Source organism: Lissotriton helveticus, chromosome 4_1 (assembly GCF_964261635.1).
Source record: "Lissotriton helveticus chromosome 4_1, aLisHel1.1, whole genome shotgun sequence".
NCBI lineage: Eukaryota > Metazoa > Chordata > Amphibia > Caudata > Salamandridae > Lissotriton > Lissotriton helveticus.
Window position 1 is genome coordinate 1,336,512,469 of NC_136063.1, and position 72,089 is coordinate 1,336,584,557.

Sequence of the window (72,089 nt, forward strand, 5' to 3'; positions counted from 1 at the left end):
AATCCTCCTCTTGGAGAGGTTCTGGACTACTTTTTGAGAAAGGAGTATCAAGCAAGAGGTGCTCCTCACATACATATGCTATTATGGATCAAAGATGCTCCCGAATTTGGAACAGACTCAGATGATACTGTGTTGTCTTTTATTGAAGAATATGCTACATGTGATGTACCCAAAAGTACACAAGATAAGGACTTAAGACAACAAGTTTTATGATTCCAAAGCCATTGTTGTGGGAAGTACTGTCGTCGAAAGTGCAAATCTAAGGACAAATTCTACACCAAATGCCGTTTTGCATTTCCAGGACCTGTAATTTCGAAAGGAAGAGTGAACAGTTTCATGTCATTTTTGCGACATACTATCACAAGAAAGTCTCCAAAAAATACCTACAACTTAAGAAGAAATGAAGACTCAAAATACAAAAATGACTATAACCCAGTAATTTTGTCCATGTGAAATGCTAATATGGATATTCAATATGTTGCTGACAATTCCATTGCTGTTGCTCAGTATGTAACATCGTACATAACAAAATCAGAAAAGACGTAATTAAAGGAAATGTGGGAAGATGTTATCTCATCGAGAAATTAGAGCATATGAATGCTCGGATCGCTTATCATCTGCAAGTCTATACTCCAAACCTAGAAGAATCATTTGGGTGAGTCTAGGTCTTGCTGCAACACGAAACCGAGTACTTATGTCTGTACAAGAAATTGAATATTTAGCTGAAAAAGAGCAAGAAAGTAAAGATATTGTGAAAACAAATATGTTGGATACATGATGAGCCACACTTGTGGAGAAGTGTGGCTCACTGGTTAGAGGAGGCAGACCTGGAAGCAGAAGTCAGCCCAGGACCAGGGTTCAATTCCCGGCTCGGCGGGGTCTTGAGTCCTAAAATGTCCATGGACTCGACAATTCTCGCTCCGGTGCCTACTCGATTCACAGGTTCACACTCTGCTACTCTGGGCAATAGCTTGCTTAATCTCCACAACGGCCCCTCGCGGCGGGATGCCTGGCTTTCACCTTGCGGATACCCTTGCCGGGGTTATCTCACAGGGGAATACCAGGACGGGTTCCCTAAGCAAGCGCTTAGAAACCGCTTGGTGATTTGCGCTATATAAATTCCTGTACATTTACATATTATCCAAATAGAAGTCATCATCTTGAGAACGTTTGTCTCCATGAAGTTGTGCAAAACTACATTTTTAAACGGAATATTATAGAAAACTTCAATAATTGTATATATGCTGTGGTTGGCTCTGAAGGATGTTTGGTGAAAAAAAGAAAATGACATTTGATTAATCACCGTAAACTGAGTTGCGAAACACCTGACAAAAGGGAATTTTACTATTTAGCTCTTTTGCAACGTTTCAAGCCATGGCGTTCAGATTTGGAATTACTTGGAGATTTCGAGAGCTATGAAGATTCCTTCAATGAAAGTAAAGATACTATAGAATGTCCTGTTTTTGCTATTTATGTAAAAATGTTGAATGATGAAATTGAGCAAGAAGCTACAATTGCAGCTGAGATTGCTAGAGACAGTTCTCAAGACAGTCAAACTTCTGCTCCATTAAGTCAGGATCCATTAGGAGAACCAATTATTCAAAATGAAGCAGCAACTGCTATGGAAGAAGTGGAACCAGCAATGTATCAAGCTCAAGAAGATGTAACAAACTTACGAAACTTGGAAGAACAACTAAATGTTGAGCAGAAAGAAATACATGAGCAAGTGAGAGAACAAATTAACCATGGATTACTTCATGAGAAGAAAGAATGCTCTTGCTCATCATTTGAACCCATCCGAATGTAAGTGAGTGGACAAGCTGGAACAGGGAAAAGTTTTTTAATTAAAGTAATTACAACTTTTCTACAGAAAACAACTGAGTCGCATTTGTCTTGTGTTGTCACTGCTCCAACCGGATTAGCAGCCCACTATATTAAAGGAATTACTTTACATTGTTTATTAATGCAACCAGTAGAACATGAAAACAAATTGCAGTACCACAAGCTATCTGAAGAAGCTTCTAGTGAAGTTTCAAGAGTCTTGAGGAAAATGAAACTTCTCATTATTGATGAGGTAAGCATGGTATCAAACTTAATGCTTGCCTTTTTGCATTTAAGAATGCAGCAAATTCTTAAAACAGAGTATGACATATTATTTGGAGGAAAACACGTCATAGTTTTTGGAGATCTACTACAACTTACTCCTGTAAAAGGACAACCAGTGTTTAAAACACTGGCATATGAAGATACCAGAAAGTCTTTGGGGAGTATTGGAAATGTTAACATTTGGTCGTTTTTTCAATATAAGGAACTTATTACAAATATGCGTCAGGCAAATGATGCAGTTTATGGAAATATTATTCTAGATATAAGAATTGGAAAAGTGACAGAACATGGCAAACAAGCTTTACAGAGACGATTACTTCCCAATTTGTTTCAAAATGAAAATATTGTTCCTGAGGAAGTATATAGAATTGCAGAAAACAAATCTGTAATCTGCTTAATGCCAACACTGCATGAATGTTCTATATTCAATGAAGAAATTTTAAAGTTGGAAAATGAAGAAATTATAAAATTGGAAGCAATTGATATTATAGAACATGAAGGAATCACCATGATTTTGACTGAAAAGTTGAAGAAGAAATTGGATTCTTTAGAGAAATCAATAAGTAAAACAGGTGGTTTAGAAAAGAATTTGTATGTATGTGTAAACTGTAGGGTAATTTTACGTCATAATTTGCATGTGGAAAAGGTTTAGTAAATGGAGCAATGGGTAAAATTGTTGAGTTTGTTAATTATGTAAATAGAGATGGGATTGAATTTTTGAAAATCTAATTTGATGAAATTGCTGAAGTACAACAATTTAGTCGTTGTTCAACTCAGTTTTTGCTTGTAAAAGATTGTATGTACACAGAAAATAGTTTCCTATATGTTTGGCATATGCGGTGAGTATTCATAAATCTCAAGGTTTAAGTGTAGATAATGCTTTAGTGAATATTGGAAGTACCGTGTTTAAAGAGGGTATGGCATATGTTGCTTTGTCTCGAGTGAGAACTTTATCTGATTGTACTTGATTGACTTTGATGAGACAAAGGTTAGTGCAGATGCAAATTGTGTGAAAGAGTATAATAGGTTAAGAAAAAATATGCACCCTATTTAGGTTAATATCCAGTATTTGAAAAGCGTATGGCAGGTAGAAAAAGAAGATTTGAGAATATCTGTAGTGAAACTGTAGAGAAAGGAAAAAAACAAGATGAAGTTGCGCCTGCAAGTAAAATGAAAAAGGACAGTGTTGAAGACAATGTTGGTTATCAGTTTGAAAATAGTTGTGGGGTTAACTGCTATGCTAATGTAGTTGTTAATGTTGCTTTTTTTCTTGAAAGTTTGCAACAGCAAATTGTTGAAAATCGGGATGAAAGATTCTGTTCATTGTTGTCTTCTGTTTATGAGAAATGTTGTAGTGAATAAAGTAAAATACAAAGTGTTTCTGATATTCGAAATGTTTTGGACATATGTTCTGGTTTTAATCAATTTACGCAGAATATTCAGCAAGATTGTCAGAAATTTTTAATCTTTATGCTTGGTGTATTGGAAGATGAAGGTATAGATATTGAAAACCTTCTTGGCCTTTCTTATAAATGGTGACATGACTGTGAAAATTGTTTGTTTACATGTACCACTAACATAGACACTGAAAGATTCATATATTTGACTTTACCAGACTGTGAATCAGTGTCTTTTAACAATCTAGTTAGAGGAGCAAGTCAAAACATGGAGTGTAGCCAATGTAAATCAGAAATGTCATCAACATTACTTATACAAAGATATGGACAGTATGTAATTTTAATGCTGCAGTCTTGTAGAGCTGATGGAAGAAAATTGGAAACTTTAATAAAAAAATGTTGTAGCTACTCAAGTATCAATATCAGGAAGAACTTTTTTAGCTGTTGCAATAATTTTTCATAATGGACCCTGTACAACATCTAGACATTACACTGTTTATTTAAAATGTCTAAAAGGTTGGATACATTGTAATGAGAGTCAATTAGTTGTTAAGAAAAGTTTGCCTAAAGAGTTACCAAATTCTTACCTAATATTTTTAAAGCCAACATTTTAAGAACAAAATTTGGCCTTTCAGGTTTACTGTTGTTAAGGTAGATTAGTTTGGTGTTGTCGAGTATTTTGTAAGTGATGGTGAGGAGCTTGAAGGTGATTCTCTTGTGCATGTTTAGGCAGTGTAGGAGTATCAGGTTATGAGTGATGTAGCTGCAGCAGGGGACGTTGAAGATCAGTCAGGTGAATGTGTTTTGGATTTGTTGTAGTCGTTGTAGGTGTTTGGCTGGAATTTTTGTGTAGAGTGTTTTTGCCATAGTGTAGTCTGCTGCTAATGAGGGCCTTTGTTACTGTTCTTCTTCTTTTGGTTAGGATCTACTCGTAAATGTTGCGGAGATGAGGAAATGCTGTAGACTTGTTTACACATGTAGAGGGAGGAGTTGAGGATGAATCGTTGGTTGTGTACATGATCAGTACGTGTTGGTACTGTTTACAGTGTAGTTGGCCAGCAGGAGCCATTTAAAGCTAAGGGGGTGGGTCTGATGATGAGTTCCTTTCTGTTGTGCGAGTTCATGTTTAGAGAAATGCTCCTTACTCAGTTGGTGACATCCTTAATTACGTTGTGGCCGTTGTTTTTTGTGGTATGTGGCTCCTTGGTGAGGAAGAGGATGAGCTTGGTGTCATCGGCGTAGGAGATGATGTTGAGGTTGTGATGGCGGGCCACTTGTGTGAGGGTGGCCATGGAGATGTTGAATAGCGTCGGGCTGAAGGATGAGCACTGGGGGACGGTGCAAATGATGTCAGTGGTTTTGGATCAGAAAGCTGGGAGACAGATGCTCAGAGTTTCTATTGAACAACTTTCAAACTAAGAATTTCCCACATATTATTTGGCCATGGGGAAAAGTATGTGAAACCATTAAGGACTTTTTGTTGTATATTATGTAACCATATATTTGTAAGAAACATTATTTATAATGGAAACAAATTATTGATAGTGTTTTGTTATTTTAAGATTTTTGACATCCCTCATATTTACGTAAGAAATTGGTCTTAGAAAAAAACATTTAACATATGTTTTATTTCTGTTGTTTAGATAATCTTCTTGATTGTCTTTTTTTTGCCCGCTGTTATGTGATGAGTACTATTGAGTTCACTGTTTCTAGTGAAATTCAATATATTCTGAGAACAACAAAAAAGGCAAATGAAATGCTTTACAAATTATTTTGTGTTGTAAAAGATGAATTGTAACTGTATTTTTTGTCTTCTACAGATGCTAATTTTATTTAAAAAATTGTATTTATTATTTTGAAGGTAAGTATAAGTAACTGTTAAAACTGAGATGTACTTCTACAGAGCTGGAGTAAGAGAACGTAGATGAACTACATAAGTATGTAAAGATGCTTTGTATCTTTTAAACATATTTGAAGAAAATAAGAACCATATATACTGAGTGTACCTGTATTCTTTGCATTTTACTACAACACATCTACTACTTTGGAACTGGTAAAGTGAATAGATATAATGTACTTTTTTTAGTACTGTATTTTATTATAATAGCCTTAGTTTTTTCCTATAGTGATAAAGAGTGACTGGTTTTGAAAATGTAAGAAAATGTTATAACTAAAAATTCATATAAGCAATTTTATTAATTTGGTCTTATAAAGTAGTTGAGAATGGTATTTGTAAAATATTTTTAAAGGGAAAAATAGTTGATAAACCCAGTTTTGTATTAAGTAATTGAAAAACGATAAAATAAAGTGTTTATGTTTTTCTAGAAGGAACAACAACCTTTAAAAAAATACTATGGAAGAAGAGCAGAACTATGTAGAAGAAAGTGTTGAAATTTCTAACACTTTCATCGAAGAGTTAAATGTACCTTTTATTGATTGTGACAATGAAGATGGAAATATTGCCGCAGATATTAGCTGTGATTTCTTCGATGAAACAATGGATGAGGATTTTATTGAAGTATTAGAGGACATCGAGTTACATGAAATGACTGTTGAAATTCATAATGAAGAAAATAAGCTCTATTAAATTATGAAATGTTACAGGAAAAAATGTATGATTTAATATTAAAAATGCTTTGAGAGACTCTTCTTGCAGAATTGTAATCATTCAGGTAGTATCCAAGTACTCATGGTGCAAAGTGGGCCTTAGGACATGGACTGCTTCAAACCTCTATAGATTACGTATGCACTCTTCTATGCACCAGCAAACTTGTGTTTTATAGCTTTCATTTCAAGGTCTATATCATTTGACTACCAGCAAAGTCTCTGTGATTGCTGATTCCGTATTGTATTGAGCTATTTAGCAGAATGTTCTTATCTATGCACTGTGCTAAAAATGAACCTATTTTAAATTCAGTCAAGCACTCTCCTTGGAGAGCTGTAATTATCCAGTCAGTGTCCAAATATTCATGGAGGAAAGTAGGCCTTAGGCCACAGTTTTGTAAACTTTTCATGTTGGTGAAACACTTTTTGGAGATGTATAATTTTGTGACATAGTAAGATAGCGTAGCGAGCGAGCCCGAACCGCCGAAGGGGGTTCAGGGGGGGGGGGTGTTTTCTCCCTCTGGAAGAACATTTTGAAATACAAGTGGGAAAATGGTCTCACTCTGTCTGTGTCCATCCCTCTGTCGCCCTCCTCCCTCCCTCTGTCTATCGCAGACACGCTCCCTTTGTCTCCCTCCCTCTGTCTCCTTCACTCTCCCTTTCTGTTTGTCTCCCACGGTTTCCCTCTCTGTCTGTCTCCCTCCCTCTGTCTGTCTCCCTCTCTCTGTCTGTCACCCTCTATCTCCGTCTCTGTCTGTCCCTGTCTTCCTCCCTCTGTCTCCCTTCCTCTCTCTGTCTCTCACTCTCTCTCCCTCCCTGTTTCTCTGTCTCTTTCTGTCTCCCTCCCTCTCTCTCTTTGTCTACCTTCCTCTCGCTTGCTCTCTACATCTCTTCCTCTCTCTCCATCTGTCTCACTCACCCTCTCTGTCTCCCTCTACAAGGCCGCAGAGGGGGAAGCCAGCACGTATTGCAATTTTCCCCCAGCAAGAAACCCTCCCTTACACCCAACTGTAGTTGAGTTCCATACTGGTTTTCACCCTGAAAGGGTTACACATTCATTCTGACAAACTTTTACACACTAACATAGAAATATAGTTCTTTTTTTGACCAGTGGGAGGTAGTTCTGAAAAGAACTGGTTTTTTTTGTCTTTTTAGTTCTGTATTTTATTTCTATTGTTTCAACAAGTTTTTTTTTAAACCAGAAAAATTGAACTTTTTAAACCAAATAAACTGGGGACCAGGAACAAAAAAGTAAAACAATAAATAATAATTAGCGAGAACTGTTGTGGTTCCTCTTCTAGCAAAGAATCAATTCTATGGATTGTTCTCCATAGGCTAAATGTTTGTTGCAAAAATTACAACGAATTGTAAGGTCTCGAAATTCAGGTTGGATGTTGGGAATCATAGTGCTCGGTGGTGGTGGTAGTGGTGCACTTGATGTGCTTGGAACAGCAGAGCCCTGCTCCTCCTCCAATCTTCGGGTTACTGCTCTAGCCCAATTATTGGGATGTAAATTCTTTACATGGCACACCATGCTCGCAGTCCCAAGTGAATATTTCTTTTGGGGGTCACCCCTGGACAAAGTAGTGTCACATATTTTGCATGTGACCTTAGGGGCATTCACTTTTTTTCACCTTCAGGGAAGGTGAAAAATTTCCAAATAACAGCCTCTTTTCTTTTTGGTTGAGGCTGCTCAGGAACAAATCCTTCCTCTGAAGAGTGCTCAGAAGTGGAGAGGTGTGGCTCACTGGTTAGAGGCGGCAGACCTGTAAGCAGAGAACGGCCCGGGACCAGGGTTCAATTCCCGACGCGGGAGGATCTTGGACCAGGGTCAACGGACTCGATAATTCTCGCCTCAGTGCCTACTCTAACCAGGGAACACACTCGGCAACTCTGGGCATTAAGCTTGCCTCATCTCTACAACGGCCCCCCCACAGACGCCGGGGATGCCTGGTTTCACCTTGGAGATACCCAGAAAGGGAGCATCTCACAGGGAAAGCCAGGACGGGTTCCCCAGCGGTCTACAGCGCCAGGACACTCGGGTAGAGTAACAGTGCGCTTTACAAGTATCCCACATTACATTACATTACAGAAGATGAGTCCAAGAATTGAGACATTCTGTAGGTTCTTTCTGACTGTAGCTCCACAGAAGATATCCTTCTCCTGAGAAAGTAAAAAAATAATGATTAAAATGGGAGGGGTCTTTCAACAGTTGGAATAGGAAGTATTATGAACCAATAAAATATCTTCTTTTAAAGTTATGTTATGTTATGTTAAAAGAATTTATTGAGCGCGACTAACACCATTAGGTTTCTTGGCGCTTGTGCTGAGGGGGCAGTGAAGAGAGGCAGGAGGAGGGGAACTAATTATAAGCCTCAATAAAGAGAAAGGTTTTAAGGAGGGATCTGAACCCGGTGTATGGAGAGGACAACCTAAGAGAGAGAGGGAGGGAATTCCAAAAAGAGGGAGCTAAAAAGGAAAACCTAAGGCCACCGTGTTTCTTCCTCTTAAATCTGGGAACTGAAAGCAAGACCATCTGAGATGACCGAAGGTTACGAGGAGGAACATACGGATGAAGAAGGGAAGAGATAAAGAGGGGGCCATGACCAGTAAGAGATTTTGAGATGATGCAGCCTAATTTGAATTTGCAGCGGGCAGAGACCGGGAGCCAGTGGAGACTTTTTAAGAGAGGACGGACGTGTTGATCTCTAGGTTGGTGATAAATCAGGCGAGCGGCCTGATTTTGGATCAACTGAAGTCTCTTAATTTGATACTCAGGGATGCCTACATAGAGAGCATTTGCGTAGTCGAGTCTGGAAATGACTAACGCAAGCAGGGTCAGAGTAAGGGCCTCGGTGGTAAGTAGGCGAGCGATTTTACGAATTTTCCTGCGTTGGAAATGGCTGGAGGACACTACTGTGCTAATCTGGGGCGTCATAGAAAGGTTGTTACTAATGACGACTCCCAGACTTTTGGCTGAGTTGACTGGGCAAGGAGAGCTGCCCAGACTTGCCGGCCAGAAGGAAGGTTGCCAAGGATTGGAAGGTCCCCTGACAAGAACCAACTCGGTCTTGTCGGGGTTGAGCTTCAGGTGGTTTGAGCTCATCCAGTTGCTAATGAAACAGAGCGTATTTTGAAAGGTGGAGATTGATTCATCAGACGAATCAATAGTAAAGACCAGTTGAATGTCATCCGCGTAATTGAACGCGGTGACACTCAACCCACGGAGGGAACGGATTAATGGAGCGAGATATAAGTTAAAAAGAAGGGGGGACAGAGAGGAGCCCTGCGGGACGCCGCAAGTCAACCCAACTTGAGTGGCGGAGAACTGGGACAGTCTGACTGCTTGATGGCGTTTGGTCAGGAAGGACTGAACCCAGTCCAGGGCGGTGCCCTAGATGCCGGCCTCTCTGACACGGTCGACCAAAATACCATGGTCGACCGTGTCAAAGGCGGCCGACAAATCCAGAAGGACCAGGGCCTGACAGATGTTAACGTCGGCCCCTCTGCGCAATTCCTCCATCACAGAGAGAATGACTGCCTCTGTGGAATGCGCAGGTCTGAACCCGGCCTGCTGGGGGTCCAAGACGCACGAGTCCTCAACAAAAGTGCTGAGAATTTGAGTTACATGTGACTCCAAGACTTTGCTGAGGAAAGGGAGGAGGGATATAGGGCGATAGTTGCTCATGATGGTAGTGTCTGATGAAGGTTTTTTCAAAATGGCGACCACCTCGGCCTGTTTGAAGGAGCAAGGGACCTCCCCGGTGGCCAGAGAGTTGTTCAAAAGGGCCAGGGGGGGCTCAGGGAAGGAAGTGAAAGCTTCCTGGAGAGCCGAGGGGGGGCAACAGTCGCTAGGGGAACCAGAGGAAACTTTGTGCAGAAGGGAAAAAAAATTGACTTTCGAAATGAGGGGAATCTGGGTTAAGATATGAGTATTGGAATGGTGGCAAGGAACGACAGGCAGAGATGGGACTGACAGGACTTGAACAGAGATACTGTTTTTTATCTTAATGATCTTGTCCACAAAAAATTGGTTTAGAGAATCGCATAAGGGCTGGGAAGGAAGGGGAGCAATATTGACTCTCACCGGGTTGGACAATTCCTCTACGATTGAAAATATCTCCTTGGATTTGTTGGAAGAGTCCAGGATTCTGTTAGAAAAATAGAGAGATTTAGCCAAAGCTATAGCTGATTTATACTCTCTAAGCAGGGAGGAGAATGCCTGTTTGGTCTCGGGGGAGTACCCCCGACGCCAGCGCCGTTCTGCCTGTCGAAGCCCAAGTTTTTGGGCTTTAAGATCATCGGTGAACCACCTTTGAGCATCATGACTGCGCCTCGCTCTGACTAATTTTAAAGGTGCCACGGAGTCAGCAGCAGAGGTGAGCCAGTGAGTGAGACTCTGTGTCTGGGAGTCAATGGAGACAAAGGGTGCAGCATTAGGTGGGACGGATATACTGAGAAGAGAGGTAAATTTATTCATGTCAGCTCTGTTCCAATTCCGGGCCATGAAGTTGGTTTCGCGGACGTTAGTGACAGGGTGGGGCGTAGCTAAAGTGAAAGTGATTAAAGAATGATCTGACCAAAGACAAGGGAGAATAGGGGGTACAGAAATGTCCAAAGAGGAAGACCAGACCTGGTCTAGAATATGGCCCTTAACATGAGTGGGTGAGTGTATATGTTGAGTGCAGTTTAAACCCAGCATGAGGGCTGAAAAGGCCAGAGAGCAGGGAGTTTCATGGGCATCCGATGGCCAGTAATTAAAGTCTCCCAGAACCAAAACATTAGTGTTATTAATAGTGAGCTGGGAGATAAAGTCACCAAACTGGGCTGGGAAGCTGGGCATAGGTTGAGGGTGCGATAAACCAGGGCACAAATGAGAGACGACCCTGGCTGCTCCAATCTGAGAACCAGGCAGTCAGTCATAGGAATAGTGGGAGTGGGCACTAGGGAGAAGCGGATTGAATGTCTAATGATGGCTGCAACGCCGCCGCCGGCTTTACCAGAGGGGCGGTTTACTTGAAGTATATAATAACCCGAGGGAATGGCCGCCAGGATATCGGGGGATGAGTCGTCCGTGAGCCAAGTCTCGGTCAGAAACAAGATGTCTGGCTGTTCTGACCCCAGGAGATGAAAAATATCTAACTGGTGGCTGACCAGGGACCGAGTGTTAAGATACATTACTGACAGAGTAGACTTCGGGGCTCTTACAAATGGGGAAATACAAGACCTAGGCCTCGAGGCTGGAGATTTGGCAATGGGCGGGGAGAGAGTAATCTCTGGGAAAGATTTCCTTGCCATAAGCAGGCCTAATGAGGCAAGCCTAGGGGAGGACGCGGGGGAGGGAGTATAGCATTGTGACACATAATAAGAGAGGAACGGAAATATGTAAGACAAAAGGCAGAGTGGCGGGCCCCTTGCCCCGGTCGGCCGCGGACGGGCGCAGACGGGCTTGACTTAGGCGCCACTTCGGCGCGCCTTCGTCGCGCCCGCTGCACGCGTCCGCTTTCCCATACACATATATAGAAAGGGAACTGGCAGCTAGATCGCTGACCTGACCCCACAGAACCCGGAAGTGCTGGGTTCCTCCACGCCCTCCGCAACAAACGCCCACAATGGACGCGGCGGACGGGGCGGGAGTAGCAAAGGTAGGTGACCCCCGAGTTTTCCAATCAGCCCACAAGTACACACAATATTAGACAATTTAGATTTGACACAAGTAAAGATAAAAAAAAATAGCTGTCAATCGCTATATTTTAAAAACGCTTGTTTTTCAGCGCTCCCACATTTGTTCTCCTGACCCACAGCGCAAAGCGGGTAGAGTTAGCCACTGCCACCGGCTTCCTCTTCTCCGCCTCGCAACTGTGCTCCTCCCTGCTTTTTATGTGAATCGAGTCCAGTGCAGCTAGAGCGCTGACCTGACCCCACAGAACCCGGAAGTGCTGGGTTCCTCCACGCCCTCCGCAACAAACGCCCACAATGGACGCGGTGGACCGGGGCGGGAGTAGCAAAGGTAGGTGACCCCCGAGTTTTCCAATCAGCCCAGAAGTACACACAATATTAGACAATTTAGATTTGACACAAGTAAAGATTAAAAAAATAGCTGTCAATCGCTATATTTTAAAAACGCTCGTTTTTCAGCGCTCCCACATTTGTTCTCCTGACCCACAGCGCAAAGCGGGTAGAGTTAGCCACTGCCACCGGCTTCCTCTTCTCCGCATGGCTTTGCGTACTCTTACGGTGAGCTTACGGTGCTCTTACGGTGCGAGTACGTACGACATACCGCCGCGATTTACGTAATTCCTTTTAAAAGTAATATACGCTTATTAAAAGTAAAAAAAACTTGTTTCATTACTATCCTACATAATGTCTTCCCTCAATATGTACATTAAATACATAAATATATGTTTTTGAACAATTAGAAACTTTCGCGGTGTAAGCGTGCGGAGCGCCGTACAAGACGTCACGCGGAAGCGTAGATGCTATGCGCAACGTCAAAGCGTATGCGTAACGTATGCGCTGATACGCGCAGAGGACGATTTACAGTACAATGTATCGTGTGACTTACCGTACGCGTACGGTGCGATTACCCAAAAAAAACATAAAATATTTAGAATTTAATTTTAATATATTTTAAAAAAATTATTATTTTAAGAAAAAAAGAATTTAGTTTTGTTATTATTTTACATTAAGAATATGAAATATAATTTATAAAATAAAATAAATAAAAACATTTATAATAAAAATTTTAGAAATTAGTATAAAAAGAAAGAAATATAATAATTACTACATTTAAAAATTATCATTTAAAAAACCTTTGAAATTCACTGTCAAAACCATAGGTTTCAGCCACATTATAGTTAGGAATTAGCATTTAAAAACCTTAAAAATTCACTGAAAAAAACCATAGGTGTCAGCCACGTTAGAGTTAGGAATTAGCATTTAAAAAACCTTAGAAATTCACTGAAAAAAACATAGGTTTCAGCCTCATTATTGTTAGTAATTAGCATTTAAACAACCTTCGAAATTCACAGAAAAAACCATAGGTTTGACACATGTTATAGTTAGCTGGACATTTCACTCATACAAAACCATTGAAATTCTCTTGTTATAGCTAGTTCAGCTAACTATAAATCGTGCGCCCGCAATACACTGCTGATGACATCACATATTATATCACTGCTAATTCCTAACCATAAAGTGGCTGAAACCTATGGGTTTTTCAGTGAATATATATATATATATATATATATATATATATATATATATTAAACACACAACAGGTAAGCCACACGAAGAGAAGCCTCAAGAAGTTGGTAAATGTTCGCATTTATTGTTTCCACAGCTAGCCAGCAGACAGTCAAAACCCTTGCAGTCTTCAGTAAATTAAATCAGCCTGACGCGTTTCAGGAACTCTGTCCTTTCATCAGAGGCATGTTCAGAAAGATTACGAAGCAGTTTGTGGGCGCGCACATTCATTGATTAATAGTACCTGCCTCAGTGGGCGTGGTTTTCCGCTAGGCCTTCTGGTCCTAGTAGTGCGTGTACCATATTCCCCAGGTGGGGCACTTGTAATTGATCTCACAGCTACAAAGCAGGGCAGACGGCTTCCAGTGCAAGTTCTTTTTCCACTTGGATGAAAACTGTTCCAAAACTGAGGGATTACAAGTGCCCCACCTGGGGAATATGGTACACGCACTACTAGGACCAGATGGCCTAGCGGAAAACCACGCCCACTGAGGCAGGTACTATTAATCAATGAATGTGCGCGCCCACAAACTGCTTCGTAATCTTTCTGAACATGCCTCTGATGAAAGGACAGAGTTCCTGAAACGCGTCAGGCTGATTTAATTTACTGAAGACTGCAAGGGTTTTGACTGTCTGCTGGCTAGCTGTGGAAACAATAAATGCGAACATTTACCAACTTCTTGAGGCTTCTCTTCGTGTGGCTTACCTGTTGTGTGTTTAATGGAAATACGGCCGTTGCCAGGCCGTGAAGAGAAGCTCACCGCTTGGAGGCGGGTTCATGCATGCTATGAATCTCGGCGTGTAACATTGAAAAGAAGACAAGTGCGGCGCCAATTCAGGTGGTGCTGTCTTGGGCATGATTTCACAGCTACAAAGCAGGGCAGACGGCTTCCAGTGCAAGTTCTTTTTCCACTTGGATGAAAACTGTTCCAAAACTGAGGGATTACAAGTGCCCCACCTGGGGAATATGGTACACGCACTACTAGGACCAGAAGGCCTAGCGGAAAACCACGCCCACTGAGGCAGGTACTATTAATCAATGAATGTGCGCGCCCACAAACTGCTTCGTAATCTTTCTGAACATGCCTCTGATGAAAGGACAGAGTTCCTGAAACGCGTCAGGCTGATTTAATTTACTGAAGACTGCAAGGGTTTTGACTGTCTGCTGGCTAGCTGTGGAAACAATAAATGCGAACATTTACCAACTTCTTTAGGCTTCTCTTCGTGTGGCTTACCTGTTGTGTGTTTAATGGAAATACGGCCATTGCCAGGCCGTGAAGAGAAGCTCACCGCTTGGAGGCGGGTTCATGCATGCTATGAATCTCGGCGTGTAACATTGAAAAGAAGACAAGTGCGGCGCCAATTCAGGTGGTGCTGTCTTGGGCATGATTTCACAGCTACAAAGCAGGGCAGACGGCTTCCAGTGCAAGTTCTTTTTCCACTTGGATGAAAACTGTTCCAAAACTGAGGGATTACAAGTGCCCCACCTGGGGAATATGGTACACGCACTACTAGGACCAGAAGGCCTAGCGGAAAACCACGCCCACTGAGGCAGGTACTATTAATCAATGAATGTGCGCGCCCACAAACTGCTTCGTAATCTTTCTGAACATGCCTCTGATGAAAGGACAGAGTTCCTGAAACGCGTCAGGCTGATTTAATTTACTGAAGACTGCAAGGGTTTTGACTGTCTGCTGGCTAGCTGTGGAAACAATAAATGCGAACATTTACCAACTTCTTGAGGCTTCTCTTCGTGTGGCTTACCTGTGTGTTTAATGGAAATACGGCCGTTGCCAGGCCGTGAAGAGAAGCTCACCGCTTGGAGGCGGGTTCATGCATGCTATGAATCTCGGCGTGTAACATTGAAAAGAAGACAAGTGCGGCGCCAATTCAGGTGGTGCTGTCTTGGGCATGATTTCACAGCTACAAAGCAGGGCAGACGGCTTCCAGTGCAAGTTCTTTTTCCACTTGGATGAAAACTGTTCCAAAACTGAGGGATTACAAGTGCCCCACCTGGGGAATATGGTACACGCACTACTAGGACCAGAAGGCCTAGCGGAAAACCACGCCCACTGAGGCAGGTACTATTAATCAATGAATGTGCGCGCCCACAAACTGCTTCGTAATCTTTCTGAACATGCCTCTGATGAAAGGACAGAGTTCCTGAAACGCGTCAGGCTGATTTAATTTACTGAAGACTGCAAGGGTTTTGACTGTCTGCTGGCTAGCTGTGGAAACAATAAATGCGAACATTTACCAACTTCTTGAGGCTTCTCTTCGTGTGGCTTACCTGTTGTGTGTTTAATATATATATATATATATATTCCAAAATCCACAGCTGGGCGGTGGCAGTTCTTTCCCCAACGTTTCGTCAGCAAACGCGGACTCGGACCAGCAGATAGGTGCAATTTTTTTTTGTTGTAAACTGCCGCCATAACGTTTCGGCTCCTCCGAGCCTTGAACACATGACTCATTTATATATGTAGTGGATCATTACTATTTACACTCAACACTCAACAAGATGCACAGAGTTTTATAATTGTCATGCTTGGAGTTTTATAAGAAGAAGAAGTAGATATTGGTTACTTATTTGGACTGTCTTTCAAAAGTTACCATGCCTGTGAAGCTTGCTCATTTACATCTACCACTCAAACAACACAAACAAATTCTGAGCGAATTCTGTACTTAACACTATCAGTTTGCAAAACTTTGCCTTTTGCCAGATTGATTAAAAAGTCAAACCAAAATATGTCCTGCCCAAAGTGTAGATCAGATGTACCGTGTACGTTGCATCTACAAAGAACTGGGAAATACCTTATATTAATGTTACAATGATACAGAACAGATTACACTGCAAACGGAATTTATAAACTTCAAAGCTGGACAAACATCAATTTCTGGAATAACTTATAGTACTTTAGCTATTTGTTTTCATGAAGGAGTTAATGTAACAACTTGACACTATATGTATTGTCTGCTTAAAGACTGAAACTGGATGGACACAATGCAATGACAGCAAAATTAAATTTAAACAAAAACGACCTTTCAAACTACCAAATTCTTGCCTATTCTTTCTTCAACTAAAGTTCTATGGAGTATTTGTCAGAAAAAGTAATGTATGTTGCTTCTTGCATGTGGATCGTCAAGGTTTTAAAAATTCTTCGGCCTATCAGTGGTGATGTCTTGAAAAATTTCTCTTTGTCTTCCACAAAGGTGTTAAAACAATATGTGGATGCCACACTCTCTAATTAAAGACTAAAAAGGGATGGAAACAATGGAATAACAGTAACCTACGATTGAAACCAAAACTACTGTTCAAATTACAAAATTGTCAACTTCTGATCTTCACCCAAACTTCTTTGAAGTATTTTTAGGGGAAAACAATAATGTATTGCATTTTGTCTACATGAATTATCGGCATTTTAGTCATCACTCTGCCTTCTAAGGGTGAGGTTTTCAAAAGGATCTCCAAAATTCAAGTGTGGTCTACATTGATTAGTAGTACTGTACCAAGTATGATAATAAAGAGAACGTTTTAGGTAGTTTTGTTCACATTTGTGTAGTAAGTGTAGGCAAAACAACTGTTTAACAAATAGTAGTGAGTGAAATGCATAATGTCACTTATATACAGTGATGTACTGTGCGGCTATATTTTTTCTTCTATAATCCATAAATTGTTTTTCCCCACTCTTCAAGTATGAAGCTCCATATAGTAGATTGTTTATGGTGTACACATATGAAAGATGAGAATAGTAGAAAGGGAAAATGAAATGTTTTACTGTATTGTGGTATACTGTTATGGCATGAGCAATGTGTAGAGTTACATTCCTCAAATTTTGTAAATCAAATACTAACTTATATTTCTATTTGTTTTCTTTTACAACAGGTTTTGGAGTGATATGTGTTTAGATGTATCAAGATATATCTTGTGCCTCAGAAATATTTCTATTACATACTTGTGAAGAGGATCTTTGTGTATAAAGGGAACTGATAGCCTTTCTCACCAGTTTCTTTTATCAGGAGGGAATGATAGAAAACTCTAATGAAATTGATTGTCGCTTTCCTTAGCTCTGGAAACTGATCCAAACATCTACTCACTTATCCATACAGACACTGACACACCTACTGAGTCACCCATGCAGCCATTCATGCACCCGTTCACTTATTCATATAGCCTTCTACACCGCAAATCACTCAACTGTTCAGCCACTCACACACCAACACAGCCATTTATGCACTCTTTTATACACTCATCCAACTTTTGTACACCCACTCACTCACACACTCAAACAGCCATTTACATAGCCACTCACTCACCCATATAGCCCTTCATGCACCCTTTTACTTACTCATACACCACTCACGCAGCCACTCACTCACCTACACAGCCACTCACAGATGCACTCACTCATTGATACATGCTCTCTCCTACATACTCACTCCCCCAAGCAGCTACTCATACACCCTGTCACCTAGTCATACAACCACTAACAAACCCACTCACTCAGTCACATAGTCAGTCAGACACCTACTCATTCACCCATACAATCACTCACACCCCTACTTACTCACTTATATAACCACCCAACCAACTACTCACTCACATATTGAGCTACTCCCACACACACTTACTCACATATGCAGCCACTCAAACACCCTCTCACTCGCTCAAGCAATGACTTACACACCCATACAGTCACCCACACCCACGCAATCATGTGTCCACTTGCTTATCCAAGAAGTCACTCATACATGCTCTCACTCACTCATACAGGCACTCACACACTCACTCACTCATATGGCTACTCACACATCCACTCACTCAGTCAAATATCCACTCAGACACCCACTCACTCACTCACTCACCCATAAAGCCACTTATATAGTCACTCACTCACCCATAGAGCTACTCACACACACACACACACACTCAATTACCCATACAGCCATTCATGATCCTCTCACTTACCCATATAGCCAGTCACACAATCACTCATTTACCCATACAGCCACTGATACACACGCTCACTCACCCATACAGTCACTCACACACCCACTCACAAATACAGCCACTCATCTACCTTCTCGCTAACTCATACAACCTCTCCTACACCCAATCACTTACTCATACAGCCATTCACATATCAGCACACTCACCAATACATACACTCAGACATCCACTCATTTGCAGCAGCAGCTCCTGTTTGAGAGTTCCAGGGCTCTTCCCACCCAGCTGCCAGCTTTGTAAGTTATGCAGATGGTAATTGCTTAGAGCAAAATAGTAATTGCTCAAAGTAATTATCATCCACTTAACTCTCAAATTGCTGATAAAACTAAATCTGCACTGGGTGACACTGTCAGAGCCTGGCTGCCTTTCCTTTCTCTCATCCGATTCCTTAACAACATGAGACTCACAACAGACATCCAAGCACTGTCCATTGAGACAGGTGAAGGGAATGTGCATATGCTGAGTGAACTCAGGTTTATTTATGTGTTTTAACTTCAGCAGACGGGCTGATCTAGTGCCAGTCCTTGCCTGCTATTTTTGGAGGGCCTTAGGAGACCACCCTCTAATTATGCGCAACAAGGCAAGGTTTTTGCACAGCTCTGGGCTTCTAGGACTGTGTTTCCTGAGGCTGGGTGCCAGTCACAGGCTGTAAGCAAACCCATCCTTTAATGAGTAGTGGCAGGGTGGGGTCAGCAAGCAATGAAGTAAGTTGGGAAAGGGTGGAGTTACCAGTGAATGTGAAAACACATGCAGTATTTGGCATGGACTACATGCTTTAGAGCAAGTATTTCTAAAAACATTTTTTAATGATTTATAGCCTTGATATGATTGCCATTTTTAACTATCTCGTTTGGCTCATTTGGCTATTTAAAGCATTGAGCTTTCAATCCATGGATGTTTCGTTTTCATTTTTCAAGTGATGCTCTAACTGAAAGTCGCACTGATGGCACAGATTATTCAGTCTTTTTTTTAATATGTAAAGTTTAATTTCAAAAGATCCTCAATGCGCGTAGTTCCACTTATTAATTCACACTCAACTTACAACTGGCATCCTATTTACCCCTCATTTCAAAGATAAAATGGTTTATGTGATCTTTCTTTAACCTTGCATGCCGCTTTAATAAATGCTTTATTGAACACTTTAGCCAGTAGCCTCTTTAAGGTCTCTCCAAGCACAGGAATATTAATTCCCTTTTCAAGGCAGTAATGGAAATTTGAACGCGCTCATTGCTTTTCATATTAAACTTTCCGACATTTATATGCAGCATGTGTTGCATTCATTTCTAAACTACACTGTGAGTTTCAGCTGTAAACTTGAGGGGGTGTGGCCTAATGGCCAGCGCTGCTGACTTTATAACTGTGAAACTGTGTTTGAAACTTAGCTTCGCTCAACATTCTGTGATACTGGGCAAATCACTTTGCTTACCTATGCTTACAAGAAAAAGTGAATTTGTCCTTGTATAGTAGAACTAGTGCTCATGTAAAGGGCTCCACACATTTGGACTACATAAAACTACAGAAAAACAAAGGGCCATATTATCAAGCATGGGCAATACATTATCGCCGCTTTTATCGGCAGGAAACTGCTGCTAAAGCGGCGATAATGGGGTTGCTAATATGCCCTTGTGAATTCACATAGAAGCCCAGGTTCACACCAGAACCTTGGCTTCTATGGGAATTCATAAGGGCATATTATCAAGCCCATTATCGCCGCTTTAGCGGCAGTTCCCTGCCGATAAAAGCGGCGATAATGTATCGCCCTTGCTTGATAATATGGCCCAAAATTCTCAGAGTGCTGGGACACACATTTTTCTTTCAAACTGAAATGTACAATGTGCTCTTTGATAACCTTTGTATCTCAGTGCACTAAATCGCATTTCATCAAACTTTTAAAGGTAAGTTTCCCAGAACAATTGCTGTTATTTTTCGAGTGAACACAATTAGAGAGTCACATTCTTTGCGGAATTCCAAACGGAGCTCTCTGATGGGCATTGTTTCATTTATGTGGTGCACAGGATTATTTGTTGAGTCGATATTTACAACATTTTAGAGGGATATTAGAGCTAATTTGATAACTAACGTATGTGGTCAGATTGCTATGCTGTTTGTGGTATGGGTCGACTAACACAGCATTAATTCAGTGAGCCAAGAACACAATTTGGTGACATTGAGCAATGTATTTACTTCCTTTTTTGTGCAGCTCACATCCTGAGCTCAATTGTTTCCAGATATTCTCACATGTCCTAATGGTTTTTAGAGAATATAGATGGGGGCGCACAGCTAAATTAATTATGATTTGGAATCCTTCTTAAAAGGTTGGGTGCTCCAAGCAGGTGGCGTGTCCGTCCGGCACACGTCTATGATAAATTCGGTTGATGTGTCACCATATTACCTTGGTGACCTCCCTGTGTTTTGTGCACACCTTTGGTGCTTGGACAAGCAAGCTTCCACAATGAAGTTAATCATCAAATTTATTGAAGTGTCATCATTACTTTCATGATAAGGAACATCTTTTTTTCATGCTTTATATATTATACATTTCCGAAGCAGCTCCAATGCATTTCGGGTGGTGTACCCTTCTTCAGGGAGCTTCTGTGGGCAAATAGAAAATATAGCGCTAAGAACCGGGTCGTGTTCTAAAGGTATGATTGTCGTATCATGCAGGTGGGGTCAGTGAGGTGTGTCCGGCATCTAAAAACAGTGTCTTAGGTGTTAAGGTGAAGGTGACAAGTTCATAAAACAATAATGTGCTCGGTTGTACTTTAAGTGTCTAAACGCGGGTAGAGAAAAGAGGAACAGGTTTTTAGAACATATTAGAGAGCCTTGAAATACGACACCTGAGAATGTGCACTTTTCAAATTAGGACACCATTTTTATGTAGTGCTCAACTTGAGCTAATGTGTTTAAAGGCACTCTCATTTGTGCTAGTGCTAGTGAAGTAAATAGCACTGCGTGCATTGCTTGGCAAACCAAAAATTGGACCTGCATTTTTAGTCCATTTATCATAGCAATAGTGTGGGGGAAATTTCACCAAGATATACCAATTGTTACAAATGTTCTTGTGGAGAGAAACAACCAATCCCACCCTAAGAAACATCGAGCTTGCTTGCATGGCTCAATTTGAAATTTGATTTTATGCCCTACTAATTTCAAATTCGGCCAGCTGCCACTGCTCACTCACCCATGGATACTGTTGGTTAAAATACCCCTCACACACCAAAAGGGCCCTTGGTGTCATGCTTCATCATCGGGGCCTTCCCATCCCGCTGCGGGACGGGGCAGTGCTGCGACAAGCGGCTACGCTGGAGCACCTTAGGGTGGGGGTGCTATGTGAGTTGAGTGAGTGTCAGTGAGGTCAGGAGTGATACAAAAAGTGATGTTAAAAAATACCTGGCCTAGTGATAAGAAAAATTATTTAATAAGCACTGGCTGGTATAGTTAAAATAAAGGTGATGCGGAGAAATTTAGCAGGTTATGGGCTAACTCTCCTGTGTGGGTCAACATGTTTCGGGGCACCAGGCCCCTTCGTCAGGACCGGGAGAAGATCCCCCTGTCACTCACTAGTGTTTACACCACAAAAAAATATATATTAATTAGGTGTATATTACAATAAAGTGTAAAGAAAAAAGTCTTATCAATGTGTGTAGCTATACAATTATAATTACACAGTTCCTACCACTATCAGTATTGCTGATGTAGTATGCTTTGTCTTTGAAGGAGTCAATGCCCCATGAGCCACATCTAGACTGAAGGGTATGTAAGGGTCCAATGAACCCCCTGCACCGCTGTGCTTCCTCCTCCGTCCGTGGCTTCCGTGGTATTGATACTGATAGTGGTAGGAACTGTGTAATTATAATTGTATAGCTACACACATATAAATAATTTGCGATATTTTGGGATGTTGTTCTATATTCAGAACAGAAGGAAAAACATGATGCTTTTGCACCCCACTTTGGAATTGCTTTTGCAAGCTAAAGCACAACACTTGCAGTAACATTTAGTTTTTTTATAAAACTAACAAGTGTGAGTGTTTATTGATGAAATCAGTGTTGGGATAGATTGCTCCCCCATAGTTAGTATTGTGCGGCATTTCAAACAAAATTGTCCCACAGCCACAAATTAATGGACATTGGCTGGAGGAGCAGTTGTGAGAACCGAACCAGATGAGGTGCCTGGTTCAGCACCGCCAGAAGAAGATGGTGGGTTGCCTCATTTGTTTCTCCTTCTATCAGTTCTCATGACATCCGAGTATAATGTATTTTCACTCGGACCCTTAAAATAGTCTCTCTATCAGGGATGCTGAAGAATTCCCAAATGAAACTCTGCTTTTTGGTGGTGATGGCTCATTTTCAAGGGTGGAATTGCCGTCAATGTCTCCAGGTGGTGGGGCAGAAGATGCCATCTTTGTAAATGATAAAGGACATGAGTGGGGCTTCTTCTATTATTCATGCAAAGGTGTTTAACCAATCAAATCCATTTGTTTCTGTGTCACAGGGGATACACAACCCCTTCGCACTTACATCGATGTACCATCATGACTTCACAAAATACATTAAAAGAACTTTAAAATGTATTTGCACTATAATTATACTACTTTTATTAATGTATTTCTAAGCCTCCTAATTTAAAAACAACTTTAAAAGTATCTACATAATTGTATTACTACTGCAATTATTACGCCACAGTTGCGTTCCCAGTGCAGATCCGGAAAAATGTGCTGGAATGGTGTACGAAGACGTTGAGACTCCCTAAAAAGTATTAAAATGACCTTTAAAATGTTTTTCTTAACATTACGCTAATTGTATGGCTTTATTAGTATTTCACGTACCTTAAACAAAACGTTTAGTGTCAATATATCTGTTTCAGTTCTGTCAAAACCCTCCCAGAGTCCTGACTCCATCACAATGGGTCACGACAGGTGCATGCCTCAGAAATGTTTTTTAAAAGTTAAATAATAATAAGAAAAGCAATATATCACTGTACACACCTCACAATCACAGTAAAAAAATCTTACATGCAATGGTCTGGCCACCTTAAACCAGGATAATGGGCTGCTCACTAAAAGGCCCTAAAGCTGTTTCCACCAATTTTTGTGGTGTGTTCCTGATGCTGATGAATAAGACGACATCTCCACCAAACGGATGTATGACATTACAACGCATGCTTTTACCACGCATGCTGTTACGATGCAGTTTTTACAACGCATGCTTTTACAACGCATAGCGCTTTGGGGTGCTGGATAGTGAATAGTTTAATTTACTATTCCAACTCCAGTCCCCGTGGATAGTAGGGAAGGTGTTGGATAGTAAATTAAATCTATTCCCTATCCTAGAGCCCCCCCCAGCGCAATGCGTTGTAATGACATGCGTTGTAATAGTTGCGTCGTAAAGGCACTGCGTGGTAAAAGTTGCGTTGTAAAGGATGTTTCCCCCACCAAACAAAGAAACAGTTACTTCATATAGTTACGAGGGTCTTTTTTTGAATTCAGTAATTTTTTATTGAAAGAAAGTTTATATATACAAGGTGCAGAAATACGAAAATCCCTAAAATACTTGGGCCTGCTCTTTGAAAGAGACCTCAAGACCACACTAGACCAGAACGAACAGACACTGCTCCACAAACTGAAAGAGAGAGTAGAAGCTTGGTCACCGAAATTCACCACATGGTGGGGGAGGATAGAGACATTCAAAATGATGCTAACCCCGATGGTGAACTATATGCTCAACATGCTCCCGCTGACTAATACAGCAGATTTCCATAAAAAACTAGATAGACTAATCAACAAGTTCTTGTGGAAAGACAAAAAACCCCGAATTAGCCTACAAAAACGCAGACTTGGTAAAATCATAGGAGGCCTAAATATAACAGATTTCAAATCCTTCCAAACCGCCTGCATAGCCAAACAAGGACTATACTGGCTTACCCCCAGACAAGAATACACCCCAGCATAGCTCTCACTAGAGAGGAGACTGCTGAAGGGACTAGAGCCCATCGCCCTCCTCACAGTGACCAAACACCCGGAGATCACCAACAACCCCGTACTCAGGAACACCAAGATGGCCCTCCTTAAAATAGACAAGAAAATTGACACAGGTATTAGGAACACTGAGTGGGAATCTATATGGTTTAACCCCAAGATCAAATACCAGGAGAGAACTCTAGACATGCACTACTGGTACAAGCATGGCATCTCCACTGCCAACCACTTGAACAACTAGAAAGCATTGAGCTATATAACTTCCTTAAGATTAAAGTCGCAATCACCAAGGCAGACCTAAGCAAGCAAACCGCCCCAATCCTGCAATACGCCACTAACCTCCACCTTAGTACCATGCAAACGGCTTGCCGAATATTGCCAGGAAGATATGTAGCTTACCAAAAAGGTCCCCAGTGCTTTTCTCACTGATTTTGGTGCAATGTTGTGATAATGAGCAATATGAGTTCAACAAAATACCTCTGACACCATAAATCACACTGTATTTTTAACAGCAAGAGTCCCTTTTATTGACCCTGTGCTTTTTTTGGTGTTATTTTATAAATCTCTTTGTATTTTTTGCAATTAAGTATTCCTTTACCATGAACATCACACAAACAACTTCTTTGTTTTTGACAAACAGGAAGAGACCGTTACATGTAAACACAAAACATGAAATCTATGCCAAAAAATCACTTATTACATTTATACAACAATACATTTAGGTACCTACAGATATTGTGTTTTGCAGATTTACCTATTTGTATTCTCAACATCTTTTCTATAAGAACATTCATGTTAGCACACATTTCTGGATCTAGCTGCATGAAGAACAATCACATTACATCACTTGTGACATTATTTCGAGCTGCATTACACAGTTGTAGTGCAGAATACAAACTGGATATTTACCCAAGTAGCTACCAGTTAATAATTAACCACTAGAAAGTACTCCACTTGAGTAGATATCTTTTGCAAAACGGTGGACTTTTTTTGATAATTTGGCTGCTGCTCTTCCGTTATGGGTATATCACGGACACAGAAGCTGAGACACCCACAAAGAAAATTTGACAGCCACTCACACACTAAGAGACTCACTCAGAAACTGATACTCACACTCACAGAGCCATTCAGACTCCCACATACCCACTCACAGATTCACTCGTACATCCACTCACAGATCTACTAAGCGATCTCATATGTATTCATGAACCCACACAGACATTCATGCACCCTCTCTCAGATGCAGTCAGACGCTCTGACACCACCTGACAAACCCACTCAGGCACTCATGCATCCACTCACAGAACCAAAGGTTACAGGGTACATTGCTGTTAAGAAATACCATTTAAATGACTAGAAATGCAATAAAAAAACCAAGGTTTGCAGTGTTGTTATATTTATATATATATATATATATATATATATATATATATATTCACTGAAAAAACCATAGGTTATAGACCATATATAGTTAGGAATTAGCATTTAAAAAACCTTATTTTACTCACACAAAACCATTGAAATTCCATATATAGTTAGTTGCACTAACTATATATCGCGCACCCGCAATCCACTGCTGATCATGTCACATATTACATCATTCATGATATGGTCAGTGACATCACTGATGACATCACTGATGACATCTCAAATGACATCACTGATGACATCACTGATGACAACATCCAGTGACTGTATGTTTCTGTAAAGTTAAAATATGTCTTACATATTGAAGAATGAGTGGATGTATAAGTGTCTGGATGAAGGATTTAGTAGGTGCGTGACTGACTGTATGAGTGAGTGATTAAATGTGTCTCACTGAATGCATGGGTTAGTGACTAAACTGTCTTAATTTGTGCATCATTATGTCTGTTGTGATGTAAACTGCTGCATGTGTTGATCATTAGCTATACGAGAGGCTATATGTGTTATTAATTGGTTGCCCAAGTATTTCTATGGGAGATTGAGTTTGTGTGGGGGTGGCTGGAAGGTGTGTGACTCTGTGCATAGATGTGTGAGCAGTTTATTCACTAGGTGTATGAGTTCAAGAGTGCATGTGGAAACAGCTACATGGGCAGTTGACTGTGTGCATGAGTGTATTGATGAGTGAATGGATATCTCAATGCTACATGTCATAGTAAGTACATATGTAAAACACAGTACATGTGAGAGTTGGCATATATAAATAACTGTGCATGAGAGCCACTGAATGAGTGAGTGGTTGTATCGATCATTGTGAACTTGTATCAGGGATTGTATAAGAGAGTAAATATGTGTTAGTATATGTTTCAATAAGTAAGGTGTGTATAACTGTATAGTTGAAGAAATGGAGGTGAGATTGTTTCTTTGCATGACTGACTGGGTGTGTGAGTAACTCCATGGATGAGTGGCAGTGTGTGAGTGTCTGTATACACTGAGTGTATCTAAGGTTATATTAGAGTCTGAAGAGGTTTATCATATTAGCACAAGAATGATGTCAAATGAGACGTCATCAGTGATGTCATCAGTGATGTCATTTGAGATGTCATCAGTGATGTCATCAGTTATGTCACTGACCATGTCATGAATGATGTAATATGTGACATGATCAGCAGTGGATTGCGGGTGCGCGATATATAGTTAGTGCGACTAACTATATATGGAATTTCAATGGTTTTGTGTGAGTAAAATAAGGTTTTTTAAATGCTAATTCCTAACTATATATGGTCTATAACCTATGGTTTTTTCAGTGAATTTTCAAGGTTTTGTAAATGCTAATTCCTAACTATATATGGTCTATAACCTATGGTTTTTTCAGTGAATTTCAATGGTTTTTTAATAGCATATATCATAAGCTGTCGAATGTCAAGTACGTGGTAAGTAAAAACATTTTCGTGTTTATGCACACTGATCTGCTTTGAATGTTGCCCCCCACCCCTCATTTCTATTAGGAGTACTCTCTCTTTGCAGATAGTGAAGGGTAGTTAACGCAGGCCTTTGCCCCCGTTGTAATCCGTCGTGCCTGCTTCTCTCTCCATTTGATTGATTGTTCTCTTTGGTTCATTCTCTATTTACAAACAAGCACAGAGTCGCAATACTCTGTTTAGTCTTTGCAGATAGCGAAAAATCATGTAAAAAAACAAAAGGAATCGAGCAAAATCAGTAGGCAACTAATGGGATCTCTTTTTGACCTCCCTAAAATAGAAACATTAGGAACAACCTGTTGATAATACCAATGTGTATGTACATAAGCGGCGTTCATTTGTGTTCACAGTACCCCTTGTTGATTGTTTGAATCGACCATTGAATTGTTCGAAGTTGGTTCTCTTAAGAATCTTCTCTGCCTGCAAACGAGGAAGAATAGGAATATTCTCTCTCCCTTTGCAGATAGTGAGGGGTAGGTAACGCAAACCTTTAACACGTCGTGCCTATTTCGTTCCTCATTGATTGATTGTTTCCCCAAACATTGACTGTTTGGGAATTGGTTCTTTTTGGAGGTATTCCCTGTTTGCAAATATACGTAGGAAAATCTTTGCAAATAGTGAAAGGGTACGTAATGCGGACCTTTCTCCCCCGTTGTAATCTGTCATGCCTATCTACTCCCCACTGATTGATGCACCTGTTTCACCCGGACCATTTACTAGAGATACGTCATCTGGCCCGACCAGAGAGCACCCCTAGTGAAAAGGACATATGCAATAATAACGAAGTGATCACTGTATCCTGTTAACAGAAACTTTAGCATGAAACAACCTGGAAAGAAAAGAATAGGAAAACGAAAATCAGTAGGCCACTGATGAACATGAACTTTTATTAAACAACGAACAAAGAAACGATAACATAACGTAATGATAAAACCTATTAATGTCCTAGAAACAAGAAAACGTTAGAAATATGCCAGTGGTGAGAGACCAGAAAAACAGTAAGAGAAACCAAATCACCCCTCGCTGTCCCACCGCCTGCCACGGCAAAAAAATCGATAGACTAGGGAAAATGCAAGTCAGTAGAACATCCGCCCCCACTCTGGAAACTTCCAAGGTGGGGCAGGGTTGCGGCTACGCCCAGCCGGGAGCAGCCCATATAAGGCGAGTCCTGCTGCCACGCCTCGGCCAGGAGATCCTAACGTAGGGTGTAGCCGGAGGAGAGGCCGAGGCCAGCGGGACCCGGCCAGGGGATTGCCTTTACAACGCTGAAGAGTTGCAGGGGGGGGAATGTCTCCTCGACCCTCCCCTCTCTCTCCCAGTCCGGCCGCGGTGGCCCTTGAGAGTTTCAGGTAGTCCCGCCACATGCTCTTCCGGTCCGGCCACCAACAGTCAGGGGGCCAAGGCCGACGGGATCCGGCTGCAGCCGATAAACCAAGGAACCCGTTCATGGGGCCAGAGCCAGGGGCGTCCGGCCGACATCCACCGGAAGCCCGGCCCAAAGACGGACGGGACATTTTTTCTTTTCTCCTTCGTAATAGCAGCGGCAACACGCCAGGCACCACTTCTTTCTTCAAAAATGGCTTTGACAACACTGGGGGGGATGTCTTGCACATGCCTCCGACCCCCCCCCGTCCTCATCGCCACCGGCCATAACAAATGTCAAGCGGGGCGCCGTGGGGTGCACTGGGAGGGAGAGACGGTGCGAACAGGCCTCTCCCGCCTCCTCAGGTGAAGGCTTCCCAGCTGCACCCTCAGCGCTCCAGGCGCCCCGAAAAGGGTTCGTCCACTGTGGCGATGCTGCAACGTCTCGCCCGGCAGGGTGGAGCCCGTCCGCTCATGTGACCCCGCGATCGCCGGTAGCTGCCGAACTCTCAAAATGGCGATCGACCTGGCAAGAGCGGGCCCAGCATGAAGAAATGGCCCGGTCACTGGTTGACTCCACCACCGCAGTCCTCCACGACCTTGAAGATTCTACAGGAGCCGCGGGAGTCTCCGACCCCCGATGGGGAATGACTGCCATGATCGCCCGTGGAGTGACGAAACTGTATCCGCGGGACGTCGGCGCTCCCATGCTGGCGCCAGCCTCACTTTGAATTACTAGAATCCTGCAGACCTCAGTTCCGGTGAAAGCACAGTGTGACCCGGTAGGAAAAATTGTTGCACCCCCTCCCCTTTTGAAGTGATAGTTCAAACCACCGATCCTTTCCTTTGCCCTTTTAACGGAACTTTGGACTGCCTCCCCCTCTTTTACATTTACTAGAGAAAACAAAACATTAACCACTACATTACCATAGCAGTTGACACCAGAACTGTTTTCAAATTGAAAACCAACAACATCTTCAACAGAATCCTTTTTGTTTCTGCTGTGACCCTGCTACAGCACAGGCATTGTCCCCAGCAGTAATTCTGCAATGCCGGTAAGAATAGCTGTGGTGCCTACTGGACTCACTCACCCCCGCGGCGCCCCACGCCGTTATTTGCTGGGCGGCAACTTACTAGACATCACTTTCGTGCCATCTAGATTTCAGCGCGTTCTGCTGCCTTGGAACTATTCGCACAACAGACTGCTACTGACGACCCACTCCCAGGCAACATCTTCTGAATTTTCATAATTTGAAAGAACTAGTAACATGTCCTCATCAGGAATTCAAAAGAAATTGCCACGGTCTCTTCGTTGTTTAAATGTTTTTACTGTTTTTGTTTTGTTGTATATATTTATATGTTATTAAAGTTTTATATTCCTACTACTTTGTTGGAGTGCTATATATTTTTAATGTGACACATAATTGTAAAAACTTTGATGTACAAAGAGTCATTCCTAGAATCTTCCGCTTCAGGCTCGGTCCCCTCCCCAATCACAATACAGGATGGTTTTCAGATAGTAGGAACACGTGTGGTGTGACGGATCTCATCGGGTGTGGGCCTTGATCTACTATAACTCCTTTGAAGAGGGGTGATTCTTTACAGCTGGAGCCATAAACTACATCTGCAGGGCTAGCTGATAGCCTGGACAATCGGACACAGAGGAAGAGGAGTGTCAGAGGGTGCGGTAGTGAATAGGGCGAAAGGGAGGTGTCGGGCGGGCACAGAGTGTGATTCTCAGGGAAGAGCAGCGCAGATGGGGGGAGGTTTATTGCCCATGCATAAGACAGAGAGCGGGGGTGACCAGTGCCTGGGGAAGATGCTTGCGAGGGTGGGGAGCCATGCTACGAATCGACAGCGTGCAGAGAGTGGGTCTGGTCAAGGCATCTAAAATGGCTGCCGTGCACGACAAAAGTGTGGCATTTCAAAAAAGGCAAGATGGCGCAAACAATGTTTTTCAACACTTCCTCATTTCCTTCGAATCGAACGTTAACAGACGTTGGTGCATATTACCAAAGTTAAGCGATATTTATCGCTAACGATGCTTACCAACGAATTTTTTACCGCTAAGCATCGTCAGAAATTATCGAAGATAAACCTTGCTATTATCAAGGTTTATCGCAAATGCGATAAAAAACAGCCGCAATGCTTGAATATCGCTAAAAAGTCAGCGATATTCATGCATTACCGAGCTAATGCTCTTAGCCATGTTATCCACCTCCCATTGGATAACATGGCTAAGAACTGCTCAGGGCAGGTGTTACTTTTTGGAGATATTCGCGCTTAGCGCGAATATCTCCAAAAGTTGGTAATAGGAGATATATATCTTGCATGTTGTAATGCAAATTATTGTGGTATATGGAACTCATACCATAATCTCTCAGGAAAGCAGAAACTGATCCTTTTGGGACCGCCTGAGAAGGCCTAGGGGGTGAGGGGTACTCTACTTTGCCCCCTTTTCACGTTCCGAACTATTTTATTTTACTCTCTTCTGTAATTACACAAAATAGCAGCGATAAGATGCATCAGAGACACACAGTGAGAGAAAGGAGGCCGGAGATGAAGAAGAGATGTCAAATACACATTGGAGATAATATAGTGGGAGAAGGGAAGTAAATATGAGTAAACTTACCATGTAACATAAAAATGTTGCACTCTATACTATAAGTCTCATTTTATACTACAATCACTTCGCTACAACCTCATAAATTAAAAATAAAAATGAATAATGTCTCAAACAATTTTTGATTTCTAAATATAAATTTATTCTTCAGAATTTTCTAAATTTGAAAGAACTAGTAACATGTCCTCATCAGCAATTTCCTCTTCAATCATCTCATCTGGAATCTCCTCATTAAAAGTCTGCAATGATGACTCTTGTAACTCTATGGTCTCCAAACATTCGATAAATTCGCCATCAACAGATTGATCAAAAAAATCATTCAAGTCATCTCCTCCTTGTGACAATATTTCATTATTGGTGCTGTCAATTTCAATCAATGTAGTGAAATCATTCAAGTCATCTCCTCCTTGTGACAATATTTCATTATTGGTGCTGTCAATTTCAATCAATGTAGTGGAATCATTCAAGTCATCTCCTCGTGACAATATTTCATTATTGGTGCTCTCAATTTCAATCAATGTAGTGGAATCATTCAAGTCATCTCCTCCTTGTGACAATATTTCATTATTGGTGCTCTCAATTTCAATCAATGTAGTGGACAATGCAAAAGAAATTGCCACGGTCTCTTCATTGTGAGCCATTTTATTTTGAAATTGCTTGCTGTAAATTGCAGAAAAAAATAATCACTTTCATTTATCGTTTTTAGTAATACATAATATAAAACTAACTTTATCAAGTATTTAGTATAACAGAAGGACTGCAAATAAATAACAGAAAACATTTTTCAAATTATCTTCAAGTGTACAACATAGTTCCCCTTACAAATTAACAACTCACCTTTTTAAAAGTAGGAGAAGTGTTAGTACTGTGTAAATCAAACACCAGAAATTCACCACCAAAAATTCCTCACAAATGTACCTCAGACAGTAGTATCACAAAATGGCTGTGGTTTCCTCTCATTTGAGATATATACATAACCAATTAACTTTCATCACACACAAATACAAAACCAAAGTAACATTTTAATTGGTTCTAAATTTCAACACTTTCAAATGTGTTTTCCCCATGCAATTTTCCATAGGACATTTACATACGTCTACAGCCTGAATGGCTGAACGGAATTACACCAAACTTGGCAAAATGGTACATCAAACCTAAGAGGTCAGGAAGGATCTACTATGCCCCCTTTTGGTCATTTGCCCCTTCGCTTTGGCCTCCTCTTGTCTCTCGATCCTACCGAGAGACAAGATGGCGGCCGCTACGGACTGTTTGTAATGTTGACAGACGCCGGAGAACCAATCAGCTTCGCAAAGCTCCGTAACGCGAAAAGTACGCGAAGCGGAGCGCTGTTACAGATATATATCTTTTTTTGAACGTTAATTTCTCAAAATCCACTGGAGCACATATATTGAGACCTAGCAAAGGCACATCGGGCTACCAGTCCCTAATATTTTGCCAAGTTTCGTGCAAATCCATTCAGCCGTTCGATTATTGACATTTAGATACGTCTACAGCCTGAATGGCTGAACGGAATTACACCAAACTTGGCAAAATGGTACATCAAACCTAAGAGGTCAGGGAGGATCTACTATGCCCCCTTATGGTCATTTGCCCCTTCGCTTTGGCCTCCTCTTGTCTCTCGATCCTACCGAGAGACAAGATGGCGGCCGCTACGGACTGTTTGGAATGTTTACAGACGCCGGAGAACCAATCAGCTTCGCTTCACAAAGCTCCGTTGCGCGAAAAGTACGCGAACTGGAGCGCTGCCCGGTCCGCTGTTACAGATATATATCTTTTTTTAAACGTTAATTTCTCAAAATCCACTGTAGCACATATATTGAGACCTACAAAAGGCACATCGGGCTACCAGTCCCTACAATTTTGCCAAGTTTCGTGCAAATCCATTCAGCCGTTCGGGCTAAAAGTGAGGCCAACCGCCCTATGGAAAACTCAATGTTAAAAACACGTTTTGGGACCCCCCTTTTTTCTCGACCCCCCCTGGACGAACCCCCCCCCAATTTTTAGGGGCTGCTCAGAAACAAAATGTGCCATTTTCCTGAAAATTTCAGCCAATTCCGTCCACAAACGCCAAAGTTATTAGACATAGAATTTTCAAAAATCCCATAGAGAAAAAATCCTAACTATATATACCTACTGGCGACCGCCAGTAGGTAATAAATATTTAAAAAAACATTCACCACATGTTACTCCTAGAAAACCAGAGACATTAAGCAGCTATAGTTAGCTGAGCTAACTATAACTTACACCCCAGCAATGCACTGCATATGGCATCAAAAATTATATCACTCATGATATGGTCAGTGACATCCCTGATGACATCACTGATGACATCTCAAACGACATCACTGATGACATCATCCAGTGTCTGTGAGTGTTTAAAAAAATTATGAGTGTTAAATATGTATACTATGGTGTAATGTGATCCTTTGTGGGGGCTCAGCATGGCTACCGTGTAACTCTGAAGGGGATCCACGGAGTTAGTGTGGCTGAAATAAATATATACATATATACATCTTTACACTCACTCTTCATCAATCAGGGTTCTTGTAAAACGTGACTTCTTAAACATTAGCTGACTGAAGATGCAGAGTTAGGGGGGTAGATCGGGGGTTTATTCGAAGAGCCAGGTATTGAGGTCCTTCCTGAATTGAGGCAGAGACAGTGAGTGCCTGAAATGTAGAGGCAGGGAGTTCCAGGTCTTCTCAGCGAGATAGGAGAAGGATCTTCCTCCAGCCGTGGTCTTTCAGATCCGTGGGATGGTGGCCAAGGCCAATTGGGCAGAACAGAGATATCTTGTGGGTGTGTAGAAGGAAAGGCGGCAGCTAAGGTATGCAGGTCTAGCATTGAGGAGGGCTTTGTATGCATGTTTTAAGAGTTTGAAAGTAAATCTTTTGTTGATTGGGAGCCAGTAGAGGTCTATCAAGTGACCGGTGATGTGGCTGTGACAGGGGATGTTCAGGATGAGACTGGCTGAGATGTTTTATAGTTTATTTAGGAGTTTTTTGGTGGTACAGTGTAGTGTGTGTTGCCATAGTCCAGTCTGCTAGCTGACAAGTGCATATGTGACCATTTTCCTGGACTCAGTGGGGATCCACTTGAAAATCTTCTGAAGCAGTTGAAGCATGTGGAAGCAAGAGGCATTGATTTGGTGGTTTATAGAGAGCATGGAGTCCAGGATTATTCTAAGGTTAGGTGCATGGTCCATGGGCGTGAAGGCGTCTCCATGGCTGATGTAAAATGTGAGGTCATAAGCAATGCATTGCGGGGCACACAAGTTAGAGTTACCTCAGTTAACTATATCCACTGAATTTCACTGGTTTTATAGGAGTGAAACCTGAGTTTAAAATTGAACCCTTTGGTTTTCTCCGTGAATTTCTAAGGTTTTTAAAATTTGATTACCTAACTATAATGTCCTTGTAACCTTTTTTTGTTTCAGTTCATTTCTATGGTTTTTTAAGTAGTAGTGCTGTTTCACCCCTGTTATGCACATCTTTTCATAGGTTGCTGGGAGAACCATGTGGCCTGGGCTGAGGTCAATGAACAGTATACCAATAAAGTGGCAGTATGGGCCCGATATATTGATGATATTTTCATTGTCTGGCGAAGAAGATATCAACGTCCTAAATGCTAAAAGTTACAATCTACAAATCACAAGCAACATCAGTAATTTCGAAGTTGCATTTTTAGATCTCTTGGTTTATGTAGATGTTGAATAACTGTTGACTAAAACCTACAGCTAGCAATGCAACCTTGCACTTTACTAGCCAACACCCACACTGCTTAATCAATAGCATCCCTTATGGAGAAATGCTGCGCATTAAGTGCAACAGCTCCATCTGTGACAGCTACGAAGAATCAAAAAATGAGGCATTATCTAAGTTCCGAGTAAGAGGGTATCTGAAAAAGATCTTACAAACAGCCATTGACACAGTTAATCGACAGGACAGGCATCAGTTGCTGATGCAGAGGACTAGAAAAGATGAGGATGAAGTAACTAGGCTAATCCTCACCTTTTCAGCAGACTCCATTGAGAATCGCAAGATTTTAGCAAGACATTAGAATATTCTACAAGCAGAAGGAGTAATCAACCATCTAGTTTCTCCATATCCAAGCGTGACTTATAGGAAAAATACATCATTGAATGATCTACTTGTACACTGCCATTTCCACAGCAAAATCACAGAGAAATGGAGAGTAACAGGTTTTTTCCCATCCATGCAATGTAAAACGTGTAGGATAAGTGTTAAAATCAAAGACTATCCAATCCAGGGTAGAGAGACCAGAAAACCCATTTCTTTGTTGCTTAACAGTAATACAAACTTTGTCCATGTTTCCTAAGATATGTTTGTAGCAGAGTACATCAAGCAAAAAAGAGAGTGTTAGAGCATATGTGGACCATTACTAAACAGATAGCAGTTACCCAGTGGCAATATATTTGGTGTATTTCCACAACAGTAACAGCAATCTCTTACGTTTCTACTGTGTTGATCAAGTCTCCATTCCCAGAAGAGGAGGGGATAGGGTGAGGAGTCTACCCCAACTTGAATCCAAATATGTTATGGAGCTGAGGATTCTCGCCCCTTATGGGCTGATCAGTGAGGAAGAAATATGGGTTCATATCCATTAAGGAATCAAACCTGTATTCCATTTGTTTGATTTCTCACTATCATTTCCTTTTTATTGTAAATGAGTTTCATCTGAAAAAAGTATTTTTCAGATTTTTGTGCAACAATAGATAAGAGGTTAGAGATTAATACACAATATTTGGTTAAAGTGGCACTTTTTGTTAGATAATTGATTTTTTTTTCAGTCCTTTTGGAACAGTTTTTATTGTGCCCTTCTTGGAAGTCTTACTAACCTGAAATATCAAATGGCATTTGGTCAAAATACTAAGCGTGCACACTTTAGAATATATCCATGCTGAATTTTCAGACTACAAAAAAATAGTGGCATGTTTTGTATTGTTTGCAATAGGAGTAGATATGTTCCGGAATTTCAGCATATGAGAACTACCGAGTGTTGCCCACACTGGGCTTAATTAAATAGAATTTCCAGCTTAAACAGAAAAATAGTGGCAGTTAGTGTAATAACAGACACTTTGTAATTCCACCACTAGGTCCCTATACAGGAATTATATCAACTGATATGTTGGAAGCCAGTTCAGCCCATACAGGGTGTTATCACCTTATATATACGGAATAAGCATGTCAAGTACATGTACACCTATTGTGGATGTTATGTCAGCCATGCAAAGTACAATGATGTAAAGTGAAGTGCACAATTTTTATGATCTCCAACAGTACTGTAATAATTTGTATTTGATTAAATATACGAAGGCCCACTCAAGGCTTAATCATTCATGAACAATAGAGATCTTTATAAGTATAACTATTCCAAGATGGTCAAATTGTTTTTCTTGTGCAATGTCTACTTTTAAAAACACATGCTTTTGTAGTGCACGCTGACATTATCATGGCCAAAACGCATTTGTCAGCAATGGGTATACAATACAATTAAAAAATCTGCATGGACTCCTGAGTGTGCTACTTACTTTGTTTTCCCCATGTTATCTTCAATAGAAAATGTTGAGACAGGCTACAGCCCGAACTGCTGAATGGAATTACGCCAAATTTAGCAAGAAGGTAGTGCTTGGTTCAGAAAACAACCTTTCAATAAATGGTGTAAATCCGTTCAGTAGTTGCTGAGAAATTCAAAAAATAAGAGTAAAAAAATCAATTTCCCATAGAAAACTTTAGGCAAGGCTACAGCCCGAACTGCTGAACGGAATAACCCCAAATTTGGCAAAAAGGTAGTGCTTGGTTCAGAAAGCGACCTTTTTATTAAATGATGTAAATCCATTCAGTAGTTGCTGAGAAAATCAAAAAATAAAAGTTTCGATATCTATGGCCGAGGAGGGTTCGTGAACCCTCCAGAACACAAGCTTTATTCTATTTAGCTGTCAACATTCCAAACCAGGAAGTGCTGGCAGCCATCTTGTGACTCGGAAAAACCGAGTGAAAAGAAAACAGTAAAACAAAGGTGAAAAAAAGAAAAGGGGGCATGCTAGAAACACCCTGACCCCCATGCCTGCTCAGGGCCCAAAAAAGCAATAAAAAATTTTATGAATCGGCAACATTCGCGCTGGACTCGCGAATTCCGCCAAATGTTTTTAAAAAAAATGAAGTGCAGGCTCCTGCACTTCATTTAATTGAGGCCCCCGGGAGGGCCAGGTCTGGTCATATTTCCAGCAAATATACCGCCACCCCACATGGCTTGCTTAAAATTATGTGCAGGAGGGCACTCGGCCCTCCTGCAGCACCGGGGCCCACCACCCCCGGGGCTTTTTGTTATTGTGTGGGGGGCCTCCAAGGCCACCACAGGAACCGCCACCCCAGTGCTTTTATTAATTATTAACGGGGGCACACGGCCCCCTGCTGCCCTCGGGACCGTCACCTCAGGGCTTTTAAAAAAAATAAACAAACCTGTGTGGGGTGCTCGAGCCCCCCCACACTCCCCAGGGACTGCCACTTCCCCTCGGAACTAAAATGCAAATGCTGGGGTCTGTTACGGACCCCTGAGCCCCGGGGACCGTCACCTCCCTGGGGATTCAATCACATTGGGAGGGGGCCATGCGGCCCCCTCCAAATGCCCTCCATGGCCCTGAGCACCACCACCCCCCAGGGCTGGCTCCTGCAGTGTCCAGAGGTGCCCACCTCCATGTCACTGATGTTTGCTATGGCAGGGCTGGAGAAGTGCGAGAGCAGGGAAACCTGATTTCAAGTATGCGCCGGGGAGCTGCATTGCAGAGAGGTGTTCAGAGGCCACGACCCTTTTTACACCTCTCTGCAACACAGCTCTGTGGCACTTACTGGAGGTATCTGGTTGGTTTGTTTGCCTCCAGGGACCATCAGGACTCAAGGGGAATGAATCCTCCAACTTCAAACATGCCAGGGGATGTGTTTGCACAGTGGTACAGGGAGGGGGAGGGGCCTGAAATAGCAAGTGTGCAAACGCACACTCTGGCACATTGTAAATTGGGTGATTAAGTCCCCATCCATCCTGAGGGTCCCTGGGGGCAAACTAGCCTACCAGGTACTTCCAGTATGGGCCAGGGAGCTGCATTACAGAGAGGTTTTGAGAGGCCACAGCCCTTCTTCCACCTCTCTGCAACACAGTTCTGTGGCACTTACTGGAGGTAACTGGTGGGCTAGTTGGCCCCCAGGGACCCTCAGGAATTAAAGGGATTTAATCCCCCAATTTACAACGCTCCAGGGGGTGCGTTTGCACAGTGGTGCAGGGAGGGGGCATGGCCTGATGTGACAAGTGTGCAAACTGTCCCTGTGCTGCGTTTTAAGTTGCAGGATTAAGTCCCCTTGAATCCTGAGGGTCCTTGGGCGCCAACTAGCCCACCAGGTACGTCCAGTAAGCGCACGGAGTTGTGCTTCAGAGAGGTGTAAAAAGGGGCATGGCCCCAGGCCACCTCTCTGTAACGCAGCTCTGTGGCGCTAACTGGAGGTACCTGGTGGGCTAGTTGACCCCCAGGGACCCTCAGGCTTCAAGGGAAATTAATGCCCCAACATAGAACCCGCCAGGGGGCATGTTTGCACAGTGGTGAAGGAAAGGGCGGACCTGATGTGACTCGTGTAACTCGTATGCACCAAACATAGGAGGTCTGCCACTGTCGAACCTGCTGTATGCAGATGTTTTTGTGCTGGTTAGTCACACTCCCATCGGCCTTCATCACCTACTAAACACGATTAGCAGATATTCAGTAAATAATGGTTTGACAATCAATTACGACAAAACCAAGATAATGAGGATTCACCCAAGAAAGGAAACGTCCAAATCCCGCTGGCTTATGGCTAACTTAAAAATAGAAGTACTCAAACAATATAAATATCTAGGAGTGATAATGGCTAACAGGGTCTCCTACAGCCTACACAAAGAGATCATCAAAAGAAGAGGCAACTCCATTGCTGCAGCAAGAGATCCATTAAGAACAAAACCACTGGCCCAAACCTTACTCCTTTTTTTAAAAGTTTGGCAAGAAAAGCTCATTCCGGCAACCACTTATGGGAGCGAATGCATGAGGGGAAGAGATGCGGCCATATTAGATAGCACTGTTTCAAGAGCGGCCAGAATTATCTTTAATTTACCTAAGTACGTCTCGCCAGACCAGATAAGGCTGGAATTCGGCATACAGCGCCAAGATATAGCTCACAAAGGAGCTTACACCAAGAGCTGGTACCGGATTAAAAATGCTAAACCAGGATCTCTGAACTCCTACCTATGGAACGAAATACATCAAAAGAGAGACTGTGCAGCTAGGCGCTATCTGATAGCAGCAAAAGAGTGTTTAGGCTTGGATGAACTTTGGACGACCCCGGGCTCTTATCACTGCTTCAAACAACTTGTAAACAAGACAGTGAAAAATCTATCCCTAGTAGAAGACAAGGCAGTACCCATTTGAATAAGGCCACAGGAAGATACATTTTCCTCTGTGTAGGTGTTCAAATTGAAGCGTGCGCTTTGCAACAGTGCTTTCATTTCTTTACAACAACTCCCCACAGAAGAATGGACACTGGAGTACCGAAACACGTCTGGCGTAAAGACTTTGTGATGTGGTTCCTGTTTTGTGACCTATCTGCAGGCTGCCATTAAAGTATGTGAGGAAAATGTATCTTCCTGTGGCCTTATTCAAATGGGTATCCTGTACTGGTGGAATTGACAACGGCTGTTCCCGGTCGTGATACAAGGCCCACCGCTGCTTTGCGGTTCTGAACAGACACCAATCCGATGTTTGTGCAGTAGGAAGGAAGAAGGGCTGGCGCCATTGCAGGGTGGTACCTGCTCGCCTCGAAGTGTCAGCCAGAAAGGGGGGCAGGTGATGGACAGTACCCGCGTCCACCCCACCTGGGAAAGAATTTTGTTTTATTTTGTAAATGAACAGCGCGCCCACTTGGAAAGTTTGACAGTGCACTACAACATCCAGAAGGCCGTGGGGGGCTACGCCCAACACGGCAGGTGTTCAAATTGAAGCGTGCGCTTTGAAACAGTGCTTTCATTTCTTTACAACAACTCGCCATAGAAGAAGGGACACTGGAGTCTGGCGTAAAGACTTTGTGATGTGGTTCCGGTTTTGTGACCTGTCTGCAGGCTGCCATTAAAGTATGTGAGGAAAACGTATCTACCTGTGGCCTTATTTAAATGGATATCCTGTACTGGTGGAATATGCATGGGCGGATTTTGCGGATTCGCAATCCGCGAATTTGCGGATTTGCGAATTTGCGCATTGCGAAAATCCGCAAAATCCGCGAATTCTCGCGGATTTTGCGGATTCTTTTTTTTTTTCGTGTTCGCACGGGTTTCTGCAAGTTCGCGAGGGTTTCGTACAATTTCGCAAATTGCGAACTTACTTGTCGGGTTGCCAGTTTTGCGAACTTGTTGTTTCTACGTGCCCAGCCTGTTTGCAAGCCTTTCTTCATCACTGCCACCCTCTGTCACCACTGGCACTCTCTTTGTTCACCCATGCCACCCTCTGGCTCACCCATGTCACCCTCTGTGTCATCACAGCACCCTCTGGTTCACCAGTGTTCATTATTGGGGGAAAGCAAAGCACTGCCATCCTCTGTCAACACTGGCACTCTGGTTCACCCATACCACCCTCTGGCTGGCACACCCATGCCACCCTCGGTGTCATCACAGCACCCTCTGGTTGACCAGTCAGTGTACATTATTGTGGCAAAGCAAAGCACACCTGCTAAGTGCTTTAAGTTTTGCAAAATTAAATTACAACAACACCTGCCCTGCCCCAACTGACATTAATGAAGGCTGGCACCTGCTTGTCTGCTCCCTTTACTTTGTGTTGCAATGTAAAAAAATTTTACAGGATCTTTGTTGGCAATGGCATACTTGTAACTATTCTGTGACTGTCAGAGCAGGGTCACACAATAGTTGCAAGTAGGCAAACGAATTCTGGAGGGCCCCTTCAGGAAGCACTACAGGGAATGGTTACAAATGATGAGCTTGAACTTTTGCACCTGCTCATTGGTTTTGCTTTTGCAAAAATAGTTTTTCGGTAATTTCGCGCTATTCGCGAGGCGCGGCGTCGTGCGAAATCGACCGTGGAAGCCGCGAACTCGTGCGAATTACCCCAAGGTCGAGTATGGGCGCCGCCATTTTGTTTGTGTGACGTATTTCCGTTTCCGCCCGCTTTGTGTAATCTCGCGGAATGAGCGCCTTGCGAATACAAGTTCGCACGAGTTCGCGAGAGAAATCGCGTGCGAACTTACTTATGCGCACGTGATCGGGCCGCCATCTTGTTTTTCATTCATTCCTATGTGTCTGGGTATGGTGTTTCTATCCTCTCTATATCTCTGCCATCCTTTGCTTGTTTTAATATTTTTTTGATCTATTTAACTTATTATCTATCCCTCTAGTTTTCTAGCTCTATATTTTTGTGTTTTAGGCTACTTTTGTTTACTTTTCAACTACTTTTTTAAACTTTTATTTTCTTCTTCCCTAGTCCTATTCTTTTTAATTTTTTCTCCTTGTTGCTACCACCTGCCCAGACCATGGTGAAGCCATCAGTCAAGCTGCCCAAGACGGGCCCCGCAGCCCGTGCCCGGCTCCCGTGTGGCCGTTTGAGGGCGGAAATGGTGGTGCCCAGGGACATATTCAGCCCTGAGGAGGTGGGCGCACTGATTTACTTTGTACAGCGCCGCCTCCCCAGGACCATCGCGGCAGGCGGCAGGATCGCTGATGGCTACAACCTCCAGGAGCGACGGAAGCGATGGGAGGAGGTGTGCCGGGCCCTGTTTGACATCACGGGGGTCCAGCGCACCTACAACCAGGTGACCCACCGCTGGACGGATCTCCTGGACCGGGAGCGCGACCTGCTCGACCTGCTGGGAGTGGAGGTCCCCGGGCTTGGTGAGTAGTAGTAGCAATTTTTTCATCACTCACTACTCTGTTTTTCTCCTGCTCTGTGTGGTATATTGCAAATGTTTGTTTTAACTTTTTTACAAAGAGCAATAATGCTGCCGATTACATTGATAGTAGAGGTAAATTAATATTTCAAAATCTTCTGTGCATTTCAGGTGCACTGCTCTCCTTCTCTGTGGCGGTGCCACTGCTTATTTGTTTTCTATTTTGTGTTCATTTAATTGTGCTGAGTAATGTATGAGTGTACTTTACAGAACTGCGTAATGCTAGACACAAAGGGGCAGATTTACAAGCCCCTAGCGCCACGTTTACGCTGCCTTACCTGACGCAACAGCGACGTAAACGTGGCGCATCCCTGCGAGTCATGTACAACGTGATGCATCTAGGGAGATGCGCCACATTAAGGCCTGGGCCTGTGCCACAATGGGTGCGTTCCCACGCAGGGGGGGGGCGGTCAGGCAGCTGTGTGCCTCGCAAAAGTGCCTGCGTGAAATCTACAAGATATAACGCAGGCACTTCCGCGACGCTGCTACGTCAATTCTTTATGCCTGCTTGCTTGAAGCAGGCGTAAGGACTGATGCGGTATGTTGAGTATTGGGCAGCCCTGAGCATTGCTAGAGTTGCATTGCGCCTGCGACGCGACTCTAGAGATGCGCCCCTCTTTCGTCACGAGATGCGTCACGCATCTGCCTACCCTTGCGCCAGGGTGTGCCGCATTGTAATTGCGGCGCATCTACCGTGACGCAAGGTTAGTTTTGCGTTACGCATTTGTTCTGGCGCACCTCTGGAGGTGTGCAGCCCAGAACTCGTAAGTATGCCCCTAAGTGTCAGATTTGCAATTACCTGCGCATCCCTGCAAAGTGTGCGGCACGCCAGCACCACCCATGGTGCGCCGTATTTACAATGCGGCACACCATGGTCCCAAAACGTCACCGAAGCGTTACGCATCGGTGCCTTAAGGCGGCACATTGATGGAGTTGCGTTGCAACGATGGCGCAGCTCCAACAATGCTGCGTCAAGCCGTACGTCTGCTTCATGCAGGGGCAGGGTTTGAGTGACGCATCATTGTCCTAAATGACTGATTGAAATTTTATATATTCCCCATAGCCACTTTTAGCATGCGTTCCTGCGCAGGAACACCCTCCCTTGCGCTGGAACGCTCCCTTATGGCGCAGGGCTTTAGAATGGGATGCATCTCCCATATGCGTCACGTTGTTAATATACGCCACACCATGGCGCCTCTCTTGTTGTGGCACTGCGTCACAAAAGTGACGCAAGAACGTAGCAAAAGAGCTGCCAGGGGCTTGTAAATTTGCCCCTAGAGTAGAGGCTCAGGTGCAGTCCTTCCTTTGTAGCCCTCTTTTTGGCTGAAATAGTTGGTTCTTGTTCTTTCTAAATGTTTGATTTGGTTGACAAGGACATCGACAAGCAGCAATCATCAATGTTTTCTGTTCTTTCTTTCATGTTGTACGTCAGGTCCCCCCAGGGGCAAGCGGACGGAACAGGAGGATGCTGTGGCTCCAGAGGAGGAGGAGGATGCAGGCCAGGGCGGCGAGTGCTCCTTTGCTGGCCCCAGTAAGTTTTCATTTAAATATAGAGGACCTATTGTTGTCCAAGCGTTCCTAATTTATTTTTTTCGAAATAGTGTTTAGATAGGAGCACAATCCATAATACTACTGTTGCAGGGACAATTCTCCACAAACCGAACTATGGACACTAAACACCAGAGTAATAATATTTCAGAGTGGCGTGTTTGGCGCACTGTATAAACCTGGTAGTGTCAGAGGCACGGACTCCTCCTTGCAAAAATTGCAAAACCTTTCGCTCAGTCACTCTAGTCTGGAGGACCAAAAACCACAGAGTCTATTCAAGTTTAAAAGCTTTATTAAAAGTAAACACATATATTAAAATTAAGTTAGCTGGAAATGGAAAAGTGCTTGGTGCTGAGTTGATGAGTAATGGAACACATTTCTTGTGGTCGAGCCGAGCTTTCGCCTGGTTTGAAGTTGATGTTGCTCTTGTCCTTAGAAGTCCAGCTTCTGTCTGTTCAGAGAAAAATGATGTGTGTTAAAATTAAGCAAGCATTCATCAATTGTGACAAAAAAGTGCAGCAAGACAACAGCCTTTCCGTGGAAGGAGGGACATTTTTGCTTTAGAGTAGACAGTCAATTACTTTTTCTGTTGTTTTCACATTTCTTCATTCCTAGACCAAATACTAGTGAGTGGTGTAATCTAACATTCTTAAATCTACTTTGTAGGTGGAACATCTGGTGGCGGGGCCAGCTCGGATGTGGTGGTGGTGGTCGACTCCGAGGACAACTCTGGGTAGGAGGCGGCGCAAGTGGCCCAAGAAGATACTGTGAGGAAGCAGACAGTGGTGGTGGCGGGTAGAGGTAAGCTGGATCATGGTACTATCTGACTCTTAGATAGCATATGATGTGTATCTACAGAGAGTAGACGGTCACTGGATGAACTACGTGTTACTTTGAAGAGCATGTAACACCGCACCCGCACGTCCGTTCCAGTGTAGGAAAGGCAAGGAAAAGAAGTTGTAATTTTGTCAAAAAACTACCATGAATAGTAGCAGTAGTTTTTATTGCAAGCACAGCATATATCCGGTTAATAGTACGGTGGCCACTCCCCACCTCTTAATAATTTTAGTAGTAGTACGTCATTCATGTGTGGATGGATGTATCACTGGTCACTCAATAAAAAGCAAAGCACCTGAAGTCATCCCATATGTAAGCAAATACATCCCATGTGAAGTGATAGATAATCCCATTATTTATCTCCTTGATTTTCCTTTCCTAGTACTCATTTGCACTGTAGGGTGAAAGTTAAATTAATTAAGCAGTAGCCCTTGTAACAGAGTATTCTCAGTGGCACCCGTAATAGAAAAGTAAGAGCTTCACCACCTGTATGTACTGGACCGGTACAGTAACGCAAGTGTATGTCACTCATCATGGCGTGCGTCTGTTATTTTTCTCGGGTGCAAGTTCACTGCGCTGGCATTATGTCGGCTTGCAGATAACGTACCAAACAATTTTGCCCCCTTGCCCCTCCCTGCGGACGCCCATGATACTGGCCTCAATAGTTTTGTACTGCGCTGGCTAGTTGCTAGTTGTACTGTGACACAACTTTCTGCTGAATCATTTTGTGTTAATCATATTCTTAAAGAGCATTGGTTACAGATTATGTCTTTCTTTCTTCATATAGTTGGTCGTACTAAAACATCCAAGCCATCCAGGAGTATGCAGGCTCTACTGGCCCGGCAACGGAGGCTGGATGCCACTGTTGCAGAATATCGGCGGCTGGTGGAACTGGAGGGGGAGGACACGCAGTCCAGTACATCTAATGGGACACCTGCATCCTCCTCCGCGCCCCCACGTTCTGCCGGTCAGCGCAGTGCTCCGGCGGTACGGAGCCGGGCTGGCAGACGCCACCGCCGAGCAGCAAAGGCTGCCCCTCACAGTCCTCTCAAGCGTCGCTTGCGCCGTGCAACCCACAGAGTGTCCGACCTGGAGGCGGAGGTCCGCAAGTTGAAGGAACATCAAAATTTGTTGAAAACCCTCCGCTTAGACCACGCCATCCTCCGGGAGCAGTACGATGCCCTGGCCCAAAGGCATGATGCCCATGAGGCCAAAGTCCACAGCATGCATCCCTAGAGTGTCCCTTGCCCCTTTTTTAGAGACTTTTGGGGGGTGGGAATTGGGAGTTGGGGTTTTTGGGGACTTTTGAAGGACTATTTATTTGTTGGGGTTAGGGAGGGTCTTGCGGGAGATTATTTTGTTAGGGATATAAAAATATACTTTTTCAAACTTTATCTGAGCATACCTGTTTTTTACTACTTTTGAGGCTGGTGGGAGGTGGTTTTGCAGTAAGTTCATTTTACTGAACACTGTCATCGTGTTGGTTCACGTGTAATTGGCCAAATGAGGAATGCTGCGGCATCAAAATCAAGACAGTTCTGCTGATGGGCTTGTTGTTGTGATGGGGTGATTACAGTTTTGTTGTGAATGTGATCAAGCACTTGCTAAACAAAGAAAGACAGACACACAGGAATAAAAGTGAATAAGGACGAAAAATAAAGTTAATGAATCATTGACTCATTTTCAGAACTCGCTGTCAGGGAAGCAGAGCTCGTCCTCAAACTCTGCAAATTGAGTCGGTAGTACTTCTGGTAACTGAGGAAAACTTCCCTCAGGTAGGTCGGTGTCCTCTTCTTCCGGCGTGCATTCTCGTACTTTGTAATCTGGTGGTATGAAGTGCTGGTTCATCTTTATCATGGAGAGCCGCTCCACATTTGCGGGCAAGAGGCGGGACCTTTTGGAAGTCACAATGCCACCAGCAGAACTAAAAACACGTTCTGAAGACACGCTTGCGAGTGGGCAAGACAAGTAATTGATAGCCAGGTTGGTGAGCTCTCGCCATATGTTTCTTTTCCCATGCCAATACGCCAATGGGTCCTCAGTAATATTGACCGCTGTTGAGTCATCCAGATAGGCCTGCACCATTGAAACAATGTTCTCCCGGATTCCTGTACTTTGCACTTCTGTGTCCTTTCTGGGACAAGGAAACCCTAGGTGACTTAGCCAATCCTCTTCAGACATATCGCCTGGGCCTGGTGCAGATGATACGGTTGCTGGTGTGGTTAACGGCTCAGGGGAAAAGACACTCACTTCTGCCACAGGCACAGATGCAGAAGTGCTTTTTTGGGACGCCTGATGGCCTGCTGATTCACTAGTAGTACTGTCTTCTCCTACAGTTTCCTTCCGCTCTCTTTCAAAACGAATGGCTGACTGAGCTAGCCAACCTTTGTACTCTGTAACATCTGATGTTTCAAAAGGAATTAATACTTTGCCAAACAATGGCTTTTTGTAACGTGGATCCAGAATAGTAGCACAAATGTAGTGCTGTTGTTTCTTGATATTTACAAGCCGTTCATTGCTAACTAGGCGTTGTAATAATCTCTGCGCCAACTCATATGCTTCATTCTTTCCAGCATCCTTTAATTTTGAAGACACCACCTTGAATTGGTGCTCGAGCTTCAGCAACAATGGGATAGCTTTGCTCAAAGAACAGTCCTCCCTGCTGACTTCACGCGTGAAGACCTCAAAAGGACGAAGCATGTCTGTCAGGCATTTAACTAGCTGCCATTGCTCCACCGCTAGCATCATTTCTGTCGTACCACCACCCAGGTTGTAGACATACTCATTGACTACTGGAAACAGCTCATGCAGACGCTCAAGCATGTAGAAGGTTGAGTTCCAACGTGTTGCCACCTCCTGGATAAGTGCTTTCACTGGCATACTACGTTCATTTTGCTTGCGCCTCAGCTCCTTCCGGGCCTTAAAAGAATGGTTGAAATGTGTGCATATTCTTCTGCAGATGGTCAGTATTTTGTCGACTGCAATTTCTTTTTTCAAGAACTTTTGCACGACCAGGTTTATACAGTGCGCCAAACACGCCACTCTGAAATAGTCACCGTCCTCCATGGCCTTAACTACATTGCTGGCATTATCAGTAGAAACATAACCAACCTTGCATTTTCTTGGGGGCAGACATTGCGAGACCTTTTTGTTAAAGTCATCCAAAATGTTGTCTGCAGTATGAGTTTTCTCCATGCCAAACATGGCTAATGTTGCATGTTTACGAGCACCCTTAAAAATCTCGACCAAGTCACCACCGCATTTATCTGTTTTGCAACCCCTGAAAAAGAGACCCAGTGCGCAGTGATGCACATGTAATCAAGGGCTTGGCAACTGGTCCACATGTCTGTTGTCAGGTGTATAGTGTGAACAGCAACCTTCTGCAAAGCTGCCCCAATCAACTCAAGCACCTCTTTATGTAGTGCTGGAACAGCAACCCTGGCAAAATAGAACCGGCTAGGAACCTTCCATTTAGGGGCCAGTGTTGCCACGAGTTCAAGGAAACCCACACCTTCGACAAACGAAAAAGGGAGAAGGTCCACCGCTAGCATTTTAGCCAGCTTAGTGTTATACAGGCGCACAATTGGGTGGTTGCGTTGAAATGGCGCATCTGAGGAGAACATGGCTGTAATGGTGCGCTGGACAAATTTACTGGATGATGCTGATGCCTTCTTCGACCCAGTTCTGCTCAGTGTTGACATTTTCCGCATTGGTGAGTCTCCCAGACTCTCAGTGTGCCTCCTATGTGTTGCGGAGGGTGTGGTGCTGCCAGGGGTACTGGGTGCAACCGGACAAATGTCTGACGCTTCTTCTACCTCCCCGTCATCTTCAGATGAAACATCTAGTACGGGTATATTTTGGCCACTTGCCCTTTGGGATTGCTTTCCCTCGATGTTTGCTAGGTGCGCAAACCATTCCATACTGTGCCTTCTTTGAAGATGACCTATCTGGCCTCCGGTACCATAGTTGGTACCAGGCTTACCACGGCTAAGTCTAGTCTTACAAATGGAACAAATGGCTATGTTATCATACTTTGCATGGACACTAAAAAAGTTCCAAACTGGGGACTGGAAACTTCTGGTTTTGCCGCACGAGGTGAAACTGCCAATGCCAGATGAAGCAGTGGTGGATGAGCCTTGCAGACATCTACTGGGTTGTGCAATTATTGCAGCAACCCTACTTGAGGGAGTCGAGCTGGATGGAGTTCCCCTCTGGGGAGAAAATATGGGAGCTGTAGGTTTTGTTGAACTTGTTGTACTACTTGACTGCGTTGGTGGTGCTACCAGTGCCACGTCGCCAGGGTCACGCTCAGCATGACGTCGGGATAGGGTATAAATGCCTGTCTGCTGCATGGCCGGTGTGGCTGGAATGACGTGTGTGATGACTAGGTCATTGCTGTCATCCTGTTCAACAACATCAGAATGCACCACTTCATCAAGTCCGACGTTCGGATCCATAAGTATGAGCTTTCCGGGGCCCTTCCTTTTAACATTTGATACCTTTCTCAGCTCATGGTGTGCCTCCCTCTCAGACGTCGGAGATGGTTGCCAATCTAGATCCAGATCATCTGATGGAGCGGGGCTTGAAGGGGAACTTCTACACACCCTCCTTGATCTTTTCCTTGCTGGGGAGCTGGGAGAAAATGAATCATCAGGAGGAGTGGCTTCGTCTTCCTGACATGATACCCCGGCTCCAAAGTCAATTTCCTCCTGTGCCCCTACTTCTGGAAGAACAACCATTGTGGGCACTTGCACCGCTCCATGCGCCGCTACATGGGCCTCTTCACTGACCTCTACTTGCAACTCTCCATGGACCTCTCCTTCTCGGCCTTCTCCTTCTCGGCCTTCTCCTTCTCGGCCAGCTCCTTCTCGGACAGCTCATTCTCGGACAGCTCCTTCTCGGACAGCTCCTTCTCAGACAGCTCCTTGCGCATGTACTTGTGCTTGTACTAGTAGCCCATGCAGTTGTTGTTGCGGCTTTGTTTGTTGAATAGTACTTGTGAGATGAGTTACAACCTGTGTTGATTGTGTGCTGCTACTTTCTTGCGATGAGCCAACATCACTGGTCGTTGGTGATTGAACCACTAAACAGGCTACCTGTGCAGCACTCATGGTGGACTTTTGTTTTTTCCTCAAAAATTTAGTGGTCGAGCCACCAGTCTCCTTGGTAAGTGGTGCCACTTGCTTCTTTTTCTCCATAGTAGAGACATATTTCTTGCAAGAGGAGCTACGGGCACCTCTTTTTGGAGCCATCTTCTTCAGATGTCGGAACAGCAGGCCGCAGCAGGACTTCTTCCTGGCACTGATGCTCAACGATGATGCGGAGTTATTGACTTTGTGCACCTAAAAGCAAACGAAGACAGAGGAACATCAGTTAAATATATGTTGCATATGTAGCGCTTCAATTAATAGTTTGCAAGTAGGCATTTATGAATACACACGTGCACACCACAATATGGAAATATCAAAAATAAGAATTGCTAAATTTTTGGGAAACAGGAATTTAACATTGATCCAAGAGAGCACACAGAGAGGGTTGTAGCTTCATGTACCACTGACTCCCCCTGGGCACAATGGGTGAAAGCAAGGCAAAATGGGTGCAGGCCTATGGCACAAAGCTCACTGCCTGCCTTCAAAATGGCCGCTTGACCCCCATCCACATGGCCAGGACCATGCCTCAAAATGGCCACCACCAACATAGCCAGCCCCCAAACCCTACTCCAAAAAGTCAAAAAACACAACACAAATCACCACAATCCAATGCCTTACATCAAGTTTCAGAAGGTTTATGCTGCCTGCTGGTGGTTTTCTGGTGCAGAATTGCAATTTTTGCAATTTCGCGAGTGCGAGATTGTTGCTTCACGACGCGAACGTGGCGAAAAACCCGCAAAATCCGCGAACAGACCGATTCTGGGCCCCCTGGGCATAATGGATGAAATCAGAGAACACTGGGTGCAGGCCTATGGCACAAAGCACACAAACTGGCTTAAAAATGGCCCCTAGACCCCCACCCACACGGGACCAGGCAATAAAATGGCCCCCACCCACATAGCAAGCCCCCAACACCACCCCAAAAAGTCGTAAAACACACAAAAATCACCACAATCCAATGCCATCCATGCCCTGGCCAGAATCATGTTAAAATTCAACAAAACAGTTGTATCATGCATGCACCCATAACTAAGCCTGGTGGTTTTCAATTCATGTGTAGAATTGTAATTTTTACAATTTCGCGAGTGCGAGATTGTTGCTGCGCGGGACGCGAGCAGTGCGAACACAAGCAAAAAAATCCGATTTTCTGTAAATCCGCGGGAGTTCTAGGCCCCCTGGGCATAATGAAAGAAATCAGAGCAGACTGGGTGGGCCTAGGGCACAAAGCACACTGCATGACTTCAAAATGGCCGCTTGACCTCATCCACATGGCCAGGACCTGCAGGACCATGCCTCAAAATGGCCCCCCACCAACATAGCCAGCCCCCAACCCCACCCCAAAAAGTCGAAAAACACACACAAAAATCACCACAAACAAACAACATCAACTTATCAACTTACTTGTGAAATCAAATTTCGAATCCAAAAGTAATCCAAAAGGCCTCAAATCCAAATATCCAGCAGCATCCACAAAAAGTAATCCTTCCCAATCAAGATCGAATTCAAAGTGGCCAGGAAATGGACTAAGCAATGGGAGGTGCTTGCTGGACAGGAACAGGAAGTTGGAGACTGGGGCACTTCCTTCACCCCACCCCAATGGGAGGAGCTTGCTGGACAGGAACAGGAAGTTGGAGACTGGGCCACTTCCTTCACCCCTCCCCAATTGTAATTTTTGTAATTTTGCGAGTGCGAGATTGTTGCTGCCCGCGCCGCGGACCGTGAGCAGTGCGAACACAAGCAAAAAATCCGCAGCGCGCGGATTTGCGGATTTTCGGTAAATCCGCGAGAGTTTGCGGATTGCGGATTTACCGAAAATCCGCAAAATCCGCGAGCGGAACGGATTTTACGCCCACCCCTAATATGGACAATGCATTCACATCATGTGATCAAGACTGTGGACACAGTCGAAACGCGTCATGGCGGGCATGCTGAGCACTAAAAGGCACGAATAAAGCACCTTTGTTTTGGCACCAGAATTGGGTTCTACTCTTCGTCATTCATCCAATTTTTAAAAAACGAATTGGTGGCGCTGTCGGCATCTGGCGAGTTTTGTTTCATATCACGCATCAAGGAGGCTTTCGGTGGTGCGAGTAGAACCCCTCCCTCCAAGTTGGCTCGGCGGCAGGAAGTGGTGAGTTCCGTGCCCCGGAACTGATCTTTGCAAAACTTCGGCGAGAAGTTAGCCGCCACAAGCCCCTGGACACTGCAGAGTCCTACCGCACGAAGGGAGTCGGCGCCATCCGAACCAGGAGAACGGACGGTGTTCCGGAAGCCCAATGAAGGTAGGAGAGGTCGGATTGTCCGGTGGGCAGTGTGCCTAGACAGGAACACGACAAATCAAAACGTCTTTTGAGAACTGCGTTCCTTTAAGTCTGTCAACGGTGTAGTGCTTACACGATATCTGCTACAGCGCTGAAATGTCCGTAGATGTGTTGGGGAGCAGAGAGGAGGCAACCGGCCTCGTTTTTGTGAATCCCCCGGCTGGGGGATCAGATATGACACAACAGACTACTAATGTAAATACAAACCCGACTACAAGGGATTTATTCAGAAAGTCGGAAAAACTTATGTTGAAAGAACAGTCAAAATGGTGGGAAAATAAATCACTAACTATGTACCTACAAGTGGGCTGAGTACCTAGGGGCTTGCGGTCAATCTTAGCCCCAAGCTACGAGACGCCGGATCCGGAGATGCTCACAGAATGGGCGGAAACCAACTTAGAGTATTCAGCCAAATTAATGACTATTCTTGTTAAATATGCTGAATCCGACCGCTGCAAGCTACAGGCACAAATTGAAGAGCTCGAGGCGGAAATAACTAGCATGGGATCAAGTGAGCCTATTGAGAAAATGAGGGCGGATATGATGTTTAGGCTGAAAAAGGAGGTGATAAAAAAACGCAAAGCATTTAAATTCAAGCGGGATCGCTTGGATTATTTACATGGACAAATATTTACCTATGCCAAACGATATGACAATGTGAAAGCGCGGGCTAGGAAGACGCGTGTTATGTCAGCTGGCAACGCTCCAACTATTCCGTCCTCATCAGATGCAAGCTCAATAGCGAGCGAATCAGATAACGAGGGGGCAAGAAACACAGCGGTGGGGTTTACACAGTTGTCCCTGGCCCAGGAAGTAAGTTGCCTGTGCCAGGACCACCAGGACACTTTAAGACCAAGAATACAAGCTGGCTGACAAACAACAAAGGGCAAACAGGAGGCGTAACGAAAGGCGCAAATGTAACAACCAGAAAAACATGCAACAAGAAAAAAAACACAAAAACGTCGTTGGAACAAACAGTCATTGAAAACACAGGGGCCAGAGCCTCCTCAGTAATAAACCTTACCTCGCTTCACCTAACCAACAAAGATAAGAAAATTCTCAGCCTAGGGTTAACTTACTGCCCACCGTGTAATTTTAACTACGCGGATACAAGAATGGACGCTTTTAGGTTCATCAGAAAGCTCAAATTAAAGAAACACTTTAAGCTTCAACCAGTGAAAAAGAAAAACACAGAAGTAATCAACAGTCCCACTCTTTTGGATGCAGGTGATCGCATAGGATTTGAGGAAGTTTGGGCTTTGCAAGAAGAAGGATGTCCATCTAGTTTGATCCCATGTTTAACGTCTAGAATCGACCAGGCTATCTGCAGTACCCCCTTCAAACCCAAATCCATTTTTCTACCTACGATGACACATGACAATCTAGATGTGTACCAAGAACTCATCACTAAAGATCTTAAGAAACTATACATTACCACAAACAAAAGGCATATTGTGGTCAATAATTTGAATCAAAGCTACAATAACCTAGGAAAAAAACTGGAATTGAACAAGAATATTGTTGTCCGCCAAGCAGACAAAGGCGGAAACGTAGTTTTGTGGCCGCGTCAAATGTACATTGAGGAGGCAGAGTTGCAATTAAAGGACCAATCCTGCTACAAAAAGAGCAACATGGCGGCAATCAGGTTGGCTTGGCAGGACCAAAACTCTAAATTGGTTGCGTGGAGAAGTTGTAACCTAATTACAAAAGAGGAATTTGGATTTTTAAGAAAGGAACATCCGGTTATACCATTGTTCTACTTACTTCCAAAAGTCCATAAACAAATGGACAAACCACCAGAACGTCCCATAATTTCCGCCATCAACAGCTCGACTGAAAATATTTCAACCTACATTGACTATTTTTTGCAGGACAGTGTTAAAATTTACAATATTATGTACAGGACTCATCTGATTTTGTGCGGAAATTGAATGACATATCATGGAATACAGAATGTCTGCTCATCACGTTAGACGTATCTTCATTATATACGTCAATAAGACATAGCGACGGTATTAGAGCAGTTAGTCATTATCTAAATCAACGTGCCATTAATTTTTCTGCGCACAATAATATGCTTCTCACCCAGCCTAGCGTGCTTGCACATGGGTTGGTGGGAGGAACAGGTCCTCATGGGACAACATCGGGCCACCATGCAGCATCATGTTCCATTGTATCTCAGGTACATTGATGATCTCTTTTTAATCTGGCAGGGATCATTACAGGAGGCACACACTTTTGTGGAACAACTAAACAATAATGACTTAAATCTGAAATTCACAGCCACAATCAATGCATCAAAAGTATGCTTTCTTGACATAGAGGTATATGTAGAGTCCGGAGAGTTGGCTACTAGGTTACACAGGAAGCCGACAGCAGGCAATACGATTCTGCACGCTGTCAGCCAGCACCCCCATCATTTGATATGCAGTATCCCCTTTGGGGAGATGCTGCGCATCAAAAGAATTTTCAGTACAGAAGCAGAGTGTTTTAAAGCACAGGAGGCCAGTAAATTGCGGTTTCTTGCAAGGTGATACTCAGAGGCTATTACACAAAAAGCAATTGATCACTCCAGAACTATACCCAGAGCGCAGGCCCTTACACCAAAAGTTTCCCCAAACTTGGCAGCTACTGCTAATACACTTGACCCACCGAGAGTTGTCGTTACTTACAACATAGGGAGATCCTAAAATCTTCTCCCGTAACTGGAACCTGGTGACAGGGGATCCTGTCATTGGTGACCTGGTTGGTAAAAAACCTGAACTCTCTTATAGAAAATCTACTTCTATGGCATATAGATTGGTCAAAAACTATCTGGAACAACCAATATCTGAGACCTTTATGGCTCTAAGAAAGGGCTTTAAGAAATGCCCCAATTGCAAAGCTTGCAAATATGGTTGTAACGAGACACACTACCTGATACCCTTCAGAGATATGCCTGTAAAAATTACTAAACAACTGACCTGCAAAACAGAATTCGCAGTTTATGTGTTGCAGTGCCCTTGTGAGCTTTGGTATGTAGGGAGCACCCGACTGCCGGCTCACAAGCGTATCTTGCAACACATAAGAGCCATTACTACTAAGGATCAGTCGTATCCGGTAGCACGGCACTTTGAGAGTACCCATGATAGCGATCCAAAACATCTACAATACTATGTTATAGATTGTGTGATGCCTTTGAAACGGGGGGGCAACAGAGATGCTCTTCTACGGGTCCTAGAGACCCGGTATATATTAGAGCTAGACAGCCGTACCCCGGGGGGTCTCAACTCTAGCGAGGACCTTTGCACATGTTTCTGAAGTGTATTATACAGAAACATTATAGGTTCTTAGCTACAGGAGGGAACTTTCAAACTCGACTTAGGATGCCATCTCTTTACATCCTGATTTAGTTTAATGGCAACTTGATAATAATTAGTCTGTCGGAGAATTTTGATCAATAGAACAATTTTGAATGGAGGGGCTCCTTCTTTTGTATTTTAACAATTTAATTATATGTTAGTACTTGTCACTTTTTTATGATTTGCACTATGCAATTACAGCTGCTCCTTGTCACAATATCGAAAGCGAAAGTTATGAAACTCGACTCCTGGCCGGCCCCGATCGTTAGACGTGGCCTCCATGCGCTTGATTACATTAGTGTGACCCCTCAAAAACTGAGCATTGGATACTTGAAAGATCGTCTTGAATGGAGCTGTTTACCGGTTTATTCTTCTATTGCCAGTGAAAGCTTGTGTGTTCCCCTCCCCCACCGTCTCTGCCAGCCCTGACGAAGGTGCCTTACACCGAAACGCGCGTTGGCGCTACCATCAAGAACGGCAACACTATTCAATCTAATTTGCACTTTCATAGTTGCACCCCCGTCCATGCAACCATAAGTCCAGCTTTTTGTTGCAGGTCACGCAAGATTTACCCGTGTGAATTGGTTGAACATGTATGAGTATGAATGATCCCCCGAAGGTGTGAGTGTCTGTTGAGCCCCCTGAAATGTCCCGGAGTGAGTGGAACACCTAACTTTTTGGAGAATGTCTTTCCTAATATGAAATAATGAACTTTTTCGATTGTATTTATTCACCTCTGAATCTGTTATCCGCGAATGTTTTTTAGAAATAACTGACTGCATAAAAATCAATTAAATAAAAAAAATATATATTTTACATAAAAATACGAATTGAATGCTATCTGTCTGTTGTCTTGGGCTTGATATATGGTCTATATTGCTCCCTCCTTATCAGAATTGGATCCTGTAGAGGACTTCTTATTACCTACCTTGGCAGGGTGTTCTTTTCTAGTTGTTACTTTTTGATCCCCTCCCCTCCTGCCTACATCCCGTATTGCCCTGGGGAACCCCCTTCTATTGTATATAGACTGGCAGGTATCGCCATGCCATCTTCATTTGCTTTCCTAACCTCTGACCTCAATGCCATCATGAACATAACACCGTCTTACCTCTTCATCTCCTACACACAATAACTGCAGCTGGAGATTAAGCAAGGCTTCTATGCCATTACTGTTTTCCCACATGTTCTGGGGGCCATGGCCTGCACGTATGTGCAACTGGTTCTCCCTGCAGCTAAATGCCATCTCTACAGGACCCGGAAACACAAGTATTTAATGAATTATCAGGCCACTGTAGACCATCAGGACATGTTCACCAATATGCCTGCTAAATACCCGGAGTGCGCTTGACGTATACACCTTCAGGCACTCCTTCATCAATGAGCAATTCCAGAATGGCCAATATGGGAATGGCTTACTAGTGTCGGGATTCTGATCCGCTCGGCAGATGAACCAATATTCTCAGGAGAGAAGAGAGAGCCCCCACTGTCCCCTAAGGTCTAGCCAGCTCCATCCAATCAATGGACAACAGAATACTGACTAATACCCCATGGAGAGAAGAGTTGACTCCAGACCACCAGGAAGAAGTTCAACAGTGTCAGTCGAAGGAAAGTGTGAGAACCAGGAATACTTGCCCTCAGCACTGCCGCATAGCAAAAAATAAAATAAAACAAGAGAGACACAGGTTAATTACAAATCCCCACTTATCTCTACGTGTGCTACTCTATGACCAATAGCAAAGGTTTGTGAGGGCAGGTTGTGTATGCTCCCAGACACTGTACTTAGGAAGTATCCCCAAAAGGAAGAGAGGTCTCTTATTTTCAGGAAACAAAAAAAAATTAAGACACTGACCACACTTTGATCAGTGTTGAGCAGTACAGAAATTAAAGCTAGGTATATGTCTGCCAAGGAGATAGGAACAACGTAGCTGTAACAGCTGAAGGTAAATTGTAGGAGTTCTGTGATTTCCCAATATTTGATGAAGTTCTGAGCACACACTAAACAGATGATGAAAGTGGATTCAGATACAAAAGGCAACTGAAATTAATTGTCTTGTTCTGAGCTGGCTCTTTGAAGAAGGAAAATAAAAATAAACTTCGAGCTGCTTCTACAGCAGCATAATGATAAAAATTGCCAACAGGGCTTCCTCGCGCTAAGAACCGATGGGCATATTTACAAGGGCTTTCTCTCCGCTTTTTTGGCTTAAAAAGCCAAAAAGCAGAGATAAAAATATCGCCCTATTTACAAAGGGGTGCCAACATGCATAATCGCATGTTAGCACCACGCCTACCTTTGCATCTCTAATGAGATGCAAAGTGGGCGTTCCTGACATACACTACATGTCAGGACATCAATAGCGCGGCTTCGCGCTATCAGCAAGGATGACCTAGCATTTTAGCAGACGTTAGTTTAAACTAACGACTGCTAAATTCTTGACTTAGTCACCCCCTAACATAGGGGGTGGATTGTGCTGATACGACCCTGTGGGTTGTATCAGCAAGGTTATCGCCCTTTTGCAGGGAACATCACTGGAAAACCAGCGATGTTTCCTGCAAAAGGGAGATATCCTCGCTATCTCTGGAGTTTTTATTGCCCTGGAGTAACGCGTTGTTAATTACGCGCTACCAGGGCAATAAAAAGCAGAGATAGCCTGCGATAATCTATCGCTAAGCACAGTCAGCGATAATTATCGCTGGCCGTTGCTAATATGCCCTTGAAATTCACCGCAGGGTCCGGGCGGTATATGGCCTCGCGCTAAATGCAAACATGTCCAGGGCGCGGAGTGAGCAATGATGGCAGCACGTCCTCACGTTGCGACTCCACACGCCAGAATGAGAGCGGAACACAGAGGAAGCGGGTCCTCGCGCTGAAAGCCAAGAGTTCAGGCAGAGAGCGAGCAGTAATGGCAGCACAACCACACGCTGCAACACCGCACGCCCTGGAAAAGCGCTGAAAACACAGGCAGCGCGTCCTCGCCCTGAAATCAAAGTGTCTGAGTAATGGGTGGTTGCAGGCAAGTTTCACCCTCAAAAGTCAGAGAAAAGACATTCCAAACAGATCCAAGGCGCAACAAACAGCAGATTAACTCAGGCAAGAGGATCTCAGGATTCAGCCGACTCCATCAAGAAAGGGAACTGAACAGGGAGGCGTGGTCCACCCGATGGAAGTTAGCCAAGCACCCGAGAATGGGGGTGGCCTTCTTTTGAGCCAGTGAAGTCAGCTGCTACTTCCATGGTGCAGACAACCTGATCTCCCGCCCAGTGCATTATGGGAGAGGTAGTGCTATTCTAGAACTTGATAAGGCTAATTCAGTCAAATAAACAGAACTTGCCACAGGGGACTGTTCACAGGGCCATTACAATAGATTAACATACTATGCAGTGCAGGGGAGGCCCATAGGTGCTGTGTGACCCACCCAACACTGTGCGGGTAGCATTGTCATTAGCATGCTAGGTAATTACTGACTCTAAACTCTGGAGGGCACCCACCATGCATCTTACAAGGGAGCACACTCACATGTCATCATGTGACAGGGTGCACACACAGGGTGTTTGGTTTATACCCCATGATGGGCACAGATATGTGTACCTCACAGAAAATGGTAATAAATCCTTTATGAGCCTTTACTGGCCTTGAATGATCATTGTTCATGCAGAGTGCACTGGTCACATGTAAGGAGAATGGTAAAGAGGACAGACAAGCTGGTGAACTGTCTGATGTGTATAGCATTGTAAGTAACATGTATTGACTTAAGAAGGTCCCAGCATTATCATAGTATGCACAGTGTGGTCAGTCATGTGAGACTGTTCACATAGCCATCAAAGCCAGGCACCCTTGCATTATGTAACACACTAGGCTGCTCTTGTACCTTTTTTGCTCTCAGTGCACCTGATACATAACGTGGCTGGTGTTGTCTGAAGACACTGCAACATGGCTCACATATGTCCAGCATCAAGGTAACCCAGATTTGCCTTATGCTACAAGTCCAATGTACATAGAAAACAAGGCAGTTGTGAAGTCAATGTACTATGCTTCATATATACTGTGAACATGTTTAGCATCCATAAAGCAATGTGTCCATTTTTTGTCTTTTAGGTGGACAAAACCCATTCACCAGAGGTGGAGAGCTTCAGAGATACCAATGCTACCAGTGGGTGTCATCTGATTGTTCCTGTGCTCTGTAAGGACTGTGTGTGTTTTTGTAAATTGGTTGCAATGAGATGTGTAAGGGGTATCATCAGTCAGTGGAAACAAGCTTTACCTTGCATGCACATTGGCAACAGTAGTTGGACAAAGTCGCATTTGCAATTGACAGGACCAAGTTGGTATGTGAAATAATTCCCAATGAATGCAAGCCCACATGATGGATGGCTCTAAATCTGCTGATCAAATGTATTGCCAGCTGTAAAGTGGATGCTTATGGCAAGTGTACCATCACCTTCCCCCAAACCAACTGATGAATATTGGTTCAAATGTTTCTCTCACTCAAAATATGGGCAGACAGTGACAACATCTTACCCGAAATATCTGACTGAAGTATTGTGGCTGTGATTCGCCTGACACACTATATTTTCCCAGGCCCAGATTTGAACAGGACACATGTGTGGTTAGGGTGTAACACAAATTTGCAGGCAATACTACCAATTGTCAACCGCATATCTAATGTTGACATGTGCACAGTGAACAGCTTTTCCAAATAATTGGTGCTCCTATTGTGTGTTCACATCATACCAAGAACACGCCTGCAGAATACGTTTCTCCAACCTACCAACATTGATACTGTCTAAATGATTGAAGGCATATCAGACATCAATGGCACTCAAACAGTAAATTGTTCTGGTATCCATTCATGTACCTGCAGTTCAGTATCTAGCCAGTATGGCCTCCAAGGGACTTGGGTGACAATGAAAGCAGTCTCGACATACACAGACATGAATCCATAGTAGTATAGAGGCATCATATGTATTTGTGATGTGCAATATTTAAGATATATTATTCATGATAACAAAACCAGGGGGTAAGTTACATATCCCCATTTGGTGTGGTGAGTGTGTAAGTTCATTCTCCATATCAACAACAGATTTGGGTTCAACCCAGAGCCCACATTTTTTATAATGATGTGTGGCAAATGTAATCTCGCATCATGGGTACCTGTGCATCCCTCAGAGTACTCATCTTAGTGACATGTTAGATGGAGTGATAGAGGAGCAATTGCCAAAACAGCATTTGCACACAGAATTGGAGGGATTAACTTCAACCTGTCTGCCTGATGCACATTGCTAGTGTAGGCATGCACATGGAAATGCACTGTCAAATTTGTGTGCCAGGTCCAACAGGCTGTGTTGATTCTTACCCCAGTGCAGACTGAATAGGTATGAGTCGATGAGGGACATGTCACCATTTCACACATGCAATGCAGTTACATGCCTGACTCATGCCCTCATATGCACAATGCCCTATAATAGATACAGATCCTTACCTTTATAGTGTTTTGAGAGGAATGAGGCCACTATAATAAGTACCACAAGCTTGTATGCACTGTGTTGTCAGCAAACAGGTGATTTTACAGTCTACCTACTGCTGCCATTACCCATAATGTATGCCCCAAGAATTGTCAACATTTAACCTTTTCGTCCAATTACCTGCAAGCTACAACACTATATACTCAAATATATTAGATCTAAAGCATGCATGCACACACTCATGACATGGATTTAACATGAGTTGATGTGCATCTAGGTAGCTATCTGTACAGAATGTATGGATAGACTCTTGGGTATGTAGAGGACCGCAGATTATTCATTGAATTTCATCGTGTGATCTATGCTAAAGTGTTTCAGGTTCATCCATGTGTCAATCTTGGAGAAGTGTCCAACATGTCTATAGAATTGGAGGTAGCTAGAAACACTGTGTCTATGTTTCAACTACCTGGCACAGAGTCAATCTATGCTGTAATTAGTGTGGTCTTGTGTGTTCACCATAACAGTGAAGCATTGCTGAAGCACAATATGTGTACTAGGTACACATTACTCATTTTACATACGTGATTGGATATAGATTTTACCCTCTTACATGATGCATGACAATCCCCATGTAGTACCTAGCTGGACCATGTATACCATTCCATGATTACACAACATCAATGTTCATAATCTGTCTTCATATGCTCATAGGTCTACATTTATGAGCCCAGACACTGCCAATTTCTGTACCTACTAGGCCAAGACCTAAGTACTTTAGCACTGTAATTTTAGTGGAAGTACATGCTTTTCATGACAGTTGTTCTTGACCCGTTCCATAGATGTATTTTTTTGACAGGATATGGCAGTTGTGCTGCTAATAGTAATTCATGCATGTAATTGATGACAACTTGGACACATTCAGTCTGGTCTGATACATATGTCTGTCCTATCCAACAGACAGCATGACCTCCTGATCAGGAAAAATCATATTACATTTACTTGGAGTTGTACTTCCACATCAGCTACGTTGCCTACAGGTGTATTGGGACCCAGTAAGAGAAATTGAAGGCAACAGGGACATGGACGTTGCCACCCTGGAGACAGAAAACCCTGGACATGGCAAGCACCAGGTTGAGAGAGGAGTTTTCCCATGTTGGTGAATCAGGGGTCTGTTTCGGGATCCTCCAGCAGTGGCACCACAGGTGGTCGGCACACCAGCCCAGCCAACAGAGTTTGAGAGACACTGCCTGAAACAAATGCAGAGACAAAGTAAAAGCTTGCAGGCATAGAACTGCAGTTTGAAACACTCATGTAAATGGTTCACACCTTGCAGAAAACAGTGGACAGGATTGAGCAGCAACTTTAGGCGACCCTCCCACATTCTAGCCCTCCCCAGATGATATTGGTTATTTTAAGTGAATAAAATGCATATGTTAGAATAGGTTTTAGCATAGTGATAGGTTAAGTTAATTTTACTAGTGTTTTTATATGTTTACATTTTTCGTGAGGTGGGTAGGTTCTTAAGTTTATGTTAACCCCCCCAAAAAAGAATATATATATATATCTATAAATATATATATAAAAATGCAGAGTCGTATCCAGAGGCTCAATGGAGGGCTGCTAGAACATATCCTCAACTATTTGTGAGCAACTAGACCCACTGGAGGGTTGAATTAGTGCAAAATTGGACTGCAAGTACCAGCGTGCTTTGAGAATGGATTTCAAATTAGTGGCACAGCGGAGGACACTTAACCCCTTGGCCGCGGCAGTAATTCCGCCGTGGCGCTTGGGGGTGATGAAGGACATTGAAACCTGAAACAGGGGTCCCACTGATACTTGGTCCTTTTAAACCAACAAAGAAGAAATTGGCACAGAAGCTGAAATATAAAAGAGCATTTTTCTTAACCTCAAATGAGTGAGACTACATCACACCGAAGCCTTGGCAACTGAATGAGGCAGTCTGAGGAGTACAAAAAACTGGGGCTTTATATATGCTTAGGGTTACATAGTAAGCATAAATGGAAGGGGCAGTCCTGGCTCATGTAAGCATGCAAAAATGACTAAGATTGGCATACAAGATCTGTTTGCTCAACAAAGTGGGAGGAGAGTTACTTCTCCATACAGCAGCAAAAATAGCCTGACAGATATACTAGAGAAGCAGGTGCATTCTACTAGCTAGGCCCTTCTGGGCATGTGCGAAGGTGGAAGATGCTAAATATAATTTGTCTCTAGGCAGACTTCAAGAGCAGTTAACAGAAAGGTAGGACAGAGCACATGGCGAGCACATGGCAAACAAAATGGCTGCCAGAAATACAAAATGGCTTTCACAAAGCCGATAAGATAACTTCTAAATACAGGATGGCTTCAGCTAAATGCTAACCTATTGCTATCAATTTACGACAGACGACCGTTTTAGCATTAGCTGAAGACATTCGTATGATCCAGTAGGAACATAGAAAATATTTACACATTTATTGTTATATTTTTTATCAATTTCCTAATTCATTGCTAGGTGGGCGTTTTCCATTCTGAACATTTCATTAAGCAGGTATATGTAAGCTATAAGCAGGAATAGAAAGCGAACGGAGCATTGGGCCATAATTAACATTCAGATAGCAGGAGAAAGTAATGACCACTATCACTAACAGAATTATCATTTTTCTAGTCCTAAGCTAAAGCAAAGCCTAAAATCATCTAGTAAACATTTTCAGGGCTCCTATGCATTTCAGTGACTATTCATTTTAATTTCCTAATTGCCAACAGCACATATCTAATAAAAACATTTTCCAATTGACTGTAACATTTTCCTTTTATGAGGGCTAGAACATCAATCATATCTGGGACCAAGAGGACCACACAGGCCATAGGAATTAGGACGAAGAGCTGCAAAGGGCTGCTCCTCCTAAAAATGGGACAACTAAAGGGATACATTATTGACAAAAAGAGGAAGTCCTTGGGAAAATTGAAGCCGCTGTACAACCAACCAGTGGGGAGTCTTCTCCCTGTGTCTGTTTGAGCCTCACAGGCAGGCTCTTGTTGTTTCCACGGTGGAGCTGCAAACTCGCAACTCAAAAATCAAAGCCCAGTTTCAAGGAAAAAGTCTTATCTTTCAGGATAGAGCAGTCACCCACCAGGCAAATGCTCCTAGCGATCCTGTCCAGTGTCTCAGGCAGTGCACCAGTTTTCTTCACTTCAATCTAACAGGCACGAGAGATACAACACTTGTACCCTAATCTCAAGTCCTTCCCTACCTCCTGTATTGCTCTGCTGGCGCACTGCTCATTCGTTGGGGCCACACATTTGCATCCAGTGTACCCAGGTATCTCTTGACCAACAAACAAAGGAGCAAACTTGCATTCACTTTGGGACCAGAATTCAGAGGCCTGATATTAGGATCTCTGAAGCAGCCCTTGTTTCAAAAGGGGTCACCTCAAGCAAAACCTCCTCGCCATTCTGGTCGGTCTGTGACTCTCAGCTGGGCATGATCCACGATTTCTCCTTTCTGATTTGTGACCCCAACTTTCGCTCAAGACAGTGGCAGAGGTACACAATTAATTCCAGGGCTTCCGCCTTCACTGAGATCCTAGTTGCCAGCAATGCCTGTGCTGGTTACCTTCACTTTGGCTTCAAGCTGGACTGGTGCTGACGCTGACTCCCCAGGCTAAATCTGATATCCAGGCCCCTCTGGTAGTGGTTTGTACAGCAGAAAATATCTATTGGTGGACAGAACAAAAGTTCTTTAGACAAAGCACATAAACAGTCTATCAACAGAGAGGATAGTTTCAAAATACTTCCTAGTCTTGGGATCCCCCCATATATTAGCAAGGCACCCAAGAACAACTTTCATCTATCTATGAGAGAGTTAAAAAAAAACAACAGCCTGGACCTATTGGCAAGTATAACAGGAACTCTTTGATGAACTAACAAGATTAATACATCACCCAATCCTAAGCAGCCAAGAAAGTGTATATTTATTTTCTAAATTCAGAGGAAAAATAGAAAATATCCCTAATCCTTGCATTGGTGTATTTCTGTGTACTAATCTGAAAACCCTCAAAAAAGGAAATGTTCTAAACTTTTGCTCATAAACTTTACATTACTTCTACAGGACTGCAGACACTTGTAACATGATTCTTCTTATTTATTTATTTATTTATTTTAGTGTCTTATAGAGCGCAAACTTGACCAGTGAGGGTATCAGAGTGCTTTACAGGGTATACAAGGTCTACAAACCAACATAAAATACAGAGAAATACTAACACATCTTACCCTTACTCCTACATGTAAATGATTACAATCATAGTCAGCTTCAGTGCTCAGAAGTGAGATAGGTGTGACAGATTTGTGGGCTATACCTACATTGTACGCTTAGGACCATGCTCTCATGTTATAGGAGCAACAAGAAAATCTAAAACTGCAAATTTTACAGGGCTCTTATCTAAAAACCTACTTTTTTCTTCAAAAAATGTTTTCCCTAAGGATCACATGGGCATCTTCCCTGCGTTCTACTTTTCATGATCCAAATTATGCAACATATTTTCAAATAAGGACTGTCAGTTTATTTACACAGACTAGCTAATAAAAAACCGAGCAATGCCCTTGCAAAACTACAATAATGGTGTTATCACCTAAGACTTGTACAACAAAACTACCCACATCTAATTCCCCTTAAAGATCAAAATAAGGGAACAACAATCTAGACTACTGATCCTGTCATAATTTCATGAAACAGGATGGGCAGTAATAAAACCTATATATTTATTCATTTTATTAATGCTAACAATGTTTAAAACAGTATTACTGAGTAGCCAATTAAATGTCTCATTGCAATTTCACAGACAGTTTAGACAGGCTAAAAAAAATTGAGAAAAGGAGAGAGCAACATACATATTACCTAGCCTTAATTTGTAGAGGAGCTAGCCTCCTTCCCCCATTTTGATAGTAGGAAACCTGAAACAGGTTTCACTTCTGTCAACACTATCAACCCCTATTTGTAGCAACTGGGCATAAACAAAGTTATAGGAGGTACATAGCACTTTTGAGGAGGTAAAAAATATGAATACCCAAACCAAAATCTGAAAGGAAACTTTGCTCTGGGAGCCATGCCATGCTTCTAAATATAGAGCTGACATTTAACTCTTCCCAGCTATCCTATTTTGTATTCAAGGTCATCTATGCGGCTGTCCCAATTTGCCTAGAGACAGAAAGCTAGAAAGCACTTATCCCCCTGTTTGTAGATAAAAGAATAACTTCTGCTGGTTTTATACATATTTTCAAATATAAGCAGGGTGCAGTATAGTTTTGCAGCAATATAAAGGTCAGCTATTTGTTTTATACCTAAATGTATGCATTTACTGAAGCCTAAGGCACTTTAAAAGATACTCTAAATGAAAAAAATGCTGTTTAAATAGTGCTTTTTACCCAATTTCGACTTTGATATTTGGGGCACTTAAAATTGAATATCCGATAATTTCTTTGCATAATATGCATTATCAGAATGTTCATAACATACCCCAGGAGTTAGAAATTGAAAATAAACATATATACCTTCATAGAAATTAGTTTTTTACGCCTAAGCAGAGTGAAATTCCATATGCAAATATCCTCATTATGCAGTACAACACAACATAAATTTAATTTTAATGCTAGGGGGTCACAGTATGAGTATTAAGCTTTATAAATATTAAAACACGAATTTAAAAGCACTTATTTTACTAATAATTTTTCATAACTAATAAAAAAAAATGTTTTATTAAACCAATCATTTTTGATAATTCCACATAGGAAAAGCAAGCTGCATCCCTTGCCTATCATATTTAGACACATTCATTCATAAGCCTAAGCAGAGAAGCCTAACTTGAAACATGATACATTTTTTAGCCACTTTTTAAAAGAACAATTATTTTTTAACATCAGAACCAAGAATGTGCTTATAAAAAACTTTAAGAAAAGGAAATCCTCAATTGAAAATGTTTTCCTGGTATCTAAAATAATGAAACAAATTTTTGTAACTTTTTTTTTAAAACAGCAGTCTGAAATGCAATATTTTGCCCCGTGTTTAACTGAGAAAGTCCTGGCTGAGGCAACATTCCTGTCTCTCCGTGGCCTACAAAAACAACAGCTGCTTGCTTAGCGGCAGTAAAAACACAGCTGAGGAAAGCTTTTCTTAGTGTTGAAATGGAAGCTTGGGGACAGTGGATTTAAAACTGAGACATTTCTAGTTCTAAAAAGTGTGTGCAGTTCAGCAACATCCAATGTATTTAGATGATGTGTTTGCCTGTTAATATCTAATACAATGTATCTAAGGGAAATGCTGTAAGTTTATTTTTTGCAAAACACCTTTTTTTATTCCTATTGTATGTGAATTCAAATTTTATCTTTTAACCCCTTCCATGCTGATGACGGCCCCCAGCCGTCATGCATCACGGTGGGCGTGTGCTGATGACGGCTGGGGGCCGTCATGAACCCGCCCACTCATTAAAATGGCCGCACAGGCGCAGAATCGCGGCCGCGCCCAAGGGGTTAAGCATTGGCAGTTTGTACATGTGCATAGTTGCTTACTCTATAATTTAAATAGTAACATATAATTTATTTAGCATATCATGTGGTTAATTTATGGATTTTTGTTGAATTTTTATTCAATAATAATTAAATGACATTTTGCATAACAGATTGAAGACAACAAGAAAAACCACAAACACATGCATTGAGCTCATTTTAGACATATACAGAAGGGGTCAAACACTAAGGACACATAATACAGCCCGCTTAATAGCCATTATTTCATTAATAGGGCAATCGCTATTTACTTATAGAAGTTGCAATATAAAACCACGAACCACATAGACATTTAACACACACATTTAACCCACAGATCAACACTTAAGACAGAAACAAAGGACAGCCCACAGACTGTACTTAAACCAAACCATTTGTAAATACTAGTTGTAAGTCATATTTACAAGAATTGCTTCTCAATAGTATTCCAAACGACTGCAAAAAAAAAACAGACCAACAGACTGTCTTATTTCTAAGAAGCCAAAATACTCTCAATTCACTAGCTTTGGCTGGCAGAACACCAAAAAATCGCTCTGCAGATCTCCATTCATAAAATTGCGCAGAAAAAGGATCCATATTTTAATTCCCTGGTGATACAGAATCATCAAGGAAGAAATATGTTTTTATACCTAAACCTATGTAGCTATTCCCTCAAGGGAGCCACCTAGTTTAATTCACATCTCACTATGGTACCTCCAAAAAGGAACTCATTCTTCGATGTGGGCTTGAAATAGGCATGCCAAAAATATTGCAGAATATGCAAATATTATTCCCAGAGTAGTGCTTAAAGTACTCTTTGTACGTTGCACCGTTCAAACAAAATCAGACAGAGAAAAATCTCCTCTTTATCTGCCTACACAAATTGCAATTCGCATATCTAACCCATACAAATCCAAAGTTGGCCAACACAAATTCCAAAATTCCAAAGCCATAGTAAGCGTTAATAAACTACCTTACCAATCCAAGGCATCAAAACCAACAGTCAGAGCCGCAAATTGACTCTTACCAAACAAATGGTTGTCCAAATTCTAACTGCCAAGTTCTGAATGACCTAACGGTCTTTTTTTTTTAATACTCACACAAAAAAGGTTCTCAGTCAGCCGTGACATCATGTGGAGGTTCAAAATCAGCAAAACCCAGAAATATACCGGGCTGCAGAGACAGAGACTCCCCAGAAACTCCGTGCACAGAGTACCTCCTTAGTAGAGTCCTGTCTTGTCCTCCACAGTAGATTTCTGTCTCCTGACAAGATCACTCCCTCAAAAAGCCACTTCTCTGATGAGGTCCACGTTGCAGCGCCATTTGAAGAACATTGAAACCTGAAACAGGGGTCTCACTGATACTTGGTCCTTTTAAACCAACAAAGAAGAAATTGGCACAGAAGCTGAAATACAAAAGTGCATTTTTATTAACCTCAAATGAGTGAGACTACGTCACACAGAAGCCTTAGCAACTGAATGAGGCAGTCTGAGGAGTACAGAAAACTGTGGCTTTATATATGCTTAGGGTTACATAGTAAGCATAAATGCAAGGGGCAGTCCTGGCTCATGCAAGCATGCAAAAATGACTAAGATGGGCATGCAAGATCTGCTTGCTCAACAAAGTGGGAGGAGAGTTACTTCTCCATACAGCAGCAAAAATAGCCTGACAGTTATACTAGAGAAGCAGGTGCATTCTACTAGCTAGGCCCTTCTGGGCATGTGCGAAGGTGGAAGATGCTAAATATAATTTGTCTCTAGGCAGACTTCAAGAGCAGTTAACAGAAAGGTAGGACAGAGCACATGGCGAGCACATGGTAAACAAAATGGCTGCCAGAAATACAAAATGGTTTTCACAAAGCGGATAAGATAACCTCTAAATACAGGATGGCTTCAGCTAAATGCTAACCCATTGCTGTCAATTTACGACAGGGAGGGGGACCACGCAGTGCCACCATGCTCGTGACGGAACCACTCCGTCACGAGCCACGGGCGCACTGTGCTTGTGACGGAGTGGTTCCGTCATGGCCCCGCCCTCTCAATAGAACGCGCCGCGCAGGGGCAAAATCACTGCAGCGCAGGCACGGCAGCCTGGCCGTGACGGAACCACTCCATCACCAGCACAGTGCGTCCATGGCTGGTGACGGAGTGGTTCCGTCACCAGCATGGATGTAGTTAATGTTACATAAATAGCACGCAGGGGACTACGGCAGCGCACATTATTTCCTGACTTATCACATGTGGCCTCTGAGGAAGAAGAAAGGATTTCTTCGAAACGCTTCAGGCCGAAGGATGAATAACGTGATGGGAAGCTGCCTTCTTGATTAAATAAAGGATGGTTTTCCTAAATGCAGTGGTTTGCGGCCTCAATTGCTGGGCAATTTCGTGTACATGTTATCACTGCGGTTCCAGGCCATGAAGGATCGCACCACTCAGGAGACAACATGGGTCCAAACGAGGCGAAAATTCTCCTTGTAAATGGCGCAGCAGGATATAATATTAAAGAAGGCAGAGGAGTAAGACCTCTGACCCTCGGTCTAGGTCTACTCTCTCCACACAGCTCTGCTGTGCCGTCTCTTGCCTCCAGACCCTGACCTCCCCCTTGGGAGGAACGAGGCTTCTGCTCGCTCCTTCGCCTGCTCCAACTGGGACCAGAGTGCCTGCAACCACCGTAACCATTCTCAGCTGTTTTTTTCTTAACTTTTCCCTGTTGTGCCACTGTTATTGTGCCCATCTGTGTCTTGCTCTAATTCCACCACTTTTTTTATTTTCTCGTGCCTGCCTGTTCCTAAGCCTTTCACCGCTGCTGCCCCTGCGTCCCCTCCCCCCCGGAATTCCTCCTGATAATTCCTCCCCAGAATCCCCCTGAAAATCCCCTGCTCCTGCCTCCCAGCCTCTCCTCCCTCCCACCTCCCCTACTTAATGGCGTCCGCTGTGGGGGAGCGTGAGTAAGACCTCTGGCCCTCCATCCATGTCCACTCTCTCCCAGCAGCTCTGCTGTGCCTTCTCTTGCCTCCAGACCCCAAGGCTGCTGTCCACTCCTGCGCCAGCTGCCCGCTCCAACTGGGATTAGACTGTCTGTAACCACCCTAACCTTTCTCAGCCATGTTTTTCTTATTTTTTCCCTGTTGAGCCACGCCGGTGCCTGACTCTAAAATGGCGGCCGCTGCTGCCCGCACGGCGGTCTTTTCAGGATTTCACATCGGAGGCGCGCATTCTCCTGGCAGTTCCTGCGGTAAGGGACTTCTTTTGGGTGCTCTGTGCCTTCTGCGTCCATAGCTCCCACATATTCCTGCCATATGTCTGCTGTTGCTTGCCCCCCTACCGGGCTGCTGCAGATTCCCACACAACTACCAGGGCAGATGAACCCACACACAACCCACCAGCTGCACCGGGAGCCGTGCCAGTGCTACACGGCCATCGCACGGAAGCGTGACCGCACGAACAGCGTCAACACGGCCTTCACCGCCCTGCGCACGCTCATCCCCACCGAGCCCGCCGACCGCAAGCTCTCCAAGATTGAGACTCGCCTGTGGCGGGCAACATGCTGCTGGTGGGCGACGGGCAGCCGTGCCACACCACCACCTACAACCACCACCTCCAGCACCACCAGCAGGGCAGCAGCCCGGCCCGGGGGGGTGATAACTAGCAGCCCAACCAGATCTGCACCTTCTGCCTCAGCAACCAACGCAAGCGGAACTACCTCATAAACCATAGGGGAGATTAACTTTGGACTCCCTCCTTTGACTATCACCTACCCAGCCGGACTTTCGGGCAAACGCTCCTGCATTTCTCCTGTACTTATCTTCCCCCTCTCTCTTCCCCCAACCCTCTCCCCTCTCTGCTCCTACTCTTTCCAGCTTCTGTCCTCTGCCTTCACCTGCCTCTGCCCCTTGTCCCCACCCTGTTTCTCAGTTAACCTTTTCCCCCCGACACTTGAGACGGAACTATTTTGTCTGATGCCCGATGGAGCTACCTGGTTTAGTCATAGGGGAGATGGGCCATGGATTCCCTCCTTGGTCGTCACCTACCCAGTCGGTCTTCCTTTCATCTCTACGGTAGTCTCTTCCCTTATCCTCACTTTCTCACCTCCCCTACTACTTTTCTCTCTCCTTTCCATCCTCTCCTAATCTATTGCTGATTGTTTGATGTAATGTGTAATTGTCGATCTTTTTCTATTATATTGTTGAACCACATTGTTGCACTTCCTTTCGTCTCTCCTGTCGTCTCCTTCCGCATCCTCCCTCTAGTATGTTTCTCCTTCTCTCCTCTCTCAATGTTTTGAGACTGAACTATTTTGTCTGATGCCCGATGGAGCTACATGATTTAGCGATAGGGGAGATGGGCCGTGGACTCCCTCCTTGGTCGTCACCTACCCAGTCAGTCTTTAGACAGACTTCTTTTGGTCTCTCCTTATTGTCGCTTCCCTTATCCTCACTTTCTCACTTCCCCTACCCCCCACAACTTTTCTCTCTCCTTTCTCTCCTCTCCTAATTTATTGCTGATTGTTTGATGTAATGTGTAGTTGTGGATCTTTTTCTGTTTTTCTGTTACACTGTTGAACCACATTGTTCCACTTCCTTTCGTCTCTCCTGCCCTCTCCTCCCGCATCCTCCCTCTATTTTATCTCTCTCCTTCTCTCCTCTCTCAATGTACTGACAC